The sequence below is a fragment of the Panthera pardus genome, unplaced genomic scaffold (genome assembly GCF_024362965.1).
Source record: "Panthera pardus isolate Hobbes unplaced genomic scaffold, ASM2436296v1 HiC_scaffold_24, whole genome shotgun sequence".
NCBI lineage: Eukaryota > Metazoa > Chordata > Mammalia > Carnivora > Felidae > Panthera > Panthera pardus.
In genome coordinates, this window is record NW_026526810.1 from 32930084 (window position 1) to 32993174 (window position 63091).

The window sequence follows — 63091 nt, forward strand, 5'->3', positions numbered from 1 at the left end:
CTCCAACACCCAAGCCCCACCGCAGACCCTGATCTCAGTCAGCGAGGGTATCAATCCATCAGAAGGCAACCTTGAGCTGCCAATCAATCACAAGATGTATTCAAACCCCGGCAAGTAGACAGTATTCAGTCCATGCTGGCTGGAGGGAGGCTCAAGGCTCAGCATCCACATGAGAAATGGGGCAGCCAGCCTGGAGGTGGGTAGCAGGGCCGACTCAAATGTGCCTAAAGCCAAAGGAAGAAACGGGAAGCTAGAGAAGCCTGCCTGGCGGTCCACGTAGGCCCTGAGGCCAGGCAGAGATTTGTGGAAGAGGCAGCCTGGAAGAGGGAGTAAGATATCACAAAATGAGAGGAAAAAAAAAAAAAAGAAAAGGCTTTCCAGGCAGAGCCACAGAGGGAAGTTTGGGGCTGCATGCCTGCCTTTACCACAATGATCCTGAAGTGACTTCCCCACTTGGCATCTTCCTCTGCTGACCCCTGGCTAGGTGAAGAGGCCACTCTCTGTGGCCTACACAATGAAGATGGCAAGGGTTCCTTCAAAAGCAATCCCTCCACTAGCCTGCCACCCTGAGGCCTCATCACTAAGAAGACCAGTGGCCAGGACAGTGGGCCAGCCTCTTCTAGGCCACCGAGGACACTGGCAGGGCTGCCTTCCTGCCCAACAGCCCTGGCACTTGAGTATTTTCTCCCTTTGGGCTCCACCTACCAGGTGCCTCTCCAGCAAGCTGCCTGGGACAAGCTCCCCAATGTTGGTCAGTTGCTTCCTCTTCCAGGGGAGACCCAGATGGAACAACTTCTCACTGTGCTGCGTTCTCACCCTTGAGCATCCAGGGAAGAAGAAGCCAGCCCTGGGGGTGGGAGTTAGAGGGGAGAGCTGCCCTAGATGCTGGCCAACAAGTTAAGGACATGCTTGCTACTGGACATCACTCAGAGAGCCAGCAAAAGCATCCCCAGGGACTGCGTTGGTGCTCTGCCATTTTGGGTGGAATATCTGGGAGGCAGTGACTCAACTGTTTGCAGAGGAAATGCCCTGATTTCCCTCCATGATCCTGATTTCCCTCCATGATAATCTGCATATTTTAAGAAACCCTGACACTTAGCAAGCACTTTTGCATCTCTGATTCTCCTGAATCTCTCAATCACCTGAAAGCCCAGAGCCCCAGAATTGACCTCACTGTATACAGAAAGAGAATGAGGCCTGGGGGCGAACTGATTTGCCCACGAAGCATGGACACAAATGCAAGGGGCAGAGCCAAACTCAGACCTATATCCTGATGCCCAGGCTAGAGCTCTTTCAAGCACACCACACTCCTCCCAGCCAGTCAAAGGCTTGGTGATCAATGCCTTAGCAACAGGTCGCTCTATAGTAGTGGTTCTCTACATGTAGTACCTGGGCCAGCGCAGTAGCACCACCTGAGAACTTGTTAGAAATGCCAATTCTCAGGCCCCATCCCACTAAATCATAACCATAGGAGAATGGACCTAACAATCTGACTTTTAGCAAACACCTCAGGTGATTCTGATGTATGCAAAAGTTTGAGAACCTCTGCTTTACACCATAGAATCTCAACCTTGTTAGCACCTGGGAGCTTTAAAAACCCCAATGCCCAGGCAACATCCCAGACCAATTTCATCAGGACCTGGGCATGTGGAACCCAGGCATCAGTATTTTTCAAAGGAAAGCTAAGGGTGATAACCACTGACCTGCTCTCTGTTTGGCCCCTCAAGGGAAGGAGAACAGATAGATGGTCAGGGTGGCCTGATCTTTCCCATCCAGGTTCAGTTAAGTGTCTTTTCCCGTGTTTGCCTCCAAGCATCTCTTTGCAGCCCCTAGTCTCCAATCCTTTTCAAGTTCCTCCACTCAACATGAAGACTAGTAAGATCCAGGAAACTCTCCCGCCATACCCACAAGCCTGAGCCCTGATGCTTTCTCTCCTCTGAGGTCCCCCATCCACAAAGCACCTGCCAGGAGCAGGCACCATACTAGGTTCTAGGGACACCGTGCCATGGGGAAGAACAGTCCTCTAACTCCCTGCTGGGCATCTCTCTCTACCCTGTGCTGCATGTGTCTGCTCTCTTTTCTGGCCTACAAAGGGCAGCCCTCAACAGGGGCACACATAGGACCAGTTTGCTGGACTGAATACCTGACTCAGAGTAAGACCCCAGGAAGTCCCCTCCCACCTGCATCCAGAGAAAGGAAGCTGCCTGGGGAAGGATGCCCAGTCCCAGAGAGAGTAGCTCCCCATGTGCAGAAGCCTCCCTCAACTGGACAACTAGTAGCCCAAATATACCCTCCTCTCTCTGGGAACAAAAAGTCAGTCCATCCCCACCACCCGGCTCCCCAGGGTTGCCTGACCTGGGTCTCCTCTCCACCCGAAACGCTGAATCATCTGGCCCTTCTGCAGCTCAGAAAAACGGATAAACCAGCAGGCACTGGGCGGGGGCAGCATTTTTGGAATGTCAGCCTCACTGACAGCAAAGAAACAGCCAAGAGTCATTTGCACTCGCCTAGTTCCTTACATCAGAAAGAGGAATTGAACTAATAAGCATTTCTCAATTCCTACTCCTGGGCCAACCTCCCCCACCCCTGAGTGCAAAGTTCTTGAAACTGCACTGAGGTTTTTAATAGTGATTTTTTTTTAAGCCTGATTTAGATGTTTCATGTTTACGGGATGTAAAATCCTTCCTGCTTCCCAGCTGTGGCCAGGTGCAGAGACACAGCCCAGGACAAGTCTAGCAGCGCCTGACAGGCTGACAGCTTGGGGGCTTGTCACTCAACTATTACGACAGCTGGGACTGGAGGAAGGTGTGACAACTGCCTTTATTTATAAAAATATCCCCCTGCTGCCGCCACAGCACATCCTAATTTGGTGACGGCAGCGGTTGAGAACATCTGGGGGGCTCCCTGCATAATTCATTCCCTTGCCCTCCTCCAGCTGCTTCTCTGACACCCCAACTCCATGAGCCTGTGGACTCAGGCAGGAAAGGCAAGGTGCTTCTCAAAGGCAGTTCCTCTAAACAGTTAGATCTGGTTGCCCAACCTTTCTTGGCCTGGGTCATTATGAATTTGCCAAGGTAACCTGAGGGATGCTCAGAAAGGATGAGAGGACAGGCAGAATCCCTCTTCTGCCCCCAGACCAGTTCTTCCCCATGTATTCCATCTGTCAGAGGCACACAGTGATAGCCCACTTTCAGTGGATGGGCCTTCTAACAGCCTCAGTCCCAGAACACAAACAGCATCCACAAGCAAAATTCATCTTTCCTCCTTAGATCTCACCCAGAGCTTCATCGACTCTTACTTAACACACAATTTTAACATCCTTGGTTGTCCAAGTTTCAAGCCTACTGAAATGAGTAGGAGCACAAGCCCGAGGGGGGAGCTGAGGTCTCTGAGAAGCACAAGGACAGCAGAAGTGGCGACTGGCACTTGATGTTAAAGGAAAGAGAAAAGCTGAGAAGTACAGTCAGGCAGTATAGGATAATCTGATGATAGGGGACTCTGAGCCACGAAGGAAAGACTCACTTTAGTCCAACACCTTCTGTTGAATAAGGCAGAAGATATTCAACATATTTTAGAGGATTTCCACCAAAAATAAGTGTCAGAGTTTACTCGCCAGAATCTATGGGTAGAAAGAGCACTGGATTTGGTTTGGGTTCCCAACTCCTTCATTCACAGAGATGCTGAACAATCATTTGGCCACCTTGGGCTTCAATATCTCCCTCTATAGAATGTGATGTGATGACACCCTCACAGGACTACTATGAGCCTCATATGAGAGGTATGCAAGAACTCCAAACAAGCAAAGTTTTGGTTGAATGGAAGAAGCTCTAGTTTTCTGGAACACTCACTCATGTTGAACCTAGCCCAATGACAAGGAGTTACAGTATAGAAATACACTGAGGAGACACACACATTTCTATGTACATACACTTCAAAGGGCCCCTCATGCACGAGCCCGAGACTTGCACCTGGAGGTATTGTCCCCATACCATAGAGACCCAGAGAAGATCAGGCACTTGCCCAAGGACTCAGGTCTCAAACCAAATCCAGTTGCACAGCATGTCAAAAGTGGAGCAGGTGTTCCAGTCCCAGTTCTGGGATCCTTCTGCTGGCCTGGGCTGCCATCATCCCTTTGCTTCCTGCCCCAGTAATCCCAACCTCAGGGCCAGGTGAGTCCTTACCTCATTCTCGTAGACCAGCAGCTGGGCCTGGCAGAGGAGCAGATATCGGTCTTTCCAAAGCCCCAGGAGGCCTCCACTGCTCTTCTTGATCCAGCCAGCCTTGTCGGCCATCCTCGCTCCCCGAGGCTTCTCGCCCCCTTCCTTCACACCCTGTAAGATAGCAACAGGACATGTCGTGAAAGCTGCTGACATGGGGTCACACAGTCCGATGGCCACACAAGGGATATGTCCCTCTGCTGGGTACCTACTCATATCATCCTACATGAGCTTCCCCACAACTCCCAAGGCAGGTACCCTTCCTTAATCAAGTATCAGAAATAACAGTAATAGAGGTGCCTGGGTGGCTCGGTTGGTTAAGTGTCCAGTTCAGCTCAGGTCACAATCTCACAATTCATGGGTCCGAGCCCCACATCGGGCTTTGTGCTGACAGCACAGAGCCTGCTTCAGATTCTGTTTCCCTCTCTTTCTCCCCCTCCCCCGCTCACATGCACTTTCTCTCTCAAAAATAAATAAACGTTAAAAACAGTTATTAAAAAAAGAATTAACAGTAATGACAACAGCAACAACAATAATAATAGCAATAGCCACCTCAATACTGAGCCACACATCATCCCATTTAAATGATATAACTACTCTGAGGTGGAAGCATCATTATTCACATGGTACAGCAAACTGAAGCTCAGAGAGGTGCAGCAAACTGTGTGACTTCCCAGTCACACAGTGGGACAAACAAACCCAGAAGTCAAACCGGGTCTCTGACCCCAGGTTCTTCCAGCTCCACCATTCTGCCTCATGGATTCATTCAACCAGTCCACAAACGCTATATTGAGCACTGACAACGTCACTGGTGCCGGAGTAAGCAGGAAACAATAAAAATAATGCATCTCTGTCCTCATAGAGCTGGCGATGCAGGGAAGGAGAAGCTGAACAAACACCAGACATAAATACATTAAGGAGCATGAAACGCTATGAAGGGAACAGTGAAAGGGGCATGAAGAAGGGAGTGAGAGTGGACAGTGGGGGACCTGGCTCAGGTCTGGGTGGCCCAGGAAGGCGTCCCAGAGAAGGACCATTCAAGCAGGAGAAGAAGGATGGAAGGAAGCAGGCAGGCAGTGGTAATCTGCCTCTCCATCCCTGCCCTTCAAGAGAATCCATTCTACGGCTTCCTGCCCCAAAGCAGGGGGTCCTCTGCTCTTAGTCCCACCACAGGCCAGGACTTGTGGGCGGCCATCCATCTGGTAAGGGCTCCAAGGACTCTGCCTTCGACCACAGGCTGGTACAGGAGGTAAACTCGAGTCCTCTTCTCAGACATGGGCAGCCACCCTGGAGCCTCCAGGCCAGCCCTCAATTATCTACTTAGGTGGCTGGGTGTCAGGTACATGCCTTTCAGATGGGCTCATTTCACCTCTGGTCCCCAGCACCTAGCACTGTTCCTTTACACATAATGGGTGCTTGAGAAATATCTGTGAAATGAAAATAAAAATACACCGATTTGCTAACCACTTTGCTTCAGTGACTGGTGCCCACAGCAGTGAGTGTGAAGGAGAGGGTAAAAGAGAGGAGGTCAAGAGCGTGTCGAATCTAGAGGATGCTAGAAGGAAATTAGCACTGACTAATTTTGAGTACTTTATAATTTACATAAAGTTCAAAAAAGGGGCCCCAGTTAAAAGGAGCATGCCTCTCCCCAGGGATACCCTGTGGCCACAGCTGGCTTTGGAAAGACAAGCCCAGGCAGAAGACTGGTGAGCTGTCAGGGGCTGGGCAAGGGGCTGGGCACCTCCCTGCTCAATATCATGGCAAGGGAGCCCCAGCTTGGCTTTCACTGTGGCCCCACCCCTCTGAACTGCACACTCCAGTGGTTGAGAGTCTGAGCTTTTGACACCCAAGTCACACAGACCATAGGCAAGTCACTTAACCTCTCTAAGCCTTAGTTTCTTCATCTGTGAAATGGTGATAATAACAGAAGTTGCAAGGATTTTAACTCCATGAGGGCAAAGATTTTTGCTTTGTTTCATGCAATATCCCCAGTGCCTAGATAGCATCTGGCATACAGTAGGTACTCAATAAATGTTTGTTGAATAAAGATATGGCATATAAAGAGGTGCCTAGAATACCCTAAACTTGGGAAATGGTATCTGTCATTGTCACTGTTGTTGTCACTGGCATCCCTTCCAGCTCTCAGGGATGTTTTCCCTGGGCCTGGTTCAGAATTCGGGAGAAGGCCTTTATGGGCTTAGTTGCTGGGTCTCAGTACCCTAGGAGCTTTAGGAATGTGGTGTGCCCCTCAGCATCTCTCCCTAACTTGTAGATGACTAGACAAGTGGGGAAGTCAGATGGTCCTAAAGTATCTTCCCAGATGGGAGGAGTGTGGAAGTGGGAGGCTTGCCTATAGGCCAGTTCTGAGGCACCCTGACCACGGAGAGAGGAGACTTCAGGGACCTTTGACAAGAAGGGGGAGGCTCTCACATCCTATCGTGCACCACTCCCAACACCAGAGACCCTGTATTCAGCCCCCATTAGCTGCACGACCATGACTGGCAGGGGCCTCATCTCCTCAGTGAGCCCTACAGGCTGGCCCAGGCCCAGGGCTAGAAGGGAAGAATGGGAAACCCCACCCCACATTTCACACATCACACCCCTCCATCAGCAACTACAGTGGTGCTGTTGGCCACCTCCTCAGCCTGCAGACTCTCAGTGTCTCTTGCACAGAGCAGTAGGCACTGGTCTCCCACTGCTGAGCTCCAAGCTTGCCTCCTGCTTTTCAGGGGCCCACCCACCACCCCATGGGATCTCACACCCCTTTGTAAACTCCTTCCCCTTGTGACCTCCTAGGCCTGCCTCACCCACTGTCTGACACATGAAAACTTCCTGTCAGCTGGAAGCTCCCAGGGGGCAAGGCTGAAAGCTTGTGCCTTAACCACTGTCCTCTCAGGGTGTAGCAGAGCAGTGCCCAGTGAATACTGGGACTGAGTTAGCTAAAGAAGCCTTTAGGGCTGGGTGGGAACAGGGTGGGACTGAGGAGAGAAGGCACTTTGGGGATGTGGGGGGAAGTGACAAGGGGCTGGAGATGGCATGAACCAAAGCCCAGGAAGGGTCTCCTTGTCAGGAATTAGCCACAGCAACAGCCACCAAAGGGAGGCCTGGCTAGAGGCCAGAGTCCTGCTTGCCTGCTACCCTCCACCCTGCCCCTCTCCCTGCCCCTCAGACACTTCCACCAGGGGGCCTGGCTATGCCCCAGTAAGTTTTAATAAGTGGCCCCTCCTCTTGGCAGGGCTCACAGGGGAGGTTTTGTCTTGCTCAGCCCAGTTTCACGGCCTTCTCTCCTCTTATTGACCAGCTGACCACTGTTCTTCCTGTTTCACCCTCTCTCTTCCCACTCATCCTCACTCAGACCCTCCCTTGCCCACTGTGAGCAGCTCCTGAGGCACCCCTGAGCACCAGATTGGCTCCCCTTTGCTTGAGGTGGGAGGATCTCTGTGTCATTCCTTTAGGAAAAGAAAGAAAAGAAAAAAAGAAAAAGATGTCAGGTCACCCTAACACTATGCACAGAAGGGAAGGGAACAGGTGGAAAGCCACAACACAGGCCATGGTGGAAAGACAGAGACAAGCAGAAGAAACCTTGTTGGCACCTCACACCACAGGGAGCTTATGACAACCTTTGCCCTTTAAGCCCAATGATGTGCTGACCAAACTCTGCTAAGATCCCACCATGTCAGAGCCCTGGGATGGGGTTATCAGAGAGGAAGCATAGACTCTGCCCTGAGGGAACTTGCAGTCTGATGGGGGCAACAGAGACCCTACAAGGTAAGTCTTCAGTCTGAGGGTGGGGAGGGCATCCCCTGCTCTTGAGGGCCCCAGCCTTTTGGGAGAACATAGGACCTACCCGGAAGGAAACATGAGTCCCAGCTCTCTGGTGCAGTAGGGGTTTGGGGTTAGTTTAGGAAGTCCTTGCAGAAACTAAGGTTTTAGTAGGAGTGTGAGGCAGGCAAGAGACACACACCTTGGCCCAGAGGAGAAGGGAGGACACAAAGGGTATCAAGAGACCCTTCATTCAACCCCTTCATTATGGAATGAGAAAGTATAGCCAGAAAGGGCAAGAGATTAGCTCAAGGTCACAAAACCAGGGCTGGACAGGACACTGTCCTGCCTCTCTCTAGATGGACGTGGACAAATGAGTTGCCTGGAGCCACTAGAGGCCGAGGCAGGGAAAGGCATGACTGAGAGAGAGAAGGTGGGGGTGGAACCCCAGGGCAGAAACAGGAAAGAAACCCTAGGTTCTGGGTTTTCAACCTTACTCCAGTGGCTGCAACAATATCCCACATCTATATTCGCAGTTTTCAAAGCTTTTGCATGCATATCATCACATTTCTGGATTGCCCACCTCCCTCTTTTTGTGGATGGGGAAACTGAGGGCCTGAGAACTCAAATGGACAAATGCCCAGTGTCTGGACCCAAACTTCTTCACTAAGCCTCAGCCTCAGCCTGGTAGCCTCAGACTACCAAGCTATTGCACAGAGGAGGTCAGTGAAGCTGAGGGGGGTTGGCACTAAGGTAGCTGGGGCCCCCGGAGAGAAATGTAAGCTAGGGGAAGGGCTGCAAACAGCCATGTGGGAGTGAGGTGAGGCCAGCCTGAGGTCATGGGGCAGAGCAGGTGACTATGATCTAAGAGGTGTTTTAGAGAAACAAAGATGGGCAAGCACTAAGACCTAGAGAAACAAGAAGTGATTAGGAGAAGGAATGGGAGGACAAGAGTGAGGGATGCCTAAGACAAGGCAGGAGATAGGGAGCCCCTCTGTGTGGGGAGGAGGTGGGCAAGCCCTTAGATGGCTCAGGTATATGGGGAGCTCTTGGCATCTGGGAGTCAGTAAATGGCAATGTTAGAAACTCAGAACTAGAGGGAGTGCAGGGCTGGGCTGAGCTGGCCAGGAGACAAACCATTGGCCCAGGAGGCCCCAGGAGAACTTCCCTTAATTGGGGGCCAGAGCAGATCTGGAGATGGAGTAATCCTGTCCCACATCCTCTGGGAGAAGGGGAGGGGCCACAACCAGACAGTCTAACCCTCACAGCAGGGGCCTGGGGTGGGGGAGGGCAGCCCTACCCCTGTCAGAAAGAAACCACAGCAAATCATAGTGGCCTGACTTTGCCCCCTCCTTCCACCCACTCTGAGAGAGGGGGACACAATCACACAGGACCCAGGGAGGAGGCCAAGCCCTATATTTTATAGAAGAGGAAATGCAGGCTGAGAGGGGAAGTGACTTATCTACCATCCCACAGAAATGCAGGGCCTGGCCTGGAAGGAACCCTGACAGACACTGGCCCCAGGAAATAGGGAGCTGGACACTGATGGGGACACGGGAAGCCTGATCCCCTCAGGGCTTTCCAGCTGGCCAGGGTTATCCCAAGAGTGAAGCTTTCATTTTTTCCCTCCATCTATCCAGGCAAACACATCCCCATCCCTTGGGCTGGGAGGGACAAAAGCTGAGACCCCCTCAGAGGACAAGAAGCAAAGTCCTTGAGACTCAGCAGGTCCCGGCTCTAATTTATTCATTCCACATATATACATTAAGTGCTCACTGTGTGCTTTGGTGATGGGGCTGATGGGAGAACTGAGTTTGCAATTCAAGGGCAGGGGTCACTGAGTGCCAGAGCCGACTCCAGATCAAGAGGGTCCTGAGGGGGAAGAGGGAAGCTCAAGGCTGCCCAGCTCCTCCAGGGAGTTGGCCCTCCCAAGGATGTGGGGAAGGCAGGGGCCAGGATCAGCTCCTATGTGGGCCTGATTCTGGGGCAAGGGAGAAGATAGGAGAAAGAGGATCACAGGGACTTATACAGGGGAGAAAAAGGCAACTTCTCCAATCCTCACCACCAGACACGGTCACAGACTCAAGATTCCTTGACACAGGGACTCCAGACCCCACAGACTCTCCAGGACACTCAATCTACCCCTTCAGGATCAGACCCGGCCGACACGGGGTGTCAACGGTAACCAGGTTCGAGCCCAGTTCCAGGCCACTTTCAGCAAGTTATCAACTGACCAGAGCCTCAGTCTCCCCCTCAATCCAATGCGAACTATAACAACCGCGATGCCCACAGCTGGTGTGAGAAGCCAAAGAGATAACGTAGAAGGATATGTCTGCTAAGTGCGGGACACGGAACACTACCCCCACCCCTGCTCTATCTGCCTAGCCTCAGCCTGGAGAGATGGGGGTGGGGCAGGGGTTAGGTGTCGGAGTCCGGAGAGAGAGGGCTGATCGGAACAAGGGCCTGAGCCTGCGACCCCAACAAATGTAAGGGGCTCGAAGACCCCAGCCCAGACCCCCCCCCCCCGGTCTGGCCTGGCCCTCACCTCCTCCTCCATCGCGAGTCCGCAGAAGTCCGGCCGCTCCGCCGCTCACTCCCCGCGCCGCGCGGGCTCCGCCACCTCCATCCACACCCGGCCGGGCGGCGGCTCTCAGCGTTCTGTCCCGCGGGCCGCCCGGGGCCCAAGAAACTTCGGGGGGGCGGGGTTGGGGGCGGGGAGAGGCTTCCGGGGGCGAGGGGGCGGGGCCCAGGGAAGGGACTAGCAGAGCTGGGAGGCCCAGGGCTGGGGCGGGAAACGGGTGGGGCGGGGCCGGGGCGGAGGGGTGGAGCCTGGACGGGGCCGGGTGGGGGTTTGGGGACTGGATGGTGGAGCCAGAAGGAGGAAGCAGGAGGGGCAGGGCGGAGAGAGGTTTCCCCGACCGCCGAGGGAGAGGGACTGGAAGGGGACAGAGGGTGCGGGGACCGGGCGGAGGGAGGGGGTGGGGGCTTCCGGCTAGAGGCCGAAGAGAGGGACGCGGGCGGGGCCCTAGGGCGGGATCGGGGTGGGGCAGGACCAGCGTGCGCCCGAGGCGCTGGCTGCTTGCGCCTTTGAAGTCTCCAGGCCCCAGAGGGCCGGGGTTGCGGGACTGGGCCATGCCGCCCTGGGCGGCCCAGAGATGGGAGCAGCAAGAGGCTCCTCCTCTTTCCTCCCCGACGCTGGGGCAGTGGCGACGACTTGGTCCTCTTCTCCCAGGAGCCTCCTGGCAGGGCTGGGCCTGGACCTCTAGTCAGGTCCGGAGAGTCCGGTAACGCGAAGACTTGGGGCTGGGAGGCTGGACTTCGAGGGAGGGAGTCTTCCCCTATTTTTCAGGGATCCTCAAATGCAGTGTTCTCCTGCCTTCATTGGACATTGCTCAGAGCTGTTCTCTCTGGTTCCTATACCTGAGGGTCACCCTCCACCCACCCCCACCCCCATCCAGCGGTGATCTTGCAACCTCGACAGCCTTGCTGGGTGGGAGTGGAGTGTTAGTTATACCGCGGGCCGTCATTTTATACTTGGGAGAAAGAGGCCCAGAGAGAGAAAGTGACTGGTTACATCCCAGCCTCCAGCTCCCCTCCTACCCTCCACCCTTTCCGTCTCAGCTCTCATAGCCAACCCTGCCCAAGCATGCTTGTGCAGGAAGAATTAAGTATGTGTGAGATCAATGGTGACCTCCTTTGGCTCTAGCTGCTATAGCAGCAGCTGCACCAGTTGACCAAGCTCTCCTTTCACTGCCTTTTGCTGGTCCTCAGGCCCCCCAGCCACTTACAGCCCTGCATGGAAAAAGGTAGCTTGGGGCCCAAGGGGGAGGAAGATGGGGGCATACATTTTCTTTATGCCTGGGCCTGGGTTCCTTTATCTAAAAGGATGAGGAAAATCCAGGCTATGGATTTGAGAAAGTCAATGTATATGGCAACCACATGGTTTTATTCCCTCAGTATGGTTTATTCCTTCTCCAGAGCTGGGCACCTCATGCCTGAGGACTCAGAAGATCCTGTATCTGAAAACTCAGATTCCACCTGCAGGAGCCCAGAGACCCTGAGGAATTTGTGTTGTTGCACAGCTCATGGTTCGGTTGGGGTAAGGTCAGTTTTCATATCCAGTGAGCTCTGTCACTTTTGGGAGTGAGCCACTGATAACCACTTTGGCATCGGTTTTCCCATCCAGCGAGCCATGCTGGCCCTCTGGTTGTTGCTCCCGCACCACATGCATTCATTCAACATAAATATTTTCTTTGCCTTGATCATCAGTCCTTACACTAATATCTGGAAGATAATGGCAAGACCCAGAGTTCCTGTCCTCCATCAGGAGAGAAAGGTGTGTAAACAGATGAGAAAACCGTATGTTAAATGTGAGGGTAAATGCACATAGGAAGGGCACCAAAACCAGGACAAAGGGTCAACACAGGCATTCTAGACAGAGGGGAGAGTATAAGCAATGGCAAAGAAGCATGAAACAGTATAGTGTGTGTTGGGGGGTGGGGTGGGGAGCGGCTAAGCTGGAGAAGAGCTCAGTGTCTGAGAAAGGGCCTTGAAGGCTGTATTGAGGGGACTATATTTTAACCTCAGGGTAATGGGAAATCATTGAAAGTTTTTGGCTGTGGAAGGGATGGAGTCTGTTTTGCATGTACACCATTTAATCAACAAAACTTATTGGGGGCCTTTTAAGTAGGGTGCTTTCCAATACTTCATCCTGGCATTTATTCACTCAAAAGAATTTAGGGAGCCTCTGTCATCTGCTCACTGTACTAAACTCTTCACACATATCTCCTTTAATCTTCACACAAGTGGATAATGACCCGAGAGATAGATACAATTGTTATATTCATTTAACAGATCTTGAATCCAAGGCTTAGACCTGTTTAAGGTCACTTGACTGGTGAGTGGTGGTTTCAAGGATTCAAACCTCCCTTGACTCCAGAGTATGTGCTGTCTACTAAATGTTTTGGCAGCATTGTATGACCAGGCCTCACAAGATCCAGGCCCTGCCTTGGAGAGATGAAGAGCCAGTAGGAGGGTAGACAAGTCCTTAGAAGGGCTCTGATGAAAGAACACACAGTGTATGGTGAAAGCTGCTTCCCAGAGGAAGGGCTGGAGTGATTGAGTTGTATTCCACTAGGGTGGACATCTTACAAAAGCAGTAACTTTTGTAGAACATCGTGACTTGTTAGGGGAACTGTAAGCAGATTTGTGCAGTCATGTGTGTGTGGTGGTGGCGGGGGTGGTGGGAGATTTCAGAAAAGTACCATCGGGGAGGCATCAGGAGCTAGAGCATTAAGGACCTTAAGTGCTGACCTAAGGTATTTGAAATTCTTCCTGCAAGTTGCAGGGGGCCACTGAAGCAGGGTGGACACGATTTTCATTTTAAAACCTCATTTTTGGGGTGCCTTAGTTGAGCAGCAGACTCCTGATTTCAGCTCAGGTCATGATCCCAGGGTTGTGGGATGCAGTCCTGTGTCCACCGGTTCTGTGCTGTGAAGGCTGCTTAAGATTCTATCTCCCTATGCCCCTCTCCTTGCTCATGCACACTCTTTCTGAAATAAAAAAAAACCAAACCAAACAAAGACAAAACTCATCTTCATGGCTGCTATGTGAAGAATGGTGACAGAGCACGAGAAATGGGGAGGCCCACTGCGTAGCAAACTGTTACAGAAAATCCAGGTTCAAGGTGATGGAGCCTGAACCAGGCCAGTGTTTATGAGGATGGTAGGGACAGATAGAGATTCAGGAGACAGTAAGGTGGGGGTGAGGAAGGGGGTGGAATTGGGGGAAAGTGGTTAAAAGATACAAACTTCCAGTTATAAGGTAAATGAGTGCTAGACTATAATGTATAACATGATGACTATAGTTGATACCTTTGTATGATATATAGGGAAGATGTTAAGAGAGTAGATCCTAAGAGTTCTTATCACAAGGAGAAATTTGTTTTCTTTTGTTTTTATTGGATCTATGAGATGATGGATGTTAACTAAGCCTATTGTAGTACTAATTTCACAATATATGGATATTTCAGCTGAGACCTGAAAGATGAAGACAGAGACAGCCACAAAAAGAGGTGAGGGGGAATGTATTTTTTTCTTCCTTCAAACAAATATTTTTAATTTTTTAAAGTAAACTCTACCCCCATCTCGGGGCTCAAACTCACGACCCCAACATCAAGAGATGTGTCCTCTACCAACTGAGCCAACCAGGCACCCTGGAGGAAGGTATTTCATGCAGAGAAAAAAAAAAAGCGCAAAGACTCAGGAATAGGAATGGGTTTTGGGTGTACAAGGAGCACCAAGGAGGCTATTGTGACAGAGGCATATTGAGTAAGGGAGAAAGTGGTAGACTTGAGGTCACAGTGGAAGGAAGGGAGGGAGTTGGCTGTGGTAAAGACTATGGATTTTATTCTAAGAGGAATTGCCTAGAAAGGCACGGAGGGTTTTCCCATGGAGGGAAAAGCAACCTGTGTTTATATGTTTGAAAAGATCCCATCTGCTGCTGTTTGGAGAAAGGACTGGATTGTAGGGGGACAGAGTGGAAGCCCAGAATCCAGTGTCATTAGGAGACTACTACTGAGATCCAGGGAGAGACGATAGGCTGCTAGCTCTAGGGTGTGGGGTGGAGACGGAGAGAATAGATCCAAATTACGTTTTGTAGGCAGACAGAACAGGTTTTGATGGTGGGTTAGATGTGGTAAGTAAAGAAGGAATCAAGGGTATGGTGGTGCATTTACTGAAATGAAGACAGGAGAAAAACAGGTGTATATGGTGTTGGCGGAGATTAAAAGCTCTGTTTTGGAGAAAGTAAGTTTGACATGCCTGCTAGGCATCTGTGTGGTGATATCAGAAGAACAAATGGAGACAGTCTGGAGTTCAGGGGAGAAAGGCAGGCTAGAGATACAATGTTGGGAATCAGCATATAGCTGATAATCAAGCCATGGGATTAGAAAAGATGGAAAAGAAAAAAAAAAGATAAAGTCCTCCCCACATTGAGAGGTCTGGTTGAGGAAAAGGGAGTTAGCAAAGGAGGAGCCGATAAGTATGAAGTAACGAGTATGAAGTAGAAGTATGAAGAAACGAGGGGAGTGTGTTGTGGAAAAAGAGGATTTCAAGGAAGGAGGGTTACCTGTATAAGAGGCTCAATAAATGAGTGTCAGCTGCCCCGTGATGAAGCAATGCCAAGTGAAATAGTGCTCTGGAAGCTGGAAGACCATTTCAGCATCTCTACAAATTGTCCCTGTAAGCTTAGAGTTGTTAAGGAGAAAGAGAGAAAGGACCATAAAGCTTCTTTTAAGTATCAAATGAGATTATGGCCGAAAACGCATTCTGTAAGCCGCCCAGTCCTGTGATAACGTCACTGTTGGGTTTTTATTAATGAGCTGGCGATTAGAATTAAGACCACCGGTGAGGGAGAGCGCATAAGACGTACAGAAAGAGTTGTCAAGAAGTAAATTTCATAATGAAGAAAACTCCTGAGAGCTTGCGTCAAAACCAGGCTTGGGGTTAGGCGAGAGATACGGGAGCAATGCTGCGCTTCATTTAGAATTTAACCCTGCGGCGATAGCAGTAAGAAAAACAGGGCGGATGGAAAACTCGAAGCTGAGAAGGAAGAAGTCCGGCCCCAAACGTGAGATATCTCTGGCTCCGCCTCCCTCCTCCACGGGCCAATCAGGATCCAACTGACAGGGCGGAGCCTGAGGTCAGTTAATAACCGCTAAGCCCCGTTCAGTTATTCATTTTATTCCTTTCCCTCCAAGGGTTCACTGTTGCTGCTCCTACAAAACTTTGGGAGGGCATACCACTTTGGAAAAAGCTCTGGCAGTTTCATATAAAAGTAAATGTGTACCTGTTCGATGATTCAGCAGTTTCTCACCAAGGTATTTATTTTTGTTTATTTTTAATGTTTGTTTATTTTTTAGAGACAGAGTGTGAGCAGGGAAGGGGCAGAGAGAGGGAAACCAAGAATCTGAAGCAGGCTGTCAGCACAGATCCCGACGCGGGACTGGAACTCACCTGGAGATCATGAGCTGAGCCAAAGTCTGAAGCTTAACCAACTGAGCCATTCAGGTGCCCCTCACTGAGGTATTTATTTTTAAAAATTAAAGCATAAACCCACAGAAAGCCCAGATATCCATCAACAGTAAAATGGAAAACTAGTACAGTATATCCATACGGATGGAATACTACTTAGCAATAAAAAGGAACCAACTACTGATACAGCAACATGGATGAATCTCCAAATAATTATGCTGAGTGAAAGAAACCTGTACACAAAGAATACATATTGTATAATTCCATTTATAAGAAGTTTTAGAACAAACCAAATTTATGGTGAAAACCAAGTTAGAGCAGAGTTGCCTGAGGATTGAGGGTGGGAATTGAGTGGTGCAAAGTGACCTGAGGAAACTTTCTAGGTGATGATAATGTTCTTAGAACTGTGCAATGAAGAAACTGTCCCATAGCTTCTAGCCACATGCAACTACTGAGCATTTGAAGTGTGGCCAGTACGACTCAAAAACTGAATTTTAGGGCACCTGGATGACTCAGTCAATTGAGCATTGAACTTTGGCTCAGGTCATGATCCCACGGTTCTTAGGTTCAAGCCCCACCTCAGGCTATGGGCTGACAGCGTGAAGCATGTCTCCCTCTCTCTATCTCTGCCCCTCCTTCGCTCGTTTGCACGGGCGCACTCTCTCTCTCAAAAAAATAAAAAAGAAAAGAAAACCTTTAGAAAAATAAAACTGAAGCTTAAATTTCATTTAATTTTAATTCATTTGAATTTAAAATTAGCCACATGTGGCTGGTAACTACCATATACAGCATGGTTTATATCCTGATAAGGACTTGGCTGCACAGATATATATGTTTGTCAAAACTCTTCTCATGATAAACATAAGAGTTGTGCATTTCATCATTTGTGAAGTTTACATTAAAAAGATAAGCATCAGGGCACCTGGGTCACTCCGTCCAGCTTCAGCTCAGGTCATGATCTCACAGCTCCCGAGTTCGAGCCCCACGTTGGACTCTGTGCTGACAGCTCAGAGCCTGGAGCCTCCTTCCGGTTTTGTGTCTCCCTCTCTCGCTCATGCTGTGTCTCTCTCTGCCTCTCAAAAATGAATAAACATTTAAAAAAAATTTTTTTTAAGACAAGCATTAGGGGGTGCCTAGGTGGCTCAGTCGGTTAAGCATTGCACTTTGGCTCAGGTCTTGACCTCAAGGTTCCTGAATTGGAGCCCCACATCAGGCTCTCTGTTGTCAACACAGAGCCTGCTTCAGATCCTCTGTCTCCCTGTTTCTCTGCCCCTGCCCCCCTCAAAAATAAACTTAAAAGTGGGGGAGGGGACTTGATAAAAAGGTAAGCTTTAGGGCAACTGGCTGGATCAGTCAGTAGAGCATACTTGGCTCTTGATCATGGGGTCATGAGTTCAGTCCCCACATTGGGTGTGGAGCCTACTTAAGAAAAAAAAAAAGCATAAACCCTAGTTAATGCTATGCATGTTAAAGTGTTTAGACATGAAATGTACTGTTGTCTGCAACTTCAAAATGCATAATAGATGGATTCACGAATGTTGAGATGGACAGATGATCAGGCATGATAAAACATTAATTGTAGCATCTTGGTGGTGGGTTTATGGGTGTTCACTGTACAATTCTTTGAACCTTTCTGTTTATGTTGGAATATGTTCAGAATAAAATGCTGGAGTTCTCAAGGGCTGAGAGGAGAAAGTGGGGAGTTATTTTCTCATGGGTACAAACTTTGTTTGGGATGATGAAAATTTTCTAGAACTAGTGGTGATGGTTATGCAGTGCTTGAAAGTACTTAATGGCAATGAGTTGTACACTTAAAAATGGTTAAGGGGCACCTGGGTGGCTCAGTCGGTTAAGCATCCAACTTCGGCTCTGGTCATGATCTCATTCATGAGTTCAAGCCCCGCGTCGGGCTCTTTGCTGACAGCTCGGAGCCTGGAGCCTGCTTCGGATTCTGTGTCTCCCTCTCTCTCTCTGCCCCTCCCCTGCTTGTGCTCGCTCGCTCTCTCTCTCTCTCTCTCTCTCAAAAATAAACATTAAAAAAAATTTTTTTTTAATGGTTAAGATGCTGGGGCACCTGGGTGGTCGATCAGTTAAACATCAACTTCGGCTCAGGTCATGGTCTCGCGGTTCCTGAGTTTGAGCCCCGTGTCGGGCTCTGTGCTGCCATCTCAGAGCCTGGAGTCTGCTTCAGATTCTGTGTCTCCCTCTCTCTCTGCTCCTTCCCCGTTCGTGCTCTGTGCCTCTCTGTCTCTCAAAAATAAATAAACATTAAAAAATGGTTAAGATGGTAAAATTTTGATGTTATTTACATTGTACAATTTTTTTTTTAAGTTTGAAAGCCAAAAGGAAAAAAAAAACACTGGGGGAAAATCCATGTGGAAGTGTCTGTGCCTTCTCTAGAGGCAGTCAAGGGTACTGCACAGAAAGAAAGGGGAAGGAAGCAGGCTGTTTGTCGGTGTGCTGGGCCCATTTTGAGCAAAGGGTAGCGGGAAGAAAGAACAGAGGCTTTAGAAACAGACCTGGGTTCATAATCCTAGCTCTTTTCATGTTGTAGTTGTGTGACTGTACTTGTTTCTTAGTGCTGTTGCTGCTGTAACAAATTACCACAAATTTAGTGACTTAAAGCGACACAAATCTATTATCTTGCAGTTCTAGAGGTCTGACGTGTGTCTCACTGGGCTAAAATCAGGACCTGTGTTCATTCTGTAGATTCTAGGGAGGAAGAACCTACTTTGTTGCCATTTCCAGCTTCTAGAAGCCTCCTGTATTCTATGTCTTGACTCATGACCCTTTTCTCTGTCAAAGCCAGCAGTAACCTCTTCAAATCTGTTTCTCACACACACCTCTGCTTCTTTATCTCATCTCCTGTTCTCTCTTGCTTTCCTGATTGCTTTATAAGAATGCTTGTGATTCCATGGCCCACCCAAAAATCCAGGATAATCTTTCCATTTCAGGATCCTTAATTTATCACATCTGCAAAATCTCTTTTGCCATGTAAGGTAACATATTCATAAATTCTGGGGATTAGGATGGGGGCATCTTAGGGAGACCATTCTTCTGCCTACCACAGTGATGTTGAAATTTTTCCCATGCCACTGGGGACTGATATGTCAAGATAGAACTGAAGAGGAAAAATATTTCTCCTGATTTTTTTTCTAACAGTTTTATTGAGATATAATTCATATGCCAAAAAATTTGCCCATTTAAAGCATCAGTTCAATGGTTTTTAGTATAGCCCCAGAGTTCTACAATCAATGAAAATTTTCATCTTTGACCATTTTTATATATGAGGAAACAAAGTAAACTTGCTTAGAGTAACATCTAACTGGCAGGGCTGGGTCATGGCAGCAGCTGTCAGGAGCTGAGCTTCCAGTCCAGGCCTGGATTCCCTTCATGAAATTAGACGAGTCACCTGGGAGCAGTGTGGCATAATAGTTAAACAGCAGGTGCTCACGCTGGGTTAGACTTGGGTTCAAGGCTTTGTTTTGCTGTCTACAAGCTATGTGATCTTTGGTAAAATCTCTTGGAGCCTTGGTTTCCTCATTTGAAAAATGAGGACAAGCCAATAAAGGAGGGGGCTGACTCACCTGTAAGATCCCTTCCAGCTATGTAATTACAAGCGTCAATGAGGGGGTTGAAAAGATAATTAAAAATACATTCTCTGAGCAGCCAGTGCATTTGACAAAAGGGATACGAACTCCCTGAAGACAGAGGCTCACATGCTTCCTTTGTACTCCCTGAGCACCTAACACAGGTCTAGGAATTCCTGAACGATGGGCCTCAGCCTGCTTGGAGACAAATGCATAAAATGACCCTTACAGAGGCAGAGAAGGAGGAAAAGAGGGGTAGGGGGCGGGGGCAGAGGAAGCGACAGGCCCAGGAATCGGCAAGCGCCAGGTGAAGGTAAACACGGGTGGGAGGGATCAGGGGCAGCTCATCCCCCCAAGGCCAAGTTCAGCCGCTGTGTGGGGGCTAAAGCAGAGAAAAAGTGTGTTGGAGGCACCGTTCTGAAAACAAATCTTCAAGCCGCGTTGTGTGACGCGACATCACGCATCGCCCTGCTGCAGCCCTCCGCCCCTTTCCACTTCCACTGGTCCACCGGCTTTGGTATGCTCGCCCACCACTATAAGCCTCCTTCCTCCAGCTTGCGATTGGTACAGCCCAAGCTCTGGGAGTTGGAACCCAATGAAAGACACGCCCATTGTCACGCCCCTGTCTCTGATTGGCTGGAGAATTTAAAGATCCGGCCGGTGATAGGATGATTCTCTACTCCTAGATTTGAAAGTTCTTAGTGCCCAAGTTTAGTTAACTGGCCGGCTCTGTTCAGCGCGTTCCTCCGAGTGCCGGTGCAAGTGAGTGTCCACGCGATCCCGGAGGTGGGAGACAAAGTTATGCTTTTTTCAAAAGGTCTCTGCCGGGAGGGTGCAGACGAGTGGGTCAGACGGAAGAAACAGGGATTCCTGGGCCCCAGGATCCCTCGCGATTTTCGCTGGCAAATATTCTCCACCCTATGCCCACCTTAGAGATTGGGAAGAAGAGTCAGAGCTGCGGAATCACACTAACCCTGATTCCTACCAGTCGTTGTAGCCCCTCAGTCTGTTTCCATTTTCTGTACACGGGAAAGAGATTGACCTGGCTGCATATAAACTAGTGAACGTATCTGGAGGAAAGAAGGTGCTTATTACAAGTCAGCCCCCTGCTCATCCCTCATCCCTCCTCATTCCCTTCTTCTTTGGGAGAGGACTAAGGATTCCTTTGTCCTCCCTGGGCCTTTTGGAAACAGGTTTCTCTTTTGTTACGGAGCCTGCTTGTCAGACAGCCGAGGCTCTCCAATCCTGGGTGCATTTGATGCTGCCCATCCACCATTCTGGAAATTACTGCATAGGAGAGTAATGTCTCTGTGAATTCTGGTTGGCCCAGGTCTCTCACCGTCTCCATGACCTCTTTGTGTTACCAGTGACAGCCTCCGTGACCTTATTTGGCTTTGACCGGGCTCCCGTCAAAGTCTCTATACCACCTATTATGCCCCTGAGTCCTCGTGACCCCTGTGCTTCCGGCCTCTTGCAGACCTCCGGAGGCGGTGGAGATGCTGTCGGGCACCCAGGCAGCGCCAGTGGAATTCGAGGACGCAGAGCTGCGGTGTCGCGTGGCTGTGGAGGAGCTGAGCCCCAGCGGGCAGCCGCGAAAGCGCCAGGCCCTACGCACCGCGGAGCTGAGCCTGGGACGAAATGAGCGCCGCGAGTTGCTGCTGCGGCTGCAAGCGCCTGGGCCCGCGGGGCGGCCACGCTGCTTCCCTCTGAGGGCGGTGCGCCTCTTCACGCGCTTCGCAGCGGCCGGGCGCAGCACACTACGGCTCCCAGTTGACAGCGCTCCCCGCGCGGGCGCTGTGCAGCTGCTGCTCTCCGACTGCCCCCCCGACCGCCTGCGACGCTTCCTGCGCACGCTGCGTCTCAAGCTGGCCGCAGCCCCGGGCCCCGGACCGGCCTCCGCCCGCGCACAGCTGCTTGGCCCGCGGCCCCGAGACTTCGTCACCATCAGCCCAGTGCAGCCGGAGGAGTTGCGGCGCGCGGCGCCCACCGGCGTCCCGCACGCCACGCCCGTGAAGCGGCCGAGGGAACTCCGGGCGAGATCTGATCCCAGCAACGTGAGGACCGGAAAGCGGGGACGCCTTAGGGAGTGGGTGTGCCACTGAGATGGAAGAGACCCAGGAGGTCCAAGTTTGGGGTTGGGGGGAGGATGGTGGCAGTATTCGAGGAGGTTGCTGGTTATCTCAGAGGAGATGCCCATCAGACGTAGGAGGAAGACAGAGAGATGAGGGTTGTGCGTATTTCCCATAGTGCAATTCCTGAGTAAGCTAGAATGGGAAAAGAGGCCCAGGTCACGTTAAAAGGGAAAGAGAAGGAGGCCTAGAAAGAAAGGTGACTTTAGAAGAAAAAGTAGGAAGCTATTCAGCCTGGAGAAGGAGAGAAGCTTTTGAAAAAAAGAACTGGTCAGCAGTGTCTGGGCAGCCAACGGGTCTGATCATATTGGGGGTGCAGTGTGCAAAGCCTGGTGGGTTTGTGAACTGGGGCAGATGGATGGTAGACTACAGGGGTTCAAGACTAAGCTGGTGAAAGGATGGAGATGGAACAAGAAAGGGGCCCTGTCCAGGCAGGGTTTTGCTGGGGTATTTTGTTTTGTTTACTTTTTTTTTTTTTTTTTTAAGGAGGCCTCACATCCATTGTGGGGCTTGAACTCAGGACTCTGAGGTCAAGAGTCACATGCTCCACCAACTGAGCCAGCCAGGCACCCCATTGCTGGGGTATTTTGAAGTGAGAGAGACAGGTTTGTGACAGAAAGAGAAGTGAGAAGGAAGGACCTGTGAGAGAACCAGGAGATTTAGGGAAACCAGGGGAGGGAGCTGAGGAAGGTCTGGACCTCCCTTAGACCTACTTAATGCAGTAATCAGGGCACCAGGGATCAGTGGAGGGGCTTCAAGGAGTGAAGCCAGCAGAGACCTAGCATTGTGCGCAAGCTAAGAAGGGAGGGGCAATGCCTAAGGGGTGGTAGGAAGCTCTGAGTCCTGTCCCCCTATAGGAAGCCCCAAAGTGGCCCTTGCCTGTGAAGAGGCTGAGCTTGCCCCCGAGCAAACCACAGCTTTCTGAAGAACAGGCTGCTGTGCTGAGGGTTGTCCTGAAAGGCCAGAGCATCTTCTTCACTGGGAGTGCAGGTAGTGGAGGGCAGAATAGGGGCTGGGGGAACGGAGGTGGGATACAGTGGAGGAGCAGGTGACCCTGACTTTACCCTCTGCCCAGGGACAGGGAAGTCTTATCTGCTGAAGCGTATCCTGGGCTTGCTGCCTCCCACAGGTACTGTGGCTACTGCCAGCACTGGGGTGGCAGCCTGCCACATCGGGGGTACCACTCTCCATGCCTTTGCAGGTAAGTAGGAACCTCTAGGGCTTGAGCTGGAAGCAAGCCAGGCCTCTGAGAAGGGAGGGAGAGGGGGTCAGGGTTGGGCCAGGGCCACGGTCTCAGGCTAAATACTCTCTCTTACATCACTCACAGGCATTGGCTCAGGCCAGGCTCCTCTGGCCCAATGTGTAGCCCTGGCTCAGCGGCCAGCTGTGCGGCAGGGCTGGCTGAACTGCCAGCGGCTAGTCATTGATGAGATCTCCATGGTGGAGGCCGACCTGTTTGACAAGCTGGAAGCCATGGCCAGGTCAGTATATGCAGTAAGGGCTGTGTTCTGGTGGTTTTCCATATGGAACCTGTCCATCCCAGCTCCTAAAGTACCCCATGCTCCTCTCCAGAGCTATCCGGCAGCAGAACAAACCATTTGGAGGGATCCAGCTCATCATCTGTGGGGACTTCCTGCAGCTGCCACCTGTAACCAAGGGCTCCCAGCCCCCAAAGTTCTGCTTTCAGGTATCACTCACCCTCTAGCCCTGTCCTCCATAGATGTCTGCTCTTCTCCCTGATACCCCTACTCTCCCCGCACCAGGCCAAGAGCTGGAGAAGATGTGTCCCAGTGACCCTGGAGCTGACCAAGGTGTGGAGGCAGGCAGACCAGACCTTCATCTCTCTGCTGCAGGCTGTCAGGCTGGGAAGGTGGGCCCTGGTGAACAGAGAAGGGGCCATGGATAAGGATCCAAGTGTGGGTCACAGGGGAGCACAGGGATCCAGAGAAGGGGGAAAAAATGCTTCATGGCCCCATAGAAGATGGTCACTATGTGAGCACTGGGACCCTGCCTCCTCCAAGGTTGGGTCCCCATCACCCAGCACAGGCCCTGGCACAGAGTAGGTGTCAGGGAAGTGTGGGCACATGGACACACAAGAGGAAATCAGAGATGTTAACACTCCTATTTCACAGATGCCGAAACAGGGGTTCAAAGAGGTGAAGTACCTTGCCCAGAGTCACAGCCAGTAAGTGCCTGGGCTGGGATTTGAACCTGGCCTGATTCTAAAGCCCAAGTTCCTTCCACTCTCAGAGCCTATGGGGTCACTTGATGAGGGAAGGAGGTTGCAGACATGATCCCACCCCAGCTAGGACAAAAGGCTGAAATGCCAGGACTAGTCTAATGTGAGAGTGGACAGGAGGATAGGAAGGTGGAAGACATGGCCCAGAGCTGGGCTTTGAAAACCAGACTGAAATGGGATGGGGAGCAAGTGGTTGTGGTGAGGGGCTTTCTATGCTTAGGGACCCCTGTCAGACAGAGGAGGCAGGTAGGAAGATGCATAGCATACACCAGCATGTGTGGGGAACAAGAGGAAGGCTGAGTGGCAGAGCAGTGAGAGATGGTCCCGTTTTTCCCCCTTCTTCCACCTGATTTGCTGTTGTTCCCAGGCTTTCTCGTGTGGAGGAAAGCTTGAGATAGAAACACAGGCTAGGGGCACCTGGCCGGGTCAGTCGGAGAAGCATGTGATTCTTAATCTTGAGGTCCCCAGTTCAAGCCCCACATTGGGTGTACAGATTTATTAAATAAACTTTAAACACACACACACACATACATATATATATATATATATATATATATATATATATATATATATATATATACACACACACACACACACACATACACAGTAGATTTTTGCCCCCAAAGCAGCAAGCAAGAGGCTAGAAGATAGTAGCCTGGAGACTGATTTGATTATAGGCTACCAGTATGACAGGTTATCGACATCAGCACCTTGTCTAGGTCCTTTAAACTTCTGGCCTATGCTCACTCATCATATCCAACTTCCTCTGGAGCACCGGAATGGGAGGGTGGCTAGCTCCTACCTGGAGATATTTACAGGGAAGGGAGCCTGCCCATGATCATTCTCCATGTCTGGGGTCTGAGTGGGGAAGGGCAACTTGGTCAGCCTGGGGGCCAGCACATTTTGCCCTGGTGACCCTTTCTAATCCCTAAGCCTGACCCGTGGCCTATTGCTTGGGCCATATCAGCTCTGTGCCCTGCCTTCCCTGGTGTTCAGGGAGGTGCTCTGCCCTGACAGCCTAGCCTCTACAGGTGCTCAGATGAAGTGACCCACCAGCTCCAGGCCACAGCCTCCCATAAGGTGGGGCGAGATGGGATTGTGGCCACGAGGCTTTGCACTCACCAGGATGACGTGGCCCTCACCAATGAGAGGCGACTGCAGGAACTGCCAGGTGAGCAGAGAGCCAGGGCTGGGCAAGACCATCTGGGAGAAGCCATCAGGCACATGTGGGCCCTCCTCCCCCAACAGCTTGGATATTTAGGCCCCTAACTTCTCTGGCCATAAAGGCCTTTATATTTGTAGATGTAACTGTGACTTGGAGAGGCAGGACTTTGAATGGGTCAAGGTCACCGAACTAGTAAATGTTGGAAGTAAGACTTGAACCCAGGCTCCTGATTCAAAAGCCCTGGCTTGCCTGAACTGTCCCCACTACCTCCTTCCATACCCTGGTCTAATATATGTTTTTGGAAACTGAACCACAAGTCAGTGACTTGTAATCTGTTTGCCCAACTCTTTTTTCCTAGGTGAGGTACACAGCTTTAAGGCCATGGACAGTGACCCCGAGCAAGCCCGAACCTTGGATGCCCATTGTCCTGTTAACCAGATCCTTCAACTAAAGCTGGGGGCCCAGGTGAGTTGGGAAGCAGGGCCAAGACCCTGAAAGCCTGGGCCTCTCCTGTCCTTGAAGCTCTCCCCAGGCTGCTTCACAGCCAGAAAGCCTAGCTGTGACCCCAGTGAACTCCCTCCCTCCCGCTTCTACCCACCTTCCCGTCTTCAGCCTCCCACTGCCCTCCTCTTGCTAGGCCTGGGGGCACCAGCAGCAGTGCTTTGGACAAGTCCCTTTCTCTTGCTGAAGCTCAATTTCCACATCTGTGTAGTGTGAAAGAGCCCTGCTTCTTCCCATGGTGTTGGGGTGGGCCAAATGGGAGACTTGCCTTGGATTCCGAAGGGCACTTAAGGGCTGGAGAAGGGTGGCAGGACCTGGGGCTGTCCCTAATGATTGCGGCCCATACACATATTGCAAAACAGACATGATCATTTTCAGAGACATGTGAGCTCTGTTACGTTATTACTGTTTCCCTCTTCCTGAGGCAAACAGCAAATGTCATTCCACTTTGACATTAGGTCCAACTGAGACCAGGGAAAATAAAGCAGCTTGCCATAGGGGTCACAGTCAGCAGATGGCAGAGTTAAGGATTAGGTCTTAGTGCCCCTCCATGAGTGCCTCCAGCCTCCTGGGACTGCTACAGCAAGTCTGGAACTGAGGCAGGGCATAGGAATGGGCTGTTCTCCATGGGTCAAGTCCTCTTTCTCTTGCAGGTGATGTTGGTGAAGAACTTAGCGGTGTCCCGAGGCCTGGTGAATGGTGCCCGTGGGGTGGTTGTTGGGTTCGAGACAGAGGGGAGAGGTAGGCAGTGGGGGAGCAGTCCTACAGCTTGGGTTTGAGGCAGGGCCCTGGGGTATGTGAGGAGGAGAAGGCCTGCTCCTCACCTCTGAGCCCTGAAGCAGGGCTGAAAGGTGGGATTTCTCCACACCTCCCTCAGGGCTGCCCCAGGTGCGGTTCCTGTGTGGAGTCACCGAGGTCATCCGTGCTGACCGCTGGACGGTGCAGGCCACTGGCGGCCAACTCCTCAGTCGGCAGCAGCTGCCCCTCCAGCTGGCCTGGGCAATATCTATCCACAAGAGCCAGGTGAGCAGTCAGTGTGGGGGACGGGGACAGGGCAGGGCAGATGGGGGGACTGAATAGACCTAGGGCATGTTGAAGGGGGTTCTTAAAGGCTTTATGGAGGTTGAGTTTGCTCTGGATAGAAAGTTCCAGACCATCGCTTCTTGGCCTTTTGGCTAAGATCAAGTGTAGTCAGAGTTCCACACCAGTGGCAGAATTAACCTTTCTTTAGTGCATTTCCCATCCTGCTTCCTCTCCCTTTCCCAAACACATAATCTCCTATTCTGCCATTTTGTGAGGCACTACCAGATGTTAAATTTAATCCTTACAACTGTGCAAGGTATAGATGTGATCATCATTCCTGTTCTACAGAAGAGAAAACTAAAGCTCAGAGCAGTTAAGTAACTTGCCCAAGGTTACACAGAGAGTGAGAGGCAGAGCCAGGATTCATTTCCATGCTTGTCTGACCCAGGCCTGTGCTCTTTCCTTTCACCACCATCCCTCTACTGAATTTGTGTCTCTTGGACCTCCTCCCACTCAGACACTCAGCTGCTGTCAATCTGTCCCTCTGCCTTGAGAATCTCTAGACTGGGTGAGGAGCTCCAGAGGCAGTAGCTGGACTGGTGTAGGTGGGGTCAGGCTCTTGGGCACAAGAGGTTGAGCTGGCTCCAGCTGTGTCTCCCCATTCCCCCAGGGCATGACCCTGGATTGCGTGGAGATTTCTCTGGGCCGAGTGTTTGCCAGCGGCCAGGCCTATGTGGCCCTTTCCCGGGCCCGCAGCCTGCAGGGCCTGCGTGTGCTGGACTTTGATCCCATGGTGGTTCGCTGTGACCCTCGTGTGCTGAGCTTCTATGCCACTCTGCAGAGGGGCAGGGGCCTCAAGATGGTAAGATGGAATCACCTGATGGTGGGCCATATAGTGTGGGAAGCCTGGGAACTAGGACAGAGGGAAGGCCAAGGGATCCTGGGGTAGGGATGGCAGAGCCTTCTCTGGCTCTGTTGGGAACAGGAGCAAGAAGAAGGAGATGCTGGCCCCTGGGCTGTGGCCTTAGGGGACAGCATGAACCGATGACTGGCTTTCTCTGTCTCTGATCCAGAAGTCTCCAAATGATGATGAGGCAGCCTCAGACCAAGAGAATGAGGACCCAAACCTTTGAGCCTCAAAGAGAAGACACATGATGGTCTCCCCTACTTCTTCCTCCCTAGTGGGCCAGGGCCTCTGAAGATAACTTGGGGAAGATAGTCAACCCTTTCTCCTTCATTAGGGCTCTCAGCCTCCTGGTCTTTCCTGGTCCAGGTTCAAGGGAGACTACTTCTTACCCCTTTTCCAGCTCTGCCTCAGTTTCTCCCTTTGCCCTGGGTAATCTACTTCCAGGGACAGGAGTAACCCTTTCTGTGCCAACTGGGAAAGGGCTTATGGTGGCACCTGGTGTTATAGGACAAAGCTCTCTGCGAGGGCTAGCCCAGGGCCACACGGTTGTGAATGCTGCCCTCTTTGGGCTGCAGAGAGGAGAGGCAGTGAAGACAGGTGCTTCAGGAGCAGGAACAGGCTATAACAGTCCTGAACTGGGGGACTCAGGCCAAATACAGGCCCCACACAGAGAAAGGAACCTGGGGTTATCATCACAGCTAGGCCCAGGATAGCACAAGCCAGGACACAGACTCTCCTGAGCTTAACCTGAGAACACACAATGCAAACCATGTGCCTATTATCTTAAGCTCCCTTTTTGGAGAAGAAATCATATTTAGGGGTACTGAGATGGATGTTCTCAGATCGTATTTATTTAGGACAAATAAACTTGTGAATTGTGTAAGGACTCTGAGTTGAGTCTTCTGCTCTCCTTAAGAAGGCATCCCATGGGGCTCAGTTCGTTAAGCGTCCAACTCTTGATTTCCACTGAGGTCATGATCATGGTCATGAGGTTGATCCCCACATTGGGTTTTGCACTGGGCATAGAGCCTGCTTAAGACTCTATCTCTCCCTCTGCCCATCTCTCACTCTCACATGCTCACTCTCTCTCAAAGGCACATCCCTGCCTGAGGCACTGGCTATAAGTGTTGCCATGGCCCTCTCCCCGTGGGTACACACAGAGGTGTTTGTTCACATCACGATGGCTGAGCTCACGGTACCCTTATATGAGCTTTTATTAGGATCACCGGTTATTTGGAAAGCTGAGTTACCCAAGATTGAGACTCACAATGAAATGACAAGGTGAATCACCGTTGCCCAGTAGTCAGACAAAGGCACACAAGAGAATTCACATGGCAGGAAATGGGTCTGTCACAATGACTGAGTGCTGGGGATCTCAGTTGCCACTTTTTTATTTTGTGCCTTGCTGAGGCTCCAGCTTGAATGTTCCAATTGGGAAGGGATCATCAGCAAACTAACTTCAGTTGTTCAAAGAGTCAGGTGGAAATTGCTGAGGGGCCCTTATAGTTTGGCTAAAACTAAGGTTCCCTGCTTATGAGTAAATGTATTTTAAATATGAAGTTGACAACGGTGAGGAGTGAAACCATGCTGGTTGCAGGAAGACATGAATTCTGGGTACCTGAGAGCATTTATCCTTGTCTTCCAAGAGCCAGCAGAGGCCCCAGCACACAGAGCAGGTGCTCAAGGAGTGTCTAGTTAAATGGTGGAGACCATGGATAAGGCAGCTCAGTGCTATGGTGCTTCGGAGGAGCTATGGATCCTTAGACCTTCCCCATGGGCTTCATGGAAGAGGCAGGGTTACAGCTTGTGGAGAATTAGACTGACAGGGGACAGACCTGGCTTTCCATCTGATTTTGCCACTCGCCAGCTGTGTAACTTTAGGCATGTTACACAGCCTCTCTGGGGGGTTTCTTTATCTGTAAAGTGCAGGTGGTAACTGTGACTTTCATGTAGGGTTGTTAGGAGAAAGGCCAGCCACATGGCAGGAACTCGGTCAGGAGCTGTCATTAACATTTATGATCACTAACAATTATCACCATAATATCTGGTTCCTACACTCCTTTGGAAGACAAGATGTGGAGCCTCAGAGGGGTGCCAGCCTCACCCCTGTACAACCCCTGCCTGTCTCCCTCTTGTCACCACTTTTCCTGATCTTGAGGAGTTGATTGTTTTTCTGTAGCTTGAACCCTTTTCTTTGCCCCAAATAGAAAACACTCCTAGGAGGAACCAAGCCCATCAGGGTGACCCCCCACCCACCCACAAGTGGGCAATCATGGTGGTCTTTAAATGTAGTGCCATTTGAAAGTCAGTGTTTCCCATCTGCCTATATGACATAGCCCTCCTTGCAGAACCAGCTCTGAGCTGATCTCACCATGCCCTGCCCTCAAGGGGCTTACTGGTCTGGCTGCACTTGCTTTTTTCACTCTTTCCACTTAACACAGTTTGGGAACCATCCAGTTCAGCACAGATAGCACTTGCTTGTGCTTCCTAGCAGCTCTGCACCTTGGGGGTTCTTGGATGGAAACAGAAGAACTTGACTCAAGATAATGAGCAGGAAAGGAAGGTAATGGAAGGCTAGCTCAAAGAACTGATATGAAGCCCAGAAACCCAAGCTTGGATACAAGTGGGAACCAGAGAAGCTAGAACAAATGGCAAGAGTGGAGCTGGGGGCAGAGGGCTGGGGGAAGTTCTGTGTCCCCTGGACACAAGCACAGCCATCAGGGAAGGAATCCTGTACTTTCCCGCCTCCTTGCTTCACTCAGCCCACACCTAAAGGCAGTTGCAGTTATGTGGCTGGTGGGGCTTGGTCTCCAATGCAAGCCCTGCAGCTACTAGCAAGAGTACCTAGCAAGAGGTTGGATATACCATCAAGGTACGACAGGGACCAGGGCTTCTGCCAAGAGATGAATGTCCCATCATCCCCCAGAGCCAGGCTGTTGAAGATGTTTGAGGATCCTGGTGATGCAGTCATTTCTTCTGCATCCTCTCCTGGGGCTCTCCTCTCTGATGACCGCTCTCCTACTACACACTAGTAGGCATGTCCCACTACCCCCAGATTTTTTCCCCTCCCCCAAGGACTGATTTTAGCTTTCCTGGTCTCATATGGACTTGCCCTGCTTAAAGATGTCTTCCTCACGGGACTGCCTGTATACCAGAAAGTCCCTTCTTGATGTTCTCCAGAAGGCTCCAGAGAAAGGCACACATGTCCCCTGTGAGGAGGAGCTGCCCTCAGGCCAGAGGGATATGTGTAAGGAACCTCACAGTCCTTTATGTTCTTGGCATCTAATTTAATCTAACTTCAAACCTATATCCCTGAGGGTGTAGGGAAACCCCATCTTAGAATTGAGGGCTCCCCATTCACCCCTGGCGTCACACAGGCTGGGAGTAGGGCTTGCAAGAGCAGGTCTCTCGTGTCCATGGCCTCATGGTGGCTGCTGATACCCACAGTGACAAGCTCCATAGGCTTTGACTCTACCCAGGCCCTAGGGAAAGGTAAGGGTGGAGGAGAGGTCATAGCCTCTCCAGGGGCCTCACACTCTGCCCTCCAGAGCCCTGCCACCTCCTTGTGGTGCTCCCAGGCCACCTTCACTCACCCCTCACCCCTCCCTAGTTTTGGAAACCCTCCTCTCTCTGCCTCTCCTTCCCCCCAGCATAATCTCCTCAAGAAACTGGAAGCAAAAGCCAGGAGAGTGTGCTCTCAGGTAGCCTCTGGATTTGAGGCAAAGAAGCCCAAAGGCCCAGTGACCCTGCTTAGAAAATGGGGGTGTGGTGGACAGATAAGTATGGTCAGAACAGAGAAAATATCTCCAGTAATCACTGTCATTCTGGGATAAAAGAGACTTCCCACCCAGCCTGTGTGTTCATTCATGCATTGATTCCACAAATATTTACCTATTGAGCACCTATAATGTTCCAGGTGCTGGGCTAGACCCTGAAGACCCCAGTGAACCAGAAAGACATGGCCCTGGGATGCTTAGGGTGAATACAGGGAGACAGATTTATAAACAAGCAAGCAACTAACTAAGTGATCAAATAAGGAGTACCTGTGGGTGAGGAGAGCTCACTTAGAGGATGGTTGGAGAAAGGGACTGGGAGGTGGGTGCCTTCCCCCTGCATACCTCCCTGACTTGGGCTAACCTGAGATGTCCAGATTAACCCCTCATGACTCACCTCAAACATCACCTCTGTTCCCAGGACCTAGCCCTGCCCCTTTCTAGAAAAAAGGCTCCAGTCTCAGCACATCCACTGTGTTGTCCTTGCCTGTGGGTCTGTCTCCTGCACCAGAAAGCTCCTCAGAACAGGATTGAGGCCCCTGCTTCCTGCAACCGGTGCACCTAGCCCAGCACAGGGACTGGGGCAGGCCAACAGCATGGAATGAACAAAGGATGAAAGAATGCAGAGATCCCGCAGTTAGGGGCCCAGGGGGCTTCCCACCTGCCTGAGCATGCTGTCCAGGTGATGGGGGTTCCTGTGCCACTGCTTGGGAGACCTGTGTCCCCTCTAGTTGCCTAGTCATGGGCATTTCCCATCCTTCTCCCCTCCACTCTCCAGAGGAAGGCTGGAGAGAAGTTTATCAGGTGGACAAGTTGGAGAAAGCCATTTTGGAAAAGGGAACTGTGTAGTACAAAGGCATAGAAGTGTGAAAGATGGAGCTTGACATCCCACTTTATTACACTGGAAAGCAAGAGAAAATGGCTGTTGGGGGAGGCAGACATATTCCTGAGGGGGCTCAACACAGGGGTGAGAGCCCCTCCTGGGGCTAAGAGGGGCTCCTGTGAGTCCCACTTTCTGCCGCCCCACCCCCCTCTTCTGTGCCTGAAGATGGAGCACTCAGTAGTGACCTGCCTCCAATGGTAATTAGCAATTCACAAGTCTGTCTTCTCCTGGAATGAGGTGGAGCCTTTGGGAGCAAGAGACCTGGCTTCGATGTCTTTGCGTCCCCACAGCACTCAGCATGATGGACTTCAGAAAGGAGATACTTCATAAAATATTTGATAAATGAAAGAAAAGGTCCCCTGAGAGGCAGGGATGTTTACTCTGATTTTGCAGACGAGGTAGCTGAGTCCTGGGGAGCTAGGCAGTAGCTGGGCTGGAACTAGAACTCCGTGCCCTGCCCCCCACTGTCTTCCTGGAGCTGTCCAGAGGAAGTGAAATGTGGGGCTGAGTTGGCAGACGGATGGAGTGCCCAGCTGGGGGGGGGGGGGGGGGGGTTGCCCGGGGAAGGGCTTAGCTCAGCATGATCACATCTTTCCTGAGGTCCTGGCATATTTTGCCCACCTCCACAGGGCCAATGGTCATGCTCAGACCCCCAATCCCAGAATAATAGGCCCTTCCGCTCCCCAAGCACCACACACTAAAGACCACTAGGTGGCACTAAGTGGTCATTTAGTCCCTTCCCAGAGACCTGGCACGTCCTTTGTCTCCTTGCTGTGCTAGGGAGGGGCTCGTGGACACCTCAGGAGCTGGGTGCCTGTAGGTATAGGGAGGGGGAGGTTCCTTTGTTGAGAAACTTGCACTGGGTATGTGTGGAGTGCCTCATGGTTTGTGTTCATTAGCCCTCTTCATTTTTCCACAATAACCCTGAGAGGACGGTGGGACACTATCCCCACCGTATAGAGAGAAAACTGATTTCTTGAGAGGTTAGATGATTTAGCCACACTGCAAGCTGGGTCTAGAACCCAAGTCCCAGCTACAGGGTACTGGGGTTTTTGCAAAGTCAACAGAGAGCCCTAAAGCTCCAAATGGCTCCACCACTTCCCGTGTGACCTTGAATATGCTACCTAAATCCTCAACCCTAATTTCATCTTCAGTGAAATGGGTCTAAGAGCCATCAATGGAGTTAGGACAAGTAAAGAACTGGGGTAGAGCCAGGCATGGGTAAACCCTCACAGTTAGCTCCTATTGTCTTCATTACACTTACTTTAAGTGACCACCCTGCACTTCCCCCCTCCCTTACCCTCCCAGCCTCTTGAGTGGCCCAGAGAATAACAAAGAGAATTAACAGGATCCAGAGTAAATGAATGTCCTCTTTCACAGTCTTCCCTCCTAGGGGACCCAGGCTGTGCCCACACACTATGGAGAAGGGGAGAATGAAGGCCCCCTACTTCCCCCAACAAACATAAAGTTCCAGCCCTAGTCAGTAAGTGCATTTATCAGAAATGGCCCTCTTCTTTCTTCTGTCTTTTTTTTTTTTTTTTTTTTTTTTTAAGTAGGCTGCATGCCCAACATGGGGCTTGAACTCAAAACCCTTAACAAAACTTTGACAATTCTTGGAGGGGATCTTTAGACTGCAATTATCGAGGAGGAGACAGGCTCACAGAAGGTGGGCAGCTCACAGTTGCTTAGCTGTAAATGGCAGAGCCAGGATGGGCATAAGGCCTCACCCTGGTATTCAGAGCCTTTGAAAAAAGGAGCAGGCATGAGTGCCTCTCAGCCCCCAGCTTTGTCCCAGAAACCCCACACTCAAGACTCCCTTTCTTGGGGGCTCCTGGCTGGCTCAGTCGGTAGAGCATGAGACTCTTGATCTCCAGGTTGTAAGTTTGAGCCCCACGTTGGGTGTGGAGATTAAAAATAAAATCTTTAAAAGGGGGATGGGCAGCTGGGTGGCTCAGTAGGTTAAGTGTTGGACTCTTGATCTCAGCTGAGGTCTTGATCTCAGGGTTAGGAGTTCCTTTGAGCCTGTGCTGGGCTCAAACCTAGTTTAAAAAGGGGGAAAAAAAAGTCTCCATTTCTTTATGATTCCAAGAGCATCACCTGCTAGGGCAGAAATGGCTAGGAGGAGCCAAGATGGAAGGGGAAGGGCTTGGACAGAGACCCTGAATAGGGAAGTGCCAGACAAGCCCCAGTGGGAGGGGGCTGACTGCTAGCCCACCTCCCACTCCTCCCACTCTTACTCCCTTGGCTCCAGCTTCCTCCTTGCCAGGAACGCCCCCTCACTTCCCTCCTGGCTGGCTGGTGTTGGGTTCAGTAAGCAGAGCCCCAGCTCCCCTGGAAGGTGTGGGGTGAGGAGGGCGTCCAATTACATGCTGGTGCTGGGGGGTCAGGCAGGGGCAACATGGGGGCAGGAGCCAAAGGCCTGGGAACTGATGGTGGGAGCAGATGTCAGGGGGAGTCCCAAGATGCCCCCACCCTGTGGGAGCCCCCCCATCCCCACCATGGGGGCCTTATCTTCTGGACACAATTCCTCTGTGAACTCCTGGGGACTATGTGTTGTGGAGAGACCATGGCATCTGGCATCTGGTAGCTCGTGCTTGTCAGTTCCCTGAGCTGGGTCTCAGTTTCCTTATCCTCAGAATGGGGTAGGGTGGGAGTAAGCCCTGTGTGACCGATGCCCTATAGCCTGGGATTGTGCTGGGTAAACTAGAAGGGCTATGCACACCCCAGAGAAGGTCTTCTCTTTCTTTTTTTCCCTCTCCACTCAGGGTGGCCTCCTCCCCCGCCTCTCACCCTGGGCCTTGGCACAGCACTCCATGCCTATTTAAGGCAAATCTCCTGATCTCCTTTTAAATAACATTCACTTCTTGTTGTGGAGAAGACCAGCAAGGCCTGAGCTTAGAGAAAGGGGAGGGGAGCCCCAGACAGCCCATCAGAGAGTTGGGGGAGGGGGATGGGGGTGAAGCAGGTATAGGAAGGTCCTTGCCCCACCTCCTACTCCCAGCCTCCCCTTTGGTCCCCTTACTGAATAGGTCCTCTATTGGCTCAAACCCCTTTAGAGGGGCTAGGATGCTCCCAGAATGCTTCATGCAGCCCCTTATAGGCAGTGGGGGTGGGGAGATGAGGACTAATGCCAGTCCCAGGGCCTAGGATGGGTGTATGTTTGGGTGAAGAAGTGGCATGACCAGGGTGACCAGTAAAGGGAATGGGAGGGTCTAGGGTAGGATTGACATCTGATCTCCACATCTTGCCTTATGAAGGATGAAACACAACAGTTCTTTGGTTCTAGAATCTGACGCTCAGAGAGGCCAAGAGACCTTCCCAGGGCCACACAGCTAGTGAGCAGAAGGGTCTGAAATACAGGCCTGGCCTGGCTTAAATTTAATGCTTTCTCCCCTTCATACCAGGTCTCCTCATGCCTGGCATGCCTATATGTGATACCTGAGAGTGACCCTTATCAGGGACAAGACATCCTTGAAAGCCCCCTGCACACACCCTTCCTCTGTCTGCAGAGCTCCCAGGTGGGGGTCCCTGACTCCTTCCCTTCTGCCTCCCTCCTCTTTCATCCAGGCTTACCACCCCTCTCCTTCCCCTTCTCCAGGGTTTCTGGCCCAGGCCCACTCCTTCCAGCCTGGCCCAGAACAGTTCACCTCGACTTGGTTCACACACAGAGAAAATTATAGGTGGCTGGTGGCATGTCCCACAACCCTCCAGAGGAGGCAGGCTGGGCACCTTCTCACTGCAAGACCCCTGCAGGGCCCTTCCCACAGCTCAGTTTTTACCCTTTGAGATCCCAGGCCACCCTCTCCTACTTCCTTCTCTCCCCTCTTCCTAGTCTTTCCCCCAGGTAGCCACCTCCCCAGCCTCCCATCTCTGCATGGCTAATGTCCCTGTGGTCCTCACATGACTGAGATGCCCTCTCCAGGGTTCAAAAGGAGAGGGTCAGGGATCCTTTACAGATCATGTTGCCTCCTCAAGACCAGGTACTCCCTCCCTAGGCATGTGAGCCCCAGCAACAGGACCAGCCTCAACACATGTTAGTGTCAGACTGGATTAGGCACTAGGGGAAGCCCTAGCCTGTTTTTCTTTGGGTACTCAGAGCAGAAAGGGATCATAGCAGTCCGCTGGTCCAATGGCCTCAACAAATGAGCCAGCTGTGGCCCAGGGAATGAGAGGGGAGGCTCTGGGTCCCGCAGTAAGACAGAAGCTGAACTGGACCATACTGGAACCCCTGATAACCCCAGGTAAGGGCTTGATCCCTGGAGGAGGGGAGTCTATTATAGGAGGAAACTTGGCTCCATATTTAATGGGAGTGTCATTGAGCTTCTAAGGTTTTGTTTTTGTTTTGGTTTGGTTTTTTTAGCATGCCTCTACTATTTTATTTATTTATTTATTTATTTATTTATTTATTTATTTATTTATTTATTTTAATGTTTACTTATTTATTTCGAGAAAGTGTGTATGCGTGAGCTGGGGAAGGACAGAGAGAGAAGGAGAGAGAGAATCCCGAACAGGCTCCTGCTATCAGCGCAGAGCCTGACACGGGGCTCTATCTCAATAACCGCAGGATCATGACCTGAGCCGAAATCAAGAGTCAGATACTTTTTTCTCTTAATTTAAAATTTTTTTTTTCAACGTTTTTTATTTATTTTTGGGACAGAGAGAGACAGAGTATGAACGGGGGAGGGGCAGAGAGAGAGAGGGAGACACAGAATCGGAAACAGGCTCCAGGCTCCGAGCCATCAGCCCAGAGCCTGACGCGGGGCTCGAACTCACGGGCCGCGAGATCGTGACCTGGCTGAAGTCGGACGCTTAACCGACTGCGCCACCCAGGCGCCCCTTCTCTTAATTTTAAAAAAATATTTACTTATTTTTGATAGAGAGAGAGAGCATGAGCAGGGGAGGAGCAGAGAGAGAGGGAGACACAGAATCTGAAGCAGGGTCCAGGCTCCGAGCTGTCAGCACAGAGCCAAACGTGGGGCTCAAAGCCATGAACCGTGAGATCATGACCTGAACCAAAGTTGGAAGCTTAACCAACTCAGCCACCTAGGCACCCATACTTTTTTTTTCTTTTTTTTTTTTAAAGTAAACTCTGTGCCAAACCTGGGACTGAAACTCATGGCCCCAAGATCAAGAGTCCCATGATCTACTGACTGAGCCAGCAAGGCACCCCAGTGTGACTCTATTGTTAACCTCTTGTGTGTCCTTAAGTAAGCTCCCTTACTTCCTTGGGCCTCAGTTTCCTTGTGTAAAACAGGTGGGTTGGGTGGATGATCTTTGAGATCCCTTCTGGCTCAGACCTCCTGCACCTTCCATCAGCCCCGCCCATCCACAAAGGCCTCTATTTCTTGGCTCTTGCCCTGGCCCAGACCTCCCTTGTGGCTCACAAAGATTGCTCCAACAGTCTCTGCACTGTCTCTGGTCTCCACTCTTTTCTCCTCCACCCCACACATCACCCAGGTAAAATGGCTTTAGGAACCTCCTGTGGTCTCCCATGGCCTCCCTTAGAATGATTCACTTCATCAGCTGGCATTCAGCACATCCTGCCTGCAGTCTTGGACCCTGGACTCAGTTTCCTCATGTGCCAAGTGGCACTAACAACCCCTGAGTTAGAGGGTTCTGTTATGGACACACTGGGGCACATGCAAAGAACCTGGGGGAAACGCTGGATGGCCTGACCAGCACTCTTGTCTTCCCTGTGCTGGAAAGGCTGCCCATCCAACCCCCACTCTCCTTCATCCAAATTGGGAAGGTCCTCAAGGCTGGTTCCAGTACTGCCCCCTCCTAGAGAGGCCAGGCCCCCCAGCAGCCCCATCAGAGGTAACCTTGCCCATGTGGAGCTGCTACAGGGCTGGGACTGCCTCCATCTACAGCTCCCACCGTCCTGTGTGGAATGTACAACTGGGAGCTCCTAGACAACCAGCTGGCAGGATGCTTGCTGAGAGAATGGCTGGGTCTATGGGCTCCTGCCCATGCCCTGTTCCTTCCTACAGGGCTGTGTTTTTGACAGGGGATTATCTTTGACCCTCAGAGATAGCCTTACTGCCAACTCCACAAAAGCTCCTAGTGGGGACTCATGGCAGGCTTTTAGCTAGAAGCTTTAGACCCTCTCTTGCCCTGTTCCAATGACTGACCCAGTGGATTCTCAGAAACCTTCCCAAAGGCCCAGGAAGGAATAGCTGGCAGGAAATACAAGTTATTAGAAGAGACATCTAAGGGAAGAGAAGCCAGAACCTAAACACTAGGAGACTTCCGAGGTCTAAACACTGTCAGCCACTTAGTAATTATAGGACCTTGAGGAGATTACCTAACGTCTCTGAGCCTCAGCTTCCTCACCAGTAAAATGGGGACAATAATACTATCTCATCCTATGACAAAATAGTTAAATGATATATGTAGAGTGCTTATTAGCTCATAGCTTGGCACCTCACAAATGCTCAGAAAATGGTAACTATGGGGGCACCTGGGTGGCTCAGTCGGTTAAGTGTCCGACTTCAGCTCAGGTCATGATCTCACAGTTCGTGAGTTCAAGCTCCACATCAGGCTCTCTGCTGTCAGTGCAGGGCCTGCTTCAGATCCTCTGTCCCCATCTCTCTCTCTGCCCCTCCCCCACTTGTGTTTTCTCTCTCTCTCAAAAAATAAACATTAGAAAAAAAGAAAATGATAACTATAATCCTTGTTGAAGAAAGATGGATCAAGGCCCCCAGCTGAGGTAGGAAGGACTTTGGGAAGGAGGGAGGCACTGAGGCACTGGTCGCTCAGCCTGGGGTAGGCAGGTGGCTAGTAGCTGGCATAAAAACACAAAGTTCCAAGCCCGGTGCCAAGCAGTCTACATACATTATTTCATTTAAACCTCAGGCTCTTCCTTTGTTAAAAGTAGGGGTTTGGAACAGAAGCTTCCTAAGGCTTTGCCAGTTCAGTGAGCACTTGTTTTCAGTTCACAGAGGTTTTCCATGTAGAAAGTACTTTTGACTTTATAGAGCCAACTCTGTGAGTGTTCTGATCGTTGTAGATGGTCATACAACCAGATCTGGGACTTGAACCAGGGAGGACGGCTCCATCTTTCCCCAGAATCTGGTGGCAGATAGCTCTAAGAGGGTTGGGTGAGATCTGAAGTCCCACCAAAAGCCTAGGGAGGAGCATGGCCCTTGAAGGCAACGACGTCATGGAAGCTTGGCTCTGGCTCCTGCCCAGTGTCCGGTTCTGTCGGCCTGTGCTGGGGCCCAGAGGCCTGGGTCTGGAACTCATCAGCTCCACCTGTCAAACCCTCCCTGGCCGGTACCCAGGGGCCTTCAGTTATCACTAAGGAGTGCATGGCCTCAGTCCAGGGGCCCTGTATCCCTTCCCTGGTGGGGACTTAGGGCGAGGAGCTATGCCCCCATCAGACAAGCAGCCCCAGTTTGACTGAGCTCTGTTATATGACAGGTACCATGAAATATACAAAGACCTCAGTCATTTAATAAATATTTATTGCATACCTATAGTGTGCCTGGCCCTGAGCTGGCTCCAGGGAATCTGACAGAAATTCCTGCCTACACTCTAGTAAAAGAAATTGTAAAGGAAAGCAGAAGTGTGATGGGAAATAAAAAAGAGAGCAATTCGCTTTATACAGAGTAAGTAGTCAGAAAAGGCCTCTGAGCTGAGAGAGGAAGTACAGCTAGAAAGAGCAGTCCAGACAGAGGAGAGGGCCCATGCAAAGGCCCTGAGATAGGAAAATCTGGACTGTCTGGAGAGCCACAAGACCACTGTGAGGGGGACCCAGCAAGCTCTCCCCCAATAAGTGCCCACTGGACAAATGAACAAACCATCATGAGAATTTCTTCTTCCAGCTGAGTTGGAGTAACCGGGACTGGATTTATGTCCCCACCTGAGATGACTAAAATTCCCCACAGAATATGTGAAACAACGGTTCTCAAGGCATTGGACGTCAGACTAGGAAAAGCAGTGACTCCTGAGAGTAGGAACCAAATGGGGAGAGGCTTATGAATGCCCCACCTTACTGCCTAAAGAAAGTGTCCAGACCAGAGCACAGGGTGAGAAGGGCAGGTGGAGATCAGCAGTCTCCTGCACTGACAAGATGAAGTCAGGAGCCTGGGGACACAAGACAGAGAACCAAAAAGGAGAAAGTTGCACACAGAGAGAACTGTGGAGCTCTACAGAGGTAGTACCCCTTTGGTCATTCAGCATAGTGCCTGCATTTGAAGAAACTACTCGAAAGCACGGTTAGAATCAACCAGTAGGGGTAGAGGGAATAATCCTGGGAGCTCACACGAGGCTAGGAATAGTGCTGGCTCCCAGGAACCAGAGTGGAAACCTCACAATTAATGGGGCATTGAGTAGAGCACTCACAAGACTTTTTGACTCAGAAGTGGGTGAAGACAAAACATCACTCTGGCCCCAACAAAAGCAAGATCTGAAAAAGGACCAAATTGTTTCCAAGTGCTTTTGCACCCCAGAGCAAAACTCAAGAATATTGATAAGATTACAGAAATATCCAGCACCCAACAAAATAAAATCCACAGTGTCTGCCAACCGATAAAAATTAGCACATATACAAAGAAACAGGAAAGTATGACCCATAATGAAAAGAAAAACCGATCAATTGAAACCTACCCAGAATTACCCAGATGATGGGATTAAGAGACATAGACATTAAAACAGTTATTATAACCACGTTCCACATGTGCAAGAAGATAAAACAAAGACTGACCATGTGAAGTAGAGAAATAGAAGATATTTTTAAAAGACCCAAATTAATTAAAATTCTAAGGATGAAAACTATAATGTCTGAGATAGAAAATACACTAGATGGATTAATGGAACATTAGACATGGCAAAGGACTAACGAACTTCGAATATATAGTAAGAAACTATCCCAAGTAAAATACACAGAGAAAAAAAGCTTCAAAATAATAATAACACGGCATTGGTGGGCTGTGACATGACTTCAAGTGATCTAATGTGTGTGTGTAATTAGAGTCCCCCAAAGAAGGAAGAGGATGAGAAAAAGAAATACTTGAAGGAAAAGGAAAAAAGAACTGAAAAACTTCTAACTTTGATGAAAACTGATGAAAATCTGATAAATCATTAGATCTAAAATATTTAATGAACCCCAAGCACAATACACAGAAACTATACCAAGCTCTCTGCTCCTCCCAGCTCAACACACTGTTGCATCTCCTTGTGCACTGCCAGTTGGTTCCCTGAGACACAATGGAAAAGCTTGGAGTAAACGGATTTGGCCATATTGGATACCTGGTCATCAGGGCCACTTTTTTTTTAAAAGATTTTATTTTTGGGGCACTTGGGTGGCTCAGTCAGTCAAGCATCCGACTCTTGGTTTTGGCTCAGGTCATGATTTCACAGTTAATGAGTTCGAGCCTTGCATTGGGCTCTGTGCTAACAGAGCCTGTGTGGGATTCTCTCTCTCCCTCTCCCACTGCCCCTCCCATCTCTCTCTCTCTCTTTCTCTCTCTCAAAATAAATAAGAAAACTTTTAAAAAAGTATTTGATTTTTAAGTAATCTCTACACACAATGATCAAGAATCACATGCTCTACCAATTGAGTTACCCAGGCCGGGTACCCCAAGGGCTGTTTTTAATTCTAACAAAGTACTGTTGCCATCAGTGATCCCTTCATTGATCTCAACTACATCGTCTACATGTTCCAGAAAGATTCTACCCATGGCAAGTTCAATGGCCCAGTCAAGGCTGAGAACGGGCAGCTTGTCATCAGTGGAAAGCACATCTCCATCTTCTAAGAGTGAGATCCCACCAACCTCAAATAGTGTGATGCTGGTGCTGAGTATGTTGTAGAGTCCAATAATGTCTTTACTATCTTGGAGAAGACTGGGGCTCACATGAAGGGTAGAGCCAAAAGGGTCATCATCTCTGCCCCTTCCTTTGATGCCACCATGTTTGTGATGGGAATGAACCATGGGAGGTATGACAACTCCCTCAAGACCATCAAATGCTTTCTGCACCACCAACTGCTTGGTGCCCCCTGTCTAAAGTCATCCATGACAACTTTAGCATCATGGTGGGACTCATGACCACAGTCCATGCCATCACTGCCACCCAGAAGACTGTAGATGGCCCCTCTGGTAAGCTGTGGCATGACAGCCATGTGCTGTGCAGAACATCACCCTTGCTTCTACTGGCAATGCCACAGCTATGGGCAAGGTAATTCCTGAGCTATATGGGGAGCTCACCAACATGGTCTGCCATGTCTCCACTCTCAATGTGTCAGCAGGATCTGACCTGCTGCCTGGAGAAAGCTGCCATATGTGATGAGATCAAGAGGGTGGTGAAGCAGGTATCAGCCCCCTCATGGGCATCCTGATTTGCACTGAGAACCTGGTTTGTCCTGCAACTTTAATAGGGATACCCACCCTTCCACCTTTGACGCTGGGGCTTGTGTTACACTCAATGAACACTTTGTCAAGCTCATTTCCTAGTATGACGATGAATTTGACTACAGCAAAATGGTGGTAGACCTTACAATCCACATGACCTCCAAGGAGTAAGAGTCTCCCAGACCAAGAGCCCCAGCAAGAACACAAGAGGAAGACAGAGGCCCTCAGCTGCTTGAGGGCCCCAACTCAATCTCCCAACACACTGTATTTTCCAACTCAGACCCCCTAAAGAGTGGGAGGAGCTTGGGGAGCCTTCCTGGTCATGTACCACCAATAAAGTACACTGAACCCAGCCCACTCCCCTCCAAAAAACCTATACCAAGGTATATTGTAAGTTGTTTTTAAAATGTGATAAAGAGAAAATTTAAAAGCAGTCAGAGTAGGGGCACCTGGATGGCTCAGTCGGTTAAGCATCCGATTTCAGCTCAGCTCATGATCTTTCGGTTTGTGAATTTGAGCCCCATGTCCAGCTCTGTGCTGACAGCTCAGAGCCTGGACCCTGCTTCGGATTCTGTGTCTCCCTCTTTCTCTGCCCCTCCCCTGCTCATGCTCAGTCTCTCCCTGTCTCTCAAAAATAAATAAACATTAAAAATTTTTTTTAAAAAGCAGCCAGAGTAAAAAGACATATTACATACAAATATAAATAAGGCTAATGGATTTATTATGGTCAGAAACTGTGCAAGCAAGAAAATAGTGGAGCCACATTTTTAAAATGCAGAAAGAGGGGCACCTGGCTGGCTCAACCAGAAGAGCATGTGACTCTTGATCTCAGGGTCGTGAGTTCAATCCCCATGTTGGGTGTAGAGGTTACTTAAAGAAATGAACAAATACAAACTTGAAAAAATAAAAATAACGGGCACCTGGGTGGCTCAGTTGGGTTAAGCGTCCGACTTCAGCTCAGGTCATGATCTCAAGGTTTGTGAGTGCAAGCCCACATCGGGTTCTCTGCTATCAGCGGAGAGCCTGTCTCTGCCCCTCCCCAGCTCACATGTGTGTGTGTGCACGCTCTCTCAAAAATAAACAAAAAATAAAAATAAAATACAGAAATAAAAAATACAACATCAACCTAAAATGTTTACCTTCCACCTTAAGACACCATAAAAAGAAGAGCAAACTAAATCTACAGCAAGCAGAGATAAGGAAACAGTAAAAATTAGAGTGTAAATTAATGAAATAGAGAATAGGAAAATAGAGAAAAATCAATAAACCAAAAGTTGTTTTTTGAAAAGGTCAACAAAAGTGACAAACCCTTAGAATGATCAAGAAAAGAGAAAGATCACTAGAATCAGAAATGAAAGAAGGAACATTACTGTCAACTTTACAGAAATAAAAAGGATTATAAAAGCATAAGGAATACTATCAACAACCTTCTGCCAATAAATTTAATAACTTAGATGAAATGGACAAGTTCCTAGAAAGAAACAAACTACTGAAACCAATTCAAGAAGAAATAGGCAATCTGTATAGACCTATAACAAGTAAAGAGATTGAAGTATTAATTTAAGAAATCATCCACAACCTTAGATAGTTTCACTGAGGAATTCTACAAAATATTTAAAGAAGAATGAATACAATTCTCCACAAACTCTTCCAGGAAACAGAAGAGAGGGAAACAATTCTCAACTCATTTTATTATGTCTGATACCAAAACCAGACAAAGAGATCACAAGAAAACCACAGACCATTATCTCTTGAATACAGAGACAAGGGGCGCCTGGGTGGCTCAGTTGGTTAAGCGTCTGACTTCAGCTCAGGTCATGATCTCACAGTTCATGGGTTCAAGCCCAGCGTCAGGCTCTGTACAGACAGCTAAGAGCCTGGAGCCTGCTTTGGATTCTGTGTCTCCCTCTGTCTCTGCCCCTTCCCTGCTTGTGCTCTCTCCCTCTCAAAAATAAATAAATAAACATTAAAAAGTTAAAAAAAAATAATACAGAGACAAAAATCAACAAAATACTAGCAAGCTGAATCCAGCAATATATAAAAAGAATTATACCACGGTGAAGTGGAATTTATTCTGGGAATGCAAGGTTAGTTTAACTTCCAAAAATCTATTAATGTAATAAACTTTATCAATAGAATAAAAACCAAAAAGCACATAATTGTCTCAAAAGGTAGAAAAAAAACAAAAAGCAGTTGACAGAATCCAATACCCATTCATTTAAAAAAAAGGGGGGGGGATAGAATGGAATTCCCTCCACATGATAAAGGGCAGCTATAAAAACTGCACAGTGGGGGAGGCTGCGTGGCTCAGTCAGTTACACATCTGACCCTTGGTTTCAACTCAGGTCATGATCTTACAGTTCATGGGTTCAGGCCCCACATCAGGCTCTGCTGCTGGCAGCACAGAGCCTGTTCAGGATTCTCGGTCTCCTCTCTCTCTGCTGCTTGCCCATTCACACTATCTCTGTCTCTCTCAACATAAATAAATAAACTTAAAAAAAAAACTACACAGCTAACATCGTACTTAACAGTAAAAGATTGATGCTTTCCTCCTAAGATCAGGAACAAGACAAGGATGTCTGCTCCCACTAATTTTATTCAACACTGTATTAGAAGTTCTAGTCAGAGTAACTAGGCAATAAATAGAAATTTAAAAAATCAAGATTGGTAAGGAAGAACATACAACTATATATGTAGATGACTTGATTTTGTATATAGGAAGTCCTAAGGAATCCACACACACAAAAAAACCACTATTAGAACTAATAAACAAGTTCAGCAAGTTTACATGATGAAAGATTAGTATATAAAAATTGATTGTATTTCTATATATAAATCAAGAATCTGAAAATAAAATTAAGGAAACAATTCCATTTATAATAGCATCGAAAAGAACAAAGTACTTAGGAATAGTACATATGCTGCAAAAGCGCATACCAAAATACTTAGGAATAGATTTAGTAAAAGAAATGAAAAACTTATACTCAGAAAACATTATTGAAAGAAATTAAAGATCAAAATAAATGGAAAACATCCCATGTTCATGAATCAGGAGACTGAGTATTGTTAAGATAGCAATACTCCCCATTTATTCGATCTACAGATTCAGCACAATTCCTGTCAGAATTCCAGTTGCATCTTTGTAGAAATTGACAAGCTGATGCTAAAATTCATATTCAAATTGCAAGGGGCCTAGAATAGCCAAAACAATCTTGAAAATTAAGAACAAAGTTGGGGGATCTATACTTCTTCACTTTAAAACTTACTACAGGGGCACTTGGATGGTTTAGTCGGTTAAGCGGCTGACTCTTTTTCTTTCTTTTTTTAAAATTTTTTGAGAGAGAAAGAGAGCACAATCAGGAGAGGGGAAGAGAGAGAGGGAGAGAGAGAGAATCCTAAGCTGGCTCCACACTGTCAGCACGGAGACTGATGCAGGGCTCAAACTCATGAATTATGAGATCATGACCCGAACTAAAATCAAAAGTCAGATGCTTAACTGACTGAGACACCTGGGGGCCCCAAACACCCCTGCTCTTTCTCTCTCAAAACAAATAAAATAAACTTAAAAAACATAAAATAAGACTTACTACAAAGCAGCCAACAATAATTTAAGATAGTGTGATACTAGCATAAGGATAGACCTATAGGTCAGTGGAATAAAATTGAGAGTCCAGAAACAAACCCATGTGTCTATGGTCAATTGATTTTCAACAAGGGTGAAAAGACCAATTGTGAAAGAATAGTCTTTACAGCAAATAGTGCTGTGACAACTGGATAGTCAGTCATGTGCACAAAAAAAAAAAAAAAAAAAAGTTGGAAACCTTACCTCATATCATATACAAAAAGTAACTCAAAACAGATCAAATACCTAAATGTATGAGCTAAAATTATAAAACTCTTATTTAGAAAACATAGGAGTAAATCCCAAATTAGGCAAAGGATTCCTAAATATGACATCAAAAGCACAAGCAGCAAAAGAATAATCAGATAAAATAGACTTCATCAAAATTTAAAAGTTTTGTGCTTCAAAGGGCACTCTTAAGAAAGGGAGAAAACACAGAGTGGGAGAAAATGTTTGCAAACTATATATCTGATAAGGGACTTGTATATAGTATAAAGAACTCTTACAATGAGATAGTAAAAAGGGGCGCCTGGGTGGCTCAGTCAGTTAAGTATCTGACTCTTGATTTCCATTCAGGTCTTGATCTCTCAGTTCATGGGGTAAAGCACCACCTCGGGCTCCCCGCGACAGCATGGAGGCCGCTCAGGATTCTCTCCTCTCTCTTTGTTCCTCCTTGCACCTCCCCCCCTGCCACTTACATGTGCACACGCTCTCTTTATCTCAAAATAAATAAACATAAAATAATAATAATAAAACAAACCAATTAAAAATTGAGCAAAAGATCTGGATAGACATTTCTCCAGAGAAGATACACAAATGGCCAATAAACACATGAAAATGTGCTTGACACGATTCATAAAAACTCTATGACAATACATTCGATAACCTAGATGAAATGGACTAATTCTCTATGACACAAAGCGTGAAAGCTAACCCAAGAAGAGGTAAATAATCAAAATAGCCCTATATCTATTTTAAAAAGTGAAAAAGGATAATCTTTCAACAAATGACGCTGGGACAATTGGATATTCATAGCTACACAAAAAAAAAGAAAGTTGACTGACACCTCATATATATGCCCAAACTAACTCAAAATAGATGACAGACCTAAGAGTTAAAATTACAGGCAATTATTAGAATTTCTAAAAAAAAATTTAAACCCTTCTTGGTTACCACTTTATTTTTTTATTATTATTTTTAATGTTTATTTTTGAGAGAGAGAGAGAGACAGAGCGCAAGGGGGGAGGGGCAGAGAAGGAGGGAGACACAGAATCTGAAGCAGGCTCCAGGCTCTGAGCTGTTACCACAGAGCCCCACGTGGGGCTCACACTCATGAGCCATGAGATCATGACCCGAGCCAAAGTTGGACGCTTAACCTACTGAACCACCCAGGCACCCCAGAATTTCTAAAATTAAAATTGCTGAAACTAAAGGTTTAGTGAAGATGTGAAGCAACTAGAACTTTCATACACTGCTGGTGGGAATGTAAAATAGTAAAGCCACTTTGAACAACAGCTCAGCAAAACTTAAGCATAGTATTCACCTACCAAATGACGAAGCCATTCCACTTCTAGGTATTTATCCAAAAGAAATAAAAGCATTTATCTCTGTATAAAGACTTACACATAAATGTTCGTAGTAGCTTTATTTGCAATAGTCAAAACCTGGAAATAACCCAAATGTACATCAACGGGTAAATTAAAAAATTGTTATATATCCACGTAATTGATTACTACTCCGCAACAGAAATGGATCTATTAAGATATACAACCACATGGACGACTCTCAAAACAATTAAGCTGACTGAAAGAAGACAGACAAAAAAGAGTACATGTTGTATGGCTCCATTTATATAAAATTCTATAAATGCAAACTAGTCTATAGTAACTGAAAGCAGCTGAGTGGTTGCCTGGGGTGACAGTCAGCAGGGAGCTGGAGGGATTAAGGAGGGACAGGAGGAAACTTTTGTGGGGGATGGTTATGTTTATTATCTTGAATGTGATGGTTTCACAAATGTATATCTACATGAAAGCTTACAAATGGGGCACCTGGGTGGCTCAGTTGGTTAAGCATCTGACTCTTGATTTTGGCTCAGGTCATGATCTCAGGGTCATGAGATTGAGCCTTGCAATGGGTTCTGCACTGACTGTGCAGAGCCTGCATGGGATTCTCTCTCCCTCTCTCCCTCTCTCTCTGTCAGTGCCCTCCTCTCACAAGTGCTCTCTCTCAAAAAAAGGGGGAAAAAAGCTTCCCAAACTGTACTTTACAATGTGCAATTTATTGTATGCCAATTATACCTTGATTAATGTTTAAAACACTATTTTTTAATGTGTATTTATTTTTGAGAGAGCACATGTGCAGCTTGGGGGGGCGGGGGGGTGGCGGTGGGTGGGGCGGGCAGGAGAGGAGCCAAGAGAAAAGGAGATAGAAAATCCCAAGCAGGCTCCCTGCTGTTCCTGTGATGTCTCTGCTGCTAAATTGCTATGTGACCCCAGGCATGGTGGTAAGCCTTTCTGAGGCTTTTTTTCTGTTAAGTTCAGGAAGTAATAGAAACTACAAGTGCTTGGGGCACCTGAGTGGTTCAGTCAGGTTAAGCGGGTTAAGCATCTGTCTGCTCAGGTCATGATCTCGCGGTCCATGAGTTTGAGCCCCGCATCATGCTCTGTGCTGACAGCTCAGAGCCTGGAGCCCGCTTCAGATTCTGGATCTCCCTCTCTGTCTGTCCCTCCCCTGCTCATGATCTATCTCTCTCTCTCAAAAATAAATAAATATTTTTTTTTAATTTCAAAAAAAGAAAGAAAGAAAGAAAGAAAGAAAGAAAGAAAGAAAGAAAGAAAAAGAAACTGCAAGTGCTAGTTTAAGCCAAAAAAGGAATTTACTAGAAGGAAGCCTCAGAAAGTCATGGAGCCCTGTGGATCCCAGAAGACTTTTTCCTATCCCTTATCTTTATTTCTCTGATCACAGGTTTCCCTGTTTCCCCATCTACATGGTAGAAAAGAAAAGCTACCAGCTTCTGAGCTTTGTATGTTACAGGCTTAATTACTCAGGATGCTGAATTAACTCCCTGTCAATCACAGATCCAAATGTAAATTCTCAGGGAAGGACTGTATTGATCCATTTGGGTTAAGGGCCCCAACATGCACCAAGGTATGGGGTCAGGTGGCAGAGCCACAAAGGATGAACCTGACTGGTCTTACAATCTACGGATGAAGAACAGGACAAGTGCTAGGGAAGGGCTTGGTGGACAGACCACAAGAGGAGTGCCAAGAGAAACTACCAAGATAGTAGCTGGAATTCAGGACACCTGGCTTGTTCTGTACTCAGAATTGTGTCTCTTGATAGGGGCAGTGTGTATATATGTAATGTTCCAGTGAGCAGCAGTGGGAGATCAATGGATCACTTCCAACTGGGTTGTCTAGGAAGGTTTCATGGAAGAGGTGCCAGTATCAGCTCTGTGAGGAAATTTATGCCCAGGATTTGCATGGCCTTTAAAGTTCACTAAGTGCTCGGGGCACCTGTGTGGCTCAGTCAGTTGAGCATCCAATTTCGGCTCAAGTCATGATATCGCAGTTTGTGAGTTCAAGCCCCACATCAGGCTCGCTGCTGTCAGCACAGAGTCCACTTGGGTTCCTCTCTCCCCTCTCTCTGCCCCTCCCCTGCCTGCACACATGCTCTTGTGCTCTGTCTCTCAAAAATAAATCAACATTTAAAAAAAAGTTTACTAAGTGCTTTCGTATCCTCTCTTTACAATGTAGACCCACCTTCTCAACCTCTCCCCTGAGATTAGTAGTATTATACTTCCCATTGCACAGATGGGGAAACTACCAATGAGAGACATTGATTGAGTGATTTGCCCAAGTTCACACAGCTTAACAGAGCAAGATGTCACCTCTAGTGTTTTGACTGGAGAGCCCTGACTTGCTCTCTCTCTCCAAGGCTGACTTCAAATGGAGTGTAGGGAGGAGGGAGTTTGCTGGGTAAGTGCTTAGCAGGGATTGAAAAGGGAAAAAAGTTCAGGTAGCAGCATCTCTGAGCTCCTGTGCAGAAGCCCTCTACCCTGGCTCCAAATACCTAGAGACCACCTTTGAGCTTTGCTTCAGACTCCCAGGCTGGTTTCCACTCACTCTCCTGACCCTTTATCCAGCAGCTCCAACAGGTTGGGGGAATCTTAGATTCAAAATGCCAAGAATGCCAAAGAAAGTCCTGCAGAATGCCAAAGAAACCTCAAGAGACCCACCCCAACCACCTGAGGATCAACACTAAGGATCAAAGAATGCTGCTACGTACATACACAGGCCTTGGGCTCAGTGTGTTACACACAGTACTGATTTTATTTCATATACATTGTGAGGTAGGTACTGCTACTATCCCCACTTTACAATCTTGGGAAGTATATTCATTGGCAGTTGATTCATTGTCTCAGGTCCCGTAACTGGTAAGTGGTGGATCCAAGTCTGTCTGATTACAAATGAACTAAAATCATCCTGCTAAATTGTTTCCTCTTCTCAGTTTGCCCATTTCCACCAAGCTCCCAGGCCTGAGACCTTGCCATTTCTTTCAGCTTCAGTGTCTCAGGACAGCCAGCAGCTCTGAAAGAGCTGGGGGCTCAGGACAGGTGATAGGCCATCTGCACTGATGCGGTGGGAGGCAAAGGGGGACTTGACTGTTGTGTCAACCATGGGTTTAATGTGGCTACTAACTTCTCTTTTTAAGTAATCTCTACACCCACTGTGGGGCTTGAACTCAGGACTCCAAGATCAAGAGACGCATGCTCCACCAACTGAGCCACCCAGGCGTGCCCGTTGCTAACTAATTTTTAATCCCGACTTTTGAAGAGTTAATGTGATTGGTGGGTTGCATGTCCTGCAGGTTAAGAGCAAGGAATCAGAGATCAGAGATACTTGGGTTCCAGTCCTGTCCTGGCTTCCCTACTTTCCTGCTGTGTGATCTTGGAGCAGCTTCTAAACCTCTCTGAGCCACAGCTGCCTCATCTAGAACAGGGATAACAAACCCCGACCTCTTGGGTTAGAATGTTATGGGGAAATGGGTTCCAGTAGAGATGAGCAAGGCTCAGGTTGTTTGAAGCAGCACGCTTACTCTATCCATCCCTCTAAACGAAGCTATTTTACTTCAAAACATTTAAAAAATATATTCAGGGCCTTGGGCGGCTCAGTCAGTTAAGCATCCAATTTTGGTTTCAGCTCAGGTCATGATCTCATGGTTTGTGGGTTTGAGCCCCACATCGGGCTCCGTGCTGACAGTGTGGAGCCTGCTTGAGATTCTTTCTCTCCCTCTCTCTGCTCCTCCCTTGCTCACTCTGTCTCTCCCTCAAAAATAAACTTAAAAAAATTGTTTTCAATTAAAAATATACTCAACTTTGTCAGATGGTTAAATCCTTTTTTTTTTTTTTTTTTTTTTTAAGTAATCTGTACACCCAACGTTGGGCTCGAACTCAGGACCCTAAGGTCAAGCGTTGCATGCTCAGCCAACTGAGTCATCCAGATGCCCCCATGGTTAAATCTTTTTGATGCCTGCTTAGATTTAATTTGTCTGGAATGTTCTTCCAGTAAGTCCACATGTGAGCCTCAATGAGCCCTTGGACTCAAAGCAGCCTATAGAATCAACTAAACCTGTATCTCAATGCCCACTCTGAGCTTTTCTCATGCTAATGTGCATTGTGGGCCTCCCAGAATAGTGTTAAGGGGTGGAAGGGGAGTAATGGAACTTGCTTCCTGCAGCACCTACTAATACCTCTTCTCTGGGAAGGCAGCCACTGCCTGCCATTCATATTGGGTGGGCTTTTCCTTAATCTATCCCCAGCTAGCCTCCCATTTCCAGCCTGAGAGACAAATGTCCTATCAAATCCCATTTTCTTCTCTGTCCTGCCCCTGGTGCCCTCCACCCAGGCCCCAGGTATCACTATCCCTCCCTCCTACTCCCCTCCCACAAAGCTCTGCAAGGCTCAGTGCTGTCTCTTTCCCGACCCCTAAGGCCCTGCACTTGTCACCTCTTGATGACCCTTGATCTAGCTCCCACCAGGGTCCTAACAACCCGTGGACCCAATTCTACTTCTTGCCTTGCTCCTTAGAGCTCCTCTCTGTTCACCTGACACTCCAGCCAAACAAGGCTCTGCATACTTTGAGTTTTTCTATGCCCATGTCCTTTCCTCTGCCTGGAATGCCCCAACTACCCATCTTCAGGGTCCAGCTCTAGTGCTGTGGCCTCCCATTCTGCTTGGGCATAGTTCTTTGTGCTTAAGGCTGCTTCACTGCTGGTGAGGTCCGATGTAGTCTTTGGCATACAGTAGGTACCCATAAATGCCTGTAGCTGTAAAGAATGAGTCTAAACCAACTCCTTCATTTTACAGTGGAGGCACAGAGTTGAAGAGATGTGCACCCTGCTACTAGGAGACAGGACTGAGGGGGTTCCTGCAGGGCTACACCCCAGGCTAGGCTTTTTCTGCCATTCACTTGGAGAGGAAGCCCTCCAGGGGCTACATTTTCCTGGGAAGACAACTGTCTAGAGCTCACATACTACAGACCCTTCTCAGCTAGGTCCCCTGTCCCAGGGGAGCCATCCACTCTGGAAGTCTCTGGTTCATTCCCACTCTATCTCTCAGATCTTTCCCAATGTCATTCCACAATTCCTTGTACTACCACCTGGACAAAGTTTGAGGCAGCATGGGCCTTCAGGATTATCCATCCAGGGGACCCACAAAAGCCTCAGAAGGTCCTTCACGTCCCCAACTGTGTGCACAACTCTGTGTGTGTTCTGAACACACAGAGACACCACCTAAATCTCAGGGGTGTCCAAGATCCAAATGAGATACAGAACAACTTATCTGTTGAGCTTCTCATTATATAGGTGTTAATATACATAAGGCTCTTAGGACTGTACCTGGTACATTTCTTTTAAGTTTGTTTGTTTGTTTATTGGGTGTGTGTGTCGGGAGGGTAACAGAGAGAGAGGGAGAAAGAGAAGCCCAAGCAGGTTCTGTGCTGTCAGTGCAGAGCCTGATGTGGGGCTTGAGCCCGCAAACCATGAGATTATGACCTGAGCTGAAATCAAGAGTCAGATGCTTAGGCTGACTGAGCCACCCAGGCGGCCCAGTACCTGGTACATTTTAAGCACTCTCTAAGGTATGAGTTGGCCCACAGCCTGTTTTTGCAAATGAAGTTTTATTGGAACACTGCTATGCCTTTGTTTTTGTATTGTCTATGGCTTCTTTCCCACTATGGCTACAAGGGCAGATTTGCATACAGATGTAACTGTATAGCTCACAATGTCCATGAAGAATTGGCTGCCATTACAGGTAAACAACAGCAGGCTCTAAGGCACGCAGCTAGTAACCTGGGGCTTGAATCTGTCTGTTCAAGGATCCTGTAACACACCTCTGTGCTTCTTCACTCACCTTAACACACAGTACTCATTCATTCATTCAGCAAGGGTTCAAGGATCCCCTTCTGTGTCCTCTAGGCTGAGCTATTGGGAGGAACGGTTGGGACAGGGGTTTGAAGCTGACCTTATAGATTTGAAGAATGACCTCACTCTGCCTCCAGGGCCCTAAGTGACTAGTCCTGAGTGCCTTCTTTTTGCCTGTTGAATCCAAAAATATTCTTCCTACCTCAGGATCTTTGCATGTGTTGGCTTAGCTGGATCTTTCCTGTCGTTCAGGTTCTAGCTCAGATGCCACCACCCTGGGTATTAAAACTCCTGGGCTCCAGTCACTCTTTATTCTCACGGGGCACTTACCACCATGTGAAATATTTTGTTTACTTGTTTTTTGTTGGTCTTCCTAAGCATAACGTGAGGTTTATCTCATTCATTGCTAGAGCCTAGTGCCTAGAACAGTGCCTGACCCATTGGGCTTTCATGGTATTCAATAATTGTTTACTAAATTAGTGAAATGACTCCTGGACAGGGTGTCAGGCAATGTGGCTTCTCTTCCTGGCTCTGTAAACCCACTCACTGAGCCACATTTCCCTTCTCTGGGTCTCAGTTGCCTCCTATGTAAGGTGGAATGTGAGGGTTGGGTGAGAAGCCCCTAATCTTTTGGTTTGAACATTTTATGATTTAAAAACATTTGCCAGGGACCTGCTCTTGGTAGGTTTGGTGGTAAAGGCTATATTTGACTGTGAGCCTAAGTCCCAGCCCAGGCCCTGGGGACAGATGAGAAAGTCTCTACTGAGGGATAAGGGAAGGAGGAGGTGGGGGGAGGGGTGAGTAGGAGGAGGGGGAGACCCAGAATCAGTCAGGCAGGGAAGGCTCTGAGAGCTGCAGGCCAGAAGCCAAGGAGGAAGTGCACAGAAAAGGGAGGCAGACAAGGAGAGGGAGGATATGGGTTGTGGGGAGAGCTTCTTTCACTTTTTAGCCGATGAGCTTCAGAGTTGTTTGAAATTTGTATAACAAATATGTATTATTTTTGCAACTGGAAAAATTAAAATGTACATGCCCTTTGACCCAGTAATTCCATTTCTAGGAAATCCCTGTAGATAGAGGCATGTGTGAAATGACCCATGTACAAGGCTATTCACAGCAGCCTTGTTTGAAATAGCAAAATACTGGAAACAATCTAAGTTTCCATCAAAAGGGAACAGACAGGCTAGATAAACCAGAGCACATCTAGAAAATGGAACAGTATAAAGATGTCAAAAGCAAGAGCCTAGCAAGTCTGTACGTGCTGACGTAGAATAATCTCCAAAATCTGTTAAGTAGAAGAAACAAGGTACAGAACGACGTATCCAACATGCTGCCATTTATATGAAAAACTATACACACAAATGTTTAGAAATGCTCAGAATATCTCTGGAACATGTGCCAGTTGCTAGGGGATAGGATTGGGGGGAGAGACTCAATGTTCAATATTCTTTTTATAAAGTTGAGGTAAAATTCACATAACATGAAATGAAACATTTGAACCATTTTATTAAAAAAATTTTTTAAATGTTTATTTATTTTTGAGAGAGAGAGACAGAATGCAAGCAGGGGAGGGGCAGAGAGAGAGAAGGAGACACAGAATCCGAAAAAGGTTCCAGGCTCTGAGCTGTCAGCACAGAGCCTGACGCAAAGCTCAAACTCCGGGATAGTGAGATCATGACCTGAGGTGAAGTCGGGCACTTAACCGACTGAGCCACCCAGGTGCCCCCATTTGAACCATTTTAAAGTGTACAATTTCCATATAGTCCAACCATCACCTCGATGTAGTTCCACATTTTCATCGCCCTGAAAGGAACACCCCATATGCACTAGCAGTCCTTTTCCATCTCCTCTCCCCCAGCCCCTAATCTGCTCTTTGGCTCTATGCATTTGCCCATTCTGGATATCTCATATAAATGGAATCATACAGTATGTGACCTTTTGTGTCTGGTTTCTTTCACTTAGCATGTTTTTGAGGTTCATCCATGCTGATTCTCGTCATGTCTTTTATTTTCCACTTTAGGGATGTACCACACCTTGTTTATCTGTTCATCAGTTGGTGGACAGTCAGGCTGTCTCCACTTTTTGGCTATCAGGAATACCACTGCTATGAAGACTCATGTACAGGTTTTGGCTTGAATACCTGTTTTCAATTCTTTGGGGTACGTATCTAGGAGTGCAACTGTTGGGTCATATGGTAATTGAAGAACTGAAAACTGTTTTCAGTATTCTTTTGTACCTTGTGAATTTTATGCCATGAGCCCCATGAGCAAATATCAGCACTTCCCCCACCCCAGAAAAGAAAAAAAAAAAAAAAGGTGTACATATGGGAAAAAAATAAAGCATACTGTAAAAATGCAAAGGGTTATTGTTAGGTAAGGAGTGAGCAAATATTTATGTAGATGATTTCTGAAAGAAAAATGCATTTTGGACTTAGACCTCAATTCAAATTCCACTGCTCTGTTTCATTCTAGTTCTGGGTATGGTGTACAGGAAGACTTGGCATCAAATCCCAGGTCTGTCCGTTATAGCTGTGCATCACTATACAGGTTACTTAACTTCTCTGTGCCTCAAATGTAAAATAAGGAGAAATCATCTACCTGGCCAGCTGTGATGTGTTATGCCTGGGCCTATGCCTGGCCCACAGCTGGCTGCCTAGTTTAATGGCCTTACACTTGCAGAGTGCAGGAGACAATCTCTTCTCTCCTGGGATCACTGTTCTCTACAGCCCCTTTCACATAAGATGCTCTGATTCCTCACATGCTCAAGGAACTCTTAGAGGCCTGGCCTGCTGAGCAGTCTTCCTCCCACAATTTCATTATCTCTAAAGCCAAACCTCTCAAAAGAGGGGCCAAACAAGGTGTGAGGGGACAGGAGTCAAGGTCAGGTGCTGGGAAAGGGGCCTGCTGTCTGCCTAGGACTTCCCAGGGACAGGGAGCATGGGTTTGCTTTATGGAGCCATGGATCCCAGGGCCATATATGTGGAGGAGTTGGGTGGAGACACAGGGAGACAGAATTTGGGTTTACCTGGAGGAACAACTTTTTAATTGACAGGACATAATGCCAAGCATGGTGTTAAGCACTGTTACATGATTCCACACAAAGTGTCCTCATTTCACAGATGAGGAAACTGAGGCTCAGAGTCCTTTGTCACTGTGCCCAAAATGACAAAATGTAAAGTGCAGCAAGATGTGAACCCAGGCCTGTCTCAATCTAGAACTTGGAAGCTTAGCGTCTGTGCTAAGGGGTCAATGGCCAAGTACGTGACAAATGTGAATGATCACTAATCATCACGTGATAACAATATTGCTGTAAGTAGAGCTGGAGGTGTAGCAATGCAGTGAGCAGTTTGAGGTGGAGGGTATGAGTTGCTTCTTCCCAAGTTCAGGCAGAGGCTGGATTAGCTTTTGGTAGAGATTCAAGTGTTTGATACAATCGACTAGATTTGAGTCCTGGGTTCTAATTGTGAGGGTATGAGATTCCCAAGATCTGTCCCCAGAGATTTAGCTGTAGTTGTTTTCATATGGTTCCCAGGAATGTGTCTTTTTCCAAAGACGATTCAGGTCTGCAGCCACATGTGAGGTCCCCTGGCTTGCATGACCTCTAGGGTCCCTTCTCTCTTTTTTTTTTTTTTTTTTAAATTTTTTTTTTAATGTTTATTTTTGAGACAGAGAGAGACAGAGCACGAATGGCGGAGGGGCAGAGAGAGAGGGAGACACAGGATCGGAAGCAGGCTCCGGGCTCTGTGCCATCAGCCCAGAGCCCGACGCGGGGCTTGAACTCACGATCCGTGAGATCGTGACCTGAGCTGAAGTTGGATGCTCAACCGACTGAGCCACCCAGGCGCTGGGGTCCCTTCTAATGTCGATTCCATGATCTGCAATGCCTTAACACCCATGACAGGGAAAGCATTCCTTTGGGCAAAGCATTGCCCTCTCCTCCTACAGCCTTCTTAAATTCCTAAGGCCCTAGAGAAAATGAGTGCAGCAAGCTTTTGGGAAGGCAAAAAAGATAGCAAAGATGGAGGGCACAGAAGCCTCACTGTCACTTTCAGTGGTGACATGATGCCAGCTCATCTTCCTTCCTTGGCCCGCTCTACTCCACCCCATGCAGAGCCCCAAAACTGTCACGTGCCCTACTGGACCCTGGTCAAGTGCAACCATTCCTACTTTCAGCCCCTTGCTCTCTCTCTGAAACTGCCCAGTGGGGTCAGCTTCCCAGGCATATCAGACAATTCTGCAGAGTTTGTCTGGTCCACAGGGTCCTCTCCCAGCTTCTAGGAGGCCAGTGACAGGCAGGGAGGCAGTCCAGAGAGGCATTCTCAGTGACCTTTGGTTCCCTGGGAAGGACTCAAAGCCGGTAAAAGTTTAGCAAGTACCATGTAATCATTGCCAAAACTCTTTTTTTTTTTTTTTTTAAAAAACATAGACTTACTGGGTAATAAAATTTGAGGACTCTACAAGAAATTACCTTTGATTAGTTTTGTTTCTTCTTAAACAGAAAATGTCTATGCCACCTGTTTTTGGCATTAAAAAGAAAGTATGAATTCAGTACCATACTGTGTGACCTTAGGGGATTTCAGCTGCTGAACCTCAGTTTCCCCATCTGCAAAGGCCACTGGCCAGTGGTCTGGTAGAAACTGGCGCTGGGGCAGGGGCTCTGGCTGCTGAAAGGGAGGATGTTAAGTTGGGAGCCCAGAGGACAGCCTAGGAAACTGTGGTCTGCCAAGACACCCCTTTTGGGTTTCTGATCATTATTTTTTAATCTTCTGCTTTCCTTGCAGGTTCCTGGCATCCCGTTCTCTCTCCCATCTTGGGAGAAGAAATGTAGTCATTGACATATTAGTATAAAAGTACTTCTCTCAGGGATTTTTCCATGGTAACCCAAGCCTTCCATTCATTCAATGTTCATTACTGAACCTCTTCTACAAGGACTTGGGCTGGGTCCTAAGGATTCAGAGATACAAAAACAAACAAACAAGCAAACAAAAAAATCATCCCTGGCCTCAGGGATGATGTTCTCCCCTAATTTTCAGCCATGTGGGGATGGAAGAAATAGCTTTTTTTTTTTTTTTGGAAGTGAGGGAGATGCTGCTCTTTGGTTTGAAGTGAAGTTCTAGATTCTATTCCTTTGCTGATTTTATAACCTCTCCTCCTGTTGCCCTACAGCTCTGAGACCATCAGAGAACTTCCAGAACAAGGATTTCACTTAGCACTCATGTGAGCCTGGATAATACTCATGAAAGCCAAAGGCATCTCTAGTTTTACTATGAGAAAACTAAGTCTTAGAAAGTAAACTACCTGCCCATGTCATACAGGTTGCTATTGTCTCCTGGATTCAAACCTAGATCTTCTGGCACAGGTATTTTGGAAATACTGTTTGCCTTGGATTTGAACCTATGATACATGTTACTATGTGGCCCAGAGTAAAGGAGGCAAGAGGAGAAAGAGAGAGCTCAGACACTTAGGGCTGAAATGACCCGATCTCTGGTCCTGATCTGCACCACTCTGACCTTGGCCTTCAAACTAGCAGTAGGACCACCAGCAATAATCACAACCCCCAAGAATTTACCATGAGGTTATTTGTCTTATGTAACGCATCCCTGAAGTTGTGGATTAGTTTCCCCATTTTACAGATAAATTGATTGATACTTAGCTGGGAACTTGTCCAAGGTCACCAAATCAGAATCCCATCATAGGGCTGCTTCATGCTTCTTGTACCACCCATGCCATCCACCAGTAGCTAGGCAAGTTCCCCCAATACTTCTGAGCCCCTGCTTTCTAATCTATAACTAGGGATAGCAGGAACAATGCGAGGACTGTATGAGAAGGCATATTCACTGCCTAGGGTAGGAAGAAGCAGGTACTTTATAAATGACAGCATCCTGCTCCCTTCCCTTCCTGAGACCTCTTGCACCCAAGTGGAGTTTAAACCTATAAATGCCAAAAAATACACCTCAGATACATCCTAGCCTTTGGGCCTCAAGGTCACCTTCTTTACATGCCTTATTACTCAGGCTTTCCTGATGGTAGGGGAGGTGGAGTTAGAATAGGAGGCCTGCTTGGAAGTAGCCAGGCCCACCCTCAGGATGCTAGATCCCAGGCAGTGTTTCTCAAGCGGGAGGACATCTGACTCTTGTCCTTATCCTAAGAATGAAACAAATGATAATGTCTGTACAGTAGATCAGAGAGAAGGGGCCACAGGTGTCAGATAACCTGGAGGCCCCAGGAATGGCCCAGTACCATTTCCACAAAGGTTTATTGGACACCTACTACTGCAAATGCCCACCACTCATGGAGCTCTCTGCTGGAGGCCAGGTGGCTGCAGAGATCCAGGGTGGGGGCTCTATTCACTTAGAAGGGTTTGTGAACACTTCTCAGAGTCAGAGATTTTCCCATGTGGTAGGTAAGACTGAAAGACAAGGGATTCCCAGGATTTCCAGGATCACGAGGACACAGAGAAGGCACTCTGAGAACATTCAGGAAGGTCAGGAAGTTGGGAAAGGGGGTTGGTTCCAGGCAAAGGGAACAGAAATGTGAGAAGTTTAGAGGTGATGTGGAGAGGATGGGAACGCTGAAAAGGCTACTAGACTCTGGGCTACTAGGTCACAGTTGGGTAAGACAGAGAAACAAGGCAGTCTGTCAGAGTTGTACACCCTGAACTCCTCTTTTCAGCCCCATCTGCATCAACCCCAAGTTAGCATCAATGGGTACTCATGCCAGGCTGGGTAGAAGCTTTGCATTTGTATGATCTCCAAATCGCTTTGGGGCCAGACAGTTTTCCAATCCTGGGGTTATTGAGGATATACAGAGGAATAAGTTGCTGTCCCTAAAGTGCTTAAGGTCTGTGGGTGCCTGGTTGGCTCAGTCAGAAGAGCATGTGACTCTTAATCTTGGGATTCTGAATTTGAGCCCACATTGGGTGTAGAGGTTGCTTAAAAATAAAATCTTTAAGGGGTGCCTGGGTGGCTCAGTTGGTTAAGCAGCAGATTTCAGCTCGGGTCATGATCTTGCAGTTTGTGAATTCGAGCCCCACATTGGGCTCTGTGCTGACAGTTCAGAACCTGGAGCCTGCTTCAGTTTCTGTGTTTCCCTCTTTGTCTGCTCCTAACCCATTTGTGCTCTCTCTCTGCTTCCCAAAAAAAAAAAAAAAAAGTTAAAAATAAATAAATAAAATCTTTAAAAAAAACGTGCTTAAGGCCTGGTCACACAGAAAACTTTCTGAGGCATTAAGAATCCTCGTATAAGGTGTTTCTTAAGAAGGCAAAGAAAAAAATAGAAATCATGCAAATGTCTAATAACAAGAGATGAAATTCTGGCATACCTAATAGCAGTTAAGCAATTATTAGAAATTATGACTAAAGACTGGTGCCTGGCTGGCTCAGTTGGTAGAGTATGCAACTCTTAATGTCAGGGTTGTGAGTTTGAGCCCCACGTTGGGTGTGGTGCCTAACTTGAAAAAAAAAAAAATTATGACTAAAGAACTTAAAAAGAAACATTCATGACAAATTTAAGGGGGGGGGGGAAAGGAGTATTCAGACTATTTGGCAATTTTGATTTTTAAAATATGCACAAAGAGACTAGAGGGAAATAATAATCTTGTTCTCCAGATTTCAAATTGTTTTCTAAACTATTATGTAGCTTCTAACTGTCCAACGATAAGCATGTATTGTTCTTATCATCATGAAAGTAATAAAGATTATTTAAATAATCATCAGTCTCATATCATGGAAAAATACAGTGATGGGGGTCAATTGTGGACCCTGTTTTGTTTTGTTTAGTTTTAAGTAATCTCCACACCTAACATGGGGCTCAAACTCAGGACCCTGAGATCAAGAGTCACATGCTCCACTAACTGAGCCAGCCTGGTGCCCATTTGTTACTTCTCTGGGCCTCAGCTTCCTCATCTATAAAATGAAGACCTGAGGACAAGATGAGAATCCCTTCCTCTTTGAAAAATTCAAACTTTCTTTTATTTTTTTATTTGAGAGTGAGAGAGAAAGTGTGTGTGTGTATGCACACAAAGAACCAAGGAGGGGGCAGAGGGGCAAAGGCAGGGGAGAGAGAGAGAGAATCTTAAGCAGGCTCCATGGTGGGGGTGGGGTGGGGGGACTCGATCCCATGACCCTGGGATCATGACCTGAGTGGAAATCAAGAGTCAGATGCTCAAGCAACTGAACCACCCAGGCGCTCCTCAAACTAACTTCTAAAGGATACCTGAGTTTAGAAAACTGGCCAGGCTCCTCCACCTGGAAAAAGTGGGGCTGAAGAAAGATTTTGAGGGAAGGAAGGATTTGGATTGGTAAGGGGTGGGGAAGAAGAGGAAGAATATTGCTGGGCCAAAGTTGGAGACATGCCTGACGGGAAGATCTATTCTAGGGAAGAAGGGTTAAGAGTGGGAATACAGCCAAAATGGACTGAGGCCTCTGAAAGATGGTCAGGAGATCCATGGGTTCACCAGGTTGGCTCCATCTGGAGGTGCCAGAAGTTGGAAGTACCTAGAAAACTCTGGGTAAAGTGACACACTTATCACTAATATGAGTACCTGATTCCTATAGGAGGCTGTTCTCTTCATCACAGGGCCTGAATCATGTGTTGGCAATGGGGGTGGTGGGAAACCATGGTGCTCCTGGTCTTGACACAAGCACACAATGGTTCCCTGGCACACAGTAGGTGTTCAACAATTTATTAAAGGAATGTGTCACTGGGAAAGATATCTCCTATTTTTTAGGCTTCCACTTAGGTTTCCATTTAGGCTTCCATTCAGGCTTCCATCTGTGAAATGGCAGATTAGGAAGGAAATTATAATTTGTGGGGGGGACATGTCACAGGAACATTGTATACTTTCACACTCCGGTATGGTAGAGCCAGCCCTATTTAGAGGTCGGCACACTGAGGCTCAGAAGGGTTGAGTCACTTGTTCACGGTCGGGGTCCTAACTAGTTGACGACTGCAAACACAGCTTCTCTCACTCCACCCACACTGCACATCACTTCCAATCTCAAAACACAGGTGCCATTACCCGGTTTGCAAGGAAAGTCAGAATCATACCCACAGACGCCTGGTCTCGGCTGGGGTCACACAGGAGTCCCCTAATACCCCCGCAGTGTCTTCCCAGGTCCAAACAGCCTCTGGACAGGATCCCCCAGGTCGGGGGTCGAGTTCCCAGGCGGGGCCGACACGGAGGGCAGTGCGACCGGAGGGGAACAAGGGTTTTTACAAGGTGACGGCAGGGTCTGGCCCAGTCTGCGTGGGTTTTCAAGTCGGAGGCAAACCAGCTGGGAGACCGCGTGCTCCAGGCCCGCAGAGGGGTGTCACCACCACCCCGCCATGCCCTTAGGTTGCTCTTCCCCACCCCCCACCCCGGCCCTGGGGCTCTGAATAGGAGAAGAAAAGGTGTGTGTGGGGAGGCGGTATTTAAGCAGAGGGAGGCGAGGACCCAAAGGCGGGGTTGGGGGTTGGAGGCAGGAAGGCGAATGG

The 63091-nt window shown here is 48.4% G+C and overlaps 2 protein-coding genes and 1 pseudogene across 6 annotated transcripts in view; 2 read left to right on the plus strand and 1 right to left on the minus strand.

The window, feature by feature from the left end:
- The window catches only part of PLEKHO2 (pleckstrin homology domain containing O2), a 24229-nt gene extending 13574 nt beyond the window's left edge, over positions 1-10655 (minus strand). The window contains exons 1-2 of the mRNA XM_019441808.2: positions 10525-10655; positions 4182-4331 (exon numbers count right to left, since the gene is read on the minus strand). Coding sequence (XP_019297353.2) covers positions 4182-4331; positions 10525-10536 — 162 coding nt within the window. The 5' untranslated portion in view covers positions 10537-10655. The remainder of the gene's footprint in view (positions 1-4181; positions 4332-10524) is intronic.
- Positions 10656-15691: 5036 nt separating this feature from the next.
- On the plus strand, positions 15692-55929 carry PIF1 (PIF1 5'-to-3' DNA helicase). Of its 5 annotated transcripts, XM_053888953.1 has the most exons (14): positions 15692-15858; positions 21080-21656; positions 22589-22721; positions 22807-22932; positions 23059-23212; positions 23304-23418; positions 23495-23601; positions 25002-25141; positions 25494-25600; positions 26290-26377; positions 26514-26659; positions 27330-27521; positions 50341-50547; positions 55636-55929. In XM_053888953.1, exons 2-14 carry the CDS (start codon positions 21099-21101, stop codon positions 55723-55725), a joined length of 2163 nt encoding a protein of 720 aa, XP_053744928.1. In that variant the 5' UTR covers positions 15692-15858; positions 21080-21098; the 3' UTR covers positions 55726-55929. The 5 variants fall into 5 exon arrangements, with proteins under 5 accessions (XP_053744928.1, XP_053744930.1, XP_053744931.1 ...); XM_053888954.1 differs by lacking the exons at positions 50341-50547; positions 55636-55929 and adding an exon at positions 27733-28452 and having other exon boundaries at positions 15698-15858; XM_053888957.1 differs by lacking the exons at positions 15692-15858; positions 50341-50547; positions 55636-55929 and adding exons at positions 20333-20419; positions 27733-28452.
- Positions 39309-46625, plus strand: LOC128772945 (glyceraldehyde-3-phosphate dehydrogenase-like; annotated as a pseudogene).
- Positions 55930-63091: the final 7162 nt, after the last annotated feature.

Coding starts and splice junctions, on each gene's coding strand:
- PIF1 (XM_053888953.1), top strand. CDS start 21,099: ATGCTGTCGGGCACCCAGGCAGCGCCAGTGGAATTCGAGGACGCAGAG. Junction 21,657..22,588: donor CGAGATCTGATCCCAGCAAC/GTGAGGACCGGA, acceptor GTCCCCCTATAG/GAAGCCCCAAAGTGGCCCTT. Junction 23,602..25,001: donor CAGGCTGTCAGGCTGGGAAG/GTGGGCCCTGGT, acceptor TAGCCTCTACAG/GTGCTCAGATGAAGTGACCC.